At 32.9% G+C, this 70745-nt stretch overlaps 2 protein-coding genes and 3 long non-coding RNA genes across 7 annotated transcripts; 2 read left to right on the forward strand and 3 right to left on the reverse strand.

Annotated features, from left to right (window-relative positions):
* Window positions 1-8626: 8626 nt before the first annotated feature.
* On the forward strand, window positions 8627-16302 carry LOC143064021 (uncharacterized). 2 transcript variants are annotated; one of them, XR_012975164.1, is made up of 6 exons: window positions 8627-8684; window positions 10058-10279; window positions 11583-11839; window positions 12175-12458; window positions 13186-13693; window positions 14634-16302. It is a non-coding gene; the product is annotated as an uncharacterized LOC143064021 (long non-coding RNA). The 2 variants fall into 2 exon arrangements; XR_012975163.1 differs by lacking the exon at window positions 14634-16302 and having other exon boundaries at window positions 13186-13797.
* Window positions 16303-16911: 609 nt separating this feature from the next.
* On the forward strand, window positions 16912-20179 carry LOC143064022 (uncharacterized). Its single transcript, XR_012975165.1, has 3 exons — window positions 16912-17211; window positions 18408-18554; window positions 19329-20179. It is a non-coding gene; the product is annotated as an uncharacterized LOC143064022 (long non-coding RNA).
* Window positions 19543-26433, reverse strand: LOC143064023 (uncharacterized). 2 transcript variants are annotated; one of them, XR_012975166.1, is made up of 4 exons: window positions 26342-26433; window positions 23729-23891; window positions 22527-22733; window positions 19543-21711 (listed from the first exon to the last, which is right to left on the reverse strand). It is a non-coding gene; the product is annotated as an uncharacterized LOC143064023 (long non-coding RNA). The 2 variants fall into 2 exon arrangements; XR_012975167.1 differs by lacking the exon at window positions 26342-26433 and adding an exon at window positions 26250-26314.
* A 10658-nt stretch (window positions 26434-37091) lies between these two features.
* LOC143064024 (uncharacterized) lies at window positions 37092-40191 on the reverse strand. Its single transcript, XM_076236519.1, has 3 exons — window positions 39806-40191; window positions 38814-39020; window positions 37092-38261 (listed from the first exon to the last, which is right to left on the reverse strand). Exons 1-3 carry the CDS (start codon window positions 39966-39968, stop codon window positions 37138-37140), a joined length of 1494 nt encoding a protein of 497 aa, XP_076092634.1. The 5' UTR covers window positions 39969-40191; the 3' UTR covers window positions 37092-37137.
* Window positions 40192-51226: 11035 nt separating this feature from the next.
* LOC143064026 (uncharacterized) lies at window positions 51227-62073 on the reverse strand. The gene is made up of 8 exons (XM_076236523.1): window positions 61867-62073; window positions 58487-58558; window positions 57807-57836; window positions 56829-57019; window positions 56123-56211; window positions 55620-55880; window positions 55006-55133; window positions 51227-53580 (listed from the first exon to the last, which is right to left on the reverse strand). Exons 1-8 carry the CDS (start codon window positions 61989-61991, stop codon window positions 52014-52016), a joined length of 2463 nt encoding a protein of 820 aa, XP_076092638.1. The 5' UTR covers window positions 61992-62073; the 3' UTR covers window positions 51227-52013.
* Between the last annotated feature and the right edge of the window lie 8672 nt (window positions 62074-70745).

A 70745-nucleotide genomic window follows, 5' to 3' on the forward strand; every position in this document is an offset into this window, starting at 1 on the left:
GGAGGAAACTTAAACTGCATTTGGTATGGACATGGTATTTCATTATATTTATTGAGACTGCTTGTTATAAAATTCATAAAAAGAGCAAACGAAAACGATTCGCTGAAGTTCTTACCGATGCTTATAGATAACTTATGTTTATTTCATTTCTGTTCCAAACTTAGATTTTCCATACATATATGTCAAAAATTAACTCATCATCGATACAGGATTGAAATTTTGTATTTTTTTGTAAACGCAAATTTCGTCTACAATGACGCTCGAGAAAAAAAGGTAGAAAGGGCCAAATAGAGAACGAAGTTGAAGAGCATTGAGGACAACAAATTTCTAAAAGTTTTGCCAAATACAGCTTAGGTAATCTATTTCTGAGGTAGAAAAGCCTTAGTATTTATTTCAACTTGCCATGTCTCTTGAAATTGCATGGGATATACTTTTTGTCTGTATGTTAATTTACCATCTGTGATTTGAAGTAAAAATATATGAAACATATTTACATTTCATATACACAAAATTCTCCCTTTTCTGAAAACTTTTAGTCGGCGTTTTACTTGCCAAAAAAATGAGGCACATGACCTACAAGCCGTATAAAATGACATTTCCAATGAACTTTATTCTTTAAACCATCCTTGGTTTGATCAGCTCTTCCCTGATTGTATTAGGTATAAGACTGTAAGACTGTAAGAAACTTTGGCCTCCAGCATCATTGAAAAGACATTTATTGTCGAAATGCGCATCAGGTGCAGTAAAAATTGGAACCGTTAATGGTATTATACGTATAATTAAATCCCTAACTTGAAACTTAACAAGATAAATATTCAATGAAAATCCATTTTTGTCCTAAAGACTAACTTTATGCAGCTTTTGTTAAGTACTAATTAAAGCCTGAAGTAAGTACAAGAAGGTAAATGTTGACCTTCTTCAAAATTTTATCAATACAATTTTAACAATTTTACTCCTCTAACATCCAATTAGACAACTATTCCTCATACTCAATTGAATAATTGTCAATTTTGTCAATGAAATAATGTTCTTCTACACTGTACAACGGTAATGGATAGTTTCTTGTTACTGCTTGAAGGAAATTTCAACACATTTTCCAGCACATTTATTCCTATAACATATTCACCGATATAGAAAATACTTGTATTTAAATGCCAACCTGCAAACGTATTGGCAACATATTAGGTATATTTGTGTATTGATATTCCGTATTCCGATTGGTATAAATTATAACCTGAGGAATGCTGACATGTTCTTTAACTCATATAAAACAGAAAGTATCCATCAATTTCTTAAAAACAAGTATACAAATTATTCTTTTAGAATATATTTCATTTACTTTAACTCAATTTGCCTTTCATTTAGCGACAATTTCTCAAATATTCATGATATATTGAATATAAGAATACTTAAAGGAGTGAGTACGGTACTTGGTAATTTAAAGTATATTTACATGCATTGGTTGAATTTCGTAACATTTACAATTTCAAGAAACTCGTTTCGTATGACCTTAATAGTATATCAGATTTATATTGATCACTTTCATTGAAATACAAAATACCACTTTTTATATGAACTAGAGAAGGAATTGGGAATTATAAGCACTTATCACATATTTGTCATGAAAACATTTGGTTCTGCATATGCAATAACACAGATTTGCCCTAGTCATATTCCATAAAAGAGGGGTGAAAGATACCAGAGGGACAGCCAAACTCATAGATCGAAAATAAACTGACAACGCCATGGCTATAAACGAGAGGCAAAAGATACTAGAAAAGATGGGCAAAAGATACCAGAGGGACAGTCAAACTCATAGATCGAAGGTCGAAAATAAAGTGACAACACCATGGCTAAAAAGAAGAAGACAAACAGACAGACAAAAGTACACAATAAAAAACAAAGAAATCTAAAGAAACGATTTTCATTTGGAACTCTTTGTTTAATAGCTTTATTTTCAGCAGCAATTCTCTATCAATAAAATCATGATAGCAAATACTAGCCCGGGAATATCGTACTAATTAGGACATATATAATCCGTATGCAGGCGCTGCTGGCAGGTTGCTTCATAGAAATGAAAAGTTCATAATTTGGAAGCGGAAATCATCTCTTTTGTTGTAAAGTTTTGTTTTTAACCATCATTGTCAATTTCTAGATTCAGTCAAGATATGAGACAAACTTATTTCTCTTGTCTCGAGTTCGATGGGATAGTTGCGTTCAACATGGTCAACAAGTTTTGAATTATTAATTGAGAGAATTTAACCAGTTACTGTGCCCTGTAAGGACATCATAAGCGTTCATAACAACAATGACGGACGTAAAACGTCGATTTAAATGACAATTGAATTTGAAAAAAAAATAAAGAAAGAACAACGATATTCCACGAAAATCTGACATTGACATAGTAATATTCAAGGACTATAGTTTTATACTGTTGAGGAGCTTCGTAATAAAAAAAGTTATTCCAGCAGAAGGAAAGATGTATGATCTAGACGGACGACATTTTAAGCATTTGTAAATTATGTGATAAATATATTATAACAATCCCTTTTCCTTAGACGTCAACGTATCATTCCTCTATCCATATACGCCCTTGTCTAGGGCACTTGGATAACATTAGAGTCTCGGGATGATAATTGGGCTCATATGGTAAAGGACATGTTATAATCTATAAAAAGAAAGTAGAAACCAAAGAAACATCACATTCTAAAAATGGAAAAATAACAATAGGGAACAAAAGTTCGCCTCTTATGGTTAAATATTTTAGTAAAGTTTTCGTGTGACACTGTGTTATCTAAATCACGAAAAAGTAAATTTCTACTGTCCATATCAGATTCATATAAAGTCAGTTCTGTGGTAAAATGCAATTGTATGATTACAGATTCCTTGATTATATAAAACACAAATATCATCAGGGTAACGAGATGTGTTATTCAACTTTGTTATCAAATGAAATTTGGACGTCACTTAAATGTGTTGGGCTATGGGCTGTGATTCATAACGATACAGGAAGATAAGGCAGGTTATAGGGTTAGCTAGGGTTTTAAGCGTGCCATCTATACTTTATGTAACATCGGAAAAAGGGTGGCAATTGATTATAATAAGTAGAAATACAAAGTATCGATTAATTTTATTGCTGAAACACATAACACACAACACAAAAAAAAGAGAAAAATTTAGAGTTTTTTGTTGTTTTAAAATTGATACTTTGAAATCTAGAAGCGCGTGATTTCATAGGGTGTGTTTTCATATACATGTATGTTTTATGATTGGTTCAATTTGATAAAAAGGGATATTAGTACTTTAATTTTAGTTCTTGTAGCATTAAAGGATTTCAATTCACTTGACTACATGTAAAGATCTAGTGTGCGCTAATTTTTGTGGTTGTGATCCTTCAACCATGTGCGATGTTTTTTTCGTTCTATTAGTTTTATTCCACGATTGGGGCTCTTTTTATAGAAACTCTACTTGTATGACACAATTCAAAGACTATGCATCATATAATGATATAATCAAGATCAATGATGCATAACAATAATTACTAATTCTGCATATATAAAAATGGTTTTCTTTTGTAAACACAAATTATAAGTGATGCATGTAAGATATAAAAAAAAAATACTTGCATTTGTATTAAGAATGAATATTTTTCTATTTTCTTTAAAAATCACCCAATAATTTGAAAATAATTTCAATTATGAACCTACATTTTCGACCGTAGTTAATTTGAATTAAAGCAACTACCATACCATATTCGATTAACAAAAGAAGAAGACTTACCTCGTGGCAACTTCTTCCTAAGATAAGGATGTTCATGTGTTATATTTTATGTGTCTTTTTTATAGCATCCCGGTCTAACAGAACGTACTAAAGTTAAATTACCAAACATGATTTGAACATTTCCAGACATCTTCTCGTGGGAACAATGCAGACAGTTTCTGACTGTGAAAAGACTTTATATAATGTCACATATAACTATACATTGTTAATTAAACATGTCATTGCTAACCCCCCGTCTTTAGTCAAGCAATTAAACGGTTCTGAGAAAAGACATTTATACGAAATTACTCATCTAGGGACTTATGTATTGTTCAGTGATAACTTTTATAAAAAGATTTCATACAAAATCATTCGTGATTGCAAAATTTGATTTTAATTATCTGTCTAGAACATTGTTAAATTATGGAAGCTACCACATGCGCTCGGTACACTTGTTATTCCAACCGGAAAACATTTTCTATGATAAGACAGATTGTAATTAAAATCATATTATTCATCTGATTAACCAAATCTTTTAATGTTAAAAAATTGAAACAACACTTTCTAAATTTCATGCATCCGAACCCCCTGTTGGATTAACCTACATCAGAAAAAGGGAAATCTCAAAAACTCTGAACTCCGACGACTATTCAAAACTAAATGTCCCTAATGAAATGACAAAATCAAAAGCTGAAACACATCAAAGGATTGGACAACAACTGTCATATTCCTGACTTGGTACAGGTATTTTCTTATGTAGAAATTGGTGGATTTAACCTGGTTTTATAGCTAGATAAACCTCTCACTTGTATGACAGTCGTATAAAATTCAGAAACACTAAAACTCGAATATTTGAAAGTAAAAGATGTATTAGAACCGAAATAATTAAATATAGATATAACCAAAAAAGGACAAAAAAAAAGCCAAAACTATGTAAGTTAATCTTTGCCCGAGGGAGTTGAAACCTTAGATTCTTAATAATATCTAAATTCAAAAAAGATTTGTTAGAAAGCATGTCAGTATTGAAGTTATGACTACTGAATTGATGATACTATCAGGGACTGATATTCAAACAGCAGCGTTTTCGACCATGTGAAGAACAACAATTTATAAATGTCATGCGCCTAACAGGTGTTACGAGTGTCCATAGATGCGTCACAAAAGATGGTCGAAAGATACCAGAGGGACAGTCAAACTCATAGATATAAAATAAACTGACAACACCATGATTAAAAAAAAGACAAACAGACAAATAATAGTACACAAGACACAACATAGAAAACAAAAGACTAAGCAACACGAACCCCAATAAAAACTGGAGGGGTTCATAAAGTTAAAGCACATCTAATAGTTATATAATGTGTTCTACGCAAAAACTATGTGACTTTAGAAACATTATTGAAAAAGGTTAAACAAAGTTCAAAATTTAATGAAATAGGTCTGATGTTAAACATATGTAGGCATATGATATATACAAATTAAAAACTCTAAAACATCAAAGAAATTTTATGATCGATGTTTTTTTTCAAACAAAAACTAATTATTTTTTTGTGAAAATCTTAAATCCTGCATCAGATATAAAGATAATATTCAAAATTTCTAAATTCAAATCAACACTACCTTACAGAAAAAAAAAAAGAAACACACAAAACAAATATTTTTTTTAAATAATACAAATAATTTTAAAAGGTAAACAGAAAAGGGGGCTTTGACGAATTTCAATTATTTAGCAAGGGCATTTATCTTTAATATACATCGGGAAAATGTCTTATTTAGTCGAATTTGATTTTCCTAGTATGCACAAGAGCAGACATACACAGGATTTGTCTAGTGTTGCATCGTAATGATTATATCAAAATGACAACATTAAGTATTATAGTTATATATTTTAAAGGTTGACGATTTGAAACATTAATATTAAATCCAGTACAAAATATTTTGCTTGCTGTCAATCAAAATTGCCTGAATTTAAGCAACACAAAAATTAACTCCCTATGACATTGAAGTAAGAACAAAATATTCGATCGAAAAAAATGCAGACAATAATTGGGTTCCTATTCAAAAAGATTACTATTTTCCTGAAAAATATAGATAGTACAGATACTTGCTTTGGAACTATTTATAAGAATATTTTGCGTACAATTTATTTACAACTTCATACAAAACCTTTTGTTAGCAAACTTATTATTTATTTGCAGTTTACTTATGATCCATCTTTAAGTTATCGTTTACTTTTATAATGATATGATCTACTAAAATAAATATCCTTCTAATTTAACTCGTCATATTAATGAATACACTCATCATAGATACCACGATTAAATTTTATATTTACGCCAGACGCGCGTTTCGTGTACAGAAGACTCATCAGTGACGCTCGAATCTAAAAAAGTAAAAAAGGCCAAATAAAGTACGAAGTTGAAGAGCATTGAGGACCAAAATTCCTAAAAGTTTTGCCAAATACAGCTAAGGTAATTTATTCCTAAGGTACAAAAAGCCTTAGTATTTCAAAAATTCAAAAGTTAATTTATAATATGATTATATCAATGATAATTCATGTCAGCACAAAAGTATATGCGTTGTACTTCTAACGAAGTGGAATAAATATACCCCAAATTTGACAATTTTATAATAAAAAGAAATATAACTATTGTCAACAAATACCAAAAAATACTTCAAACTTATTTTAAAAGACATCACGTCCACCGAGTTAACATTGGAATCAAATATAGGGAAGTCAAAAATAATGACAAATAAATGCCTATCTAGATGACGTCATCATAAACCATGTAAACTAGGTTACGATACAGTAATGATATCTGATTTTATTGTAGTTTTACAGCTCCTGGTTCGACATCAGTCAAAGTAAGCATGACTTCTAGTCTTCTCGGGGGATTGCAACTAGCTGTAAAACATAATAAAAATAACAGTCAATCATATCATTCTTGATAAATCCATAACTTTAATAATCATCAAATCATAGGATACAAAAAGTCAAATAAATCTCCACAATGATATAAGCTACAAAAGCATTCTACAATTCAATCGAAAACTAAATCAAAACAATATGTGACAGCAGGAAAACTTAGGTTTTAAGAAATTCATTAAGCTGACAACTGTACCAAACGTGAATATTCATAATATATAGAATACTAGTAAGCAAAACAAAGTAGTTTAAGATTATATCTCTTTAACGTTGATTAATTCTCAAACATTACAATAAAATAAAAATTTAAGATAATTCTATCAACAATTTTTTATCTACTCATCATATATACTAGTCTATATAGTTTAGTTTGCCAGACGTGCATTACGTCTTCTTTAGACTTATCAATGCCATCGAACAGGTGGCTTAAAAAGTCATTAAAGATACCGAATTGAAAATTTGTTACTCTAAAATCGCAAATCGTCCACATAAGGTTTATCAGTGGGGATCAAATAAAAACAAATTGGTTACGTATTATGAAGCCATGAAAACCGAAAAGTAGCAAACCTCTTTTCATCTACAATAAACATGCTTAATTACTATTTCGATCATCGAGGAAAATCAAAAAAAGATTACCGCAACTTTCCCACCTTAAATAAACTTTAAATTACTCAAATTTGTATAATAGTTGTCATTCTTTGGTAGGCATTTGAATTATATGAAATATTTTTGTAAAATTATAAAATACTTTGTCTTGATAAATGACTTATATTCTGACCTTCCAGATTTACTGTTGTGTAACAGTATTGTATCGATATTAATCTTGTATACACAAATAATGATAGTAACACTTTAAGGGAACAATATGATCTTAAAATAACTAATCAAAAGGGAGATAATTCACGTAGAACTTCTGTATAAAATTAGGAAATACGGCATAAGAGTTCTGATTGTACCATTGAGAAATGACAGAACTATTTTATGTATCTCACAGGGAATAAATCGTTAAAAAGTTGATACGCGATAGATAAAGTATAAGGAAAAAGTAAGAAACGACATTGTGTTGCAAGAACTTCGTAAATTTTACGGACACCATCACGAGTTGGTTGACCGTTATGGAATAACTGTTTCACAGACGATATCGGATATGTTCCTCATGTCGTAACTACCATCCACTTCCCTTTTCACGATTGTGACCTACCGAATTAGACTATTTACCGGATTTGTAATAACATAAGCAAACGACGGGTGCCACATGTGGAGCAGGATCTGCCTTCTCTTCCGGAGCACCTGAAATTACCTCCAGTTTTTGTCGGGTTGCTTAGTTTTTAGTTTTCTATGTTGTGTCTTCTGTACTATTATTTGTCTGTTTTTTTTTTTATTTTTAGCCATGGCGTTGTCATTTTATTTTTAATCAGTGAGTTCGACTATCCCTCTGGTATCTTTCGTCCCTCTTTTATAAGTTAAAAGATTATTAGTTTACATCACTACATTTTAGTTTAGTTTAGTTTAAACATATTTATTTATAGTGGACTGGGAAACAAGTTATTGCAACTTATACTAATCTCTTTCCACTTTGCGGGTGCGAGTGCTGCCTTGTAGCGGCATTATCCTGCTCTTTTTTTTCCAAATCTACAAGGGTGTCTTTTACGTGCAAGAGATATTGCTCTCTCTTAACATGGGTCAGCCATTTATCGTCCCCTTCCGATAGACTATCATCGTTTCTCAAGACCATCACTACAATAGACAGTGATGTTGGTATTGTTCCTTATGTTCTTGTTACGCCAATGCAATACGTTTCTTATGTATTCTTTTGTATTTGAATTACACCCAGTGTTTTATTTTGTCGTAGTAAAAAAGTGACAGCGTTAATTTTCTGTTTACAAAATAACTAACGAAATGAAACGGATCGTATTTATAATCAGTGGTACGTTTCGTGTATTTAAATTAAAGAAAAGAAAATTTTGACAATAAAACAATGTTACCATTCTAATCAAAGGTAGGATATTTTGTAATATTTACATTTATTTAATTATACAGTTAAAAAATTTGAAAAGTTCTTTAATGATATTTGATATATCAATTGTTTTGTGACTGATGATAAATTTTTAATCCACTTCTTTCTTCACTTAAAACTATTTTCGATCGACAACTAGTGTAAATTCAAATGCTTCAAATAGTAAATGTCTATATGTGTTGGCGGTTTTTGTTGTTGTTGTTGTTGTACATGTACTTCTGTGTTCTTGCTATTCCATTGATATCCTCTTAAAAATGAAAATCTTCGAAAGACAGACAACACCATGACACAATCAATTTTACATCTAGAAATTGACACTAAGGGGTTGTTAAGATCAGTATTTCACATGACACGAGATGATTTAAACAGGCTTTCACGTTGTAAACACTCAATTTCTATGTAGCAACTGTCCAGCAGCGCCTGCATAAGAAGTTTATATCATCCAGTTAATACGATATTTCAAGGTTTCCAATTATAATGTATTTGATAGATAGTTGCTGCTTACAAAAAAACTTTTGTGCCAAGGGTTCTCAGAGGTAAAGTTGGGGTCGTCTATTCGGATGTTTAATGGACGTAATCATGAGTTGGTTGTTCGTTATAATTATGATTTCTGTGTCTCAGGGGACCATGGACATGTTCCAATTGTCGTAACTAAACTGTCCTGGTTTTCTTGACTGTTAAATTGTGGAGCAGGATATTTAAGTTTTTGTAAGAAACAAGAAGGTGTCCATAGTACAGTAACACGGATGACCAACTCGCACTATCCTTTTGTATGTTCAGTGGACCGTGATATTGGAGTCAAAAGTCTAATGTGGCATTAAAATTGGAAAGATCATATCAAAGGAAACATGTGTACTAAGTTGATTGTACTTCAACTTCATCAAAAACTATCTTGACCAAAAACTTTAACCTGAATCGGGCACTATAATTTTCTTTGTTCAATGGAACGTGAAATTGGGGTCATAACTCTAATTTGCCATTAACATTAGAAAGATTATATCAAAGTGAACATGTGTACCAAGTTTCAAGTTGATTAGTCTTCAAATTCATCAAATACTACCTCGACCAAAAACTTTAACCTGAAGCATGATAGACGGACGGACGGACGACCGAATGAATGGACGCACAGACCGAAAAATAGAAGTCGACTAAGTGGGACATAAAACATCCACCAAATGAACTATGATATAACGCACAAGTCAAGGAATGTAGTTTCAAGTGAAAAATGTATGTTCTTAATGAAAATTGGTACTCTTCAAGTTGAAAAATTTGAACAATCTCGTTTGTGATCAACTTTACATTTATTTCATTAATATATGAGTTGTGAAATAGAAGAAACATTTTTGTATTTGTAGAATCCGTCAGTTCAGTTGAAAAAATATAAAAATCATTGTTGCTAAACTTTGAACTACTTATTCATATTGAGGATCGTGAAGTTAAAGGACAATGCTGGCTACTTCATGGGAATCCTTTGTTTGAAGTCTGTCTCATGCAAATACAGAAATAGATTGGCAAGACAGGTAACAGTGGGCTCTAATAAGGAAGACGACTGGTTGTTGAACAAACACGTCCTCCAGGTATTCAAATAGTAGTAAATATTTTGTTGATTTAAAAATCAATAATAACGATTTATCATCGGTTCTACATCAAAATTCTATTTTCAATTTCAATCTTTAGTTTACCGAACTCTTTTCGGTGCGGTTTGTGTTGCTAAATTTTTAATTGTCTCCACAATGGGCTTTATTTTCTCATCTCTCTATATTTGTTCGACTCCCAGGGTTTTAATTGCATCCGTAATATCTTCTTTTTTTACAAGTGTTTAAAATGCAAGGTTTGACTTCATCGATCTTTTCCCCGGCAACTATTAAAGATGGGTAAAGTTCTCGACGACATTTCACATTATGAAAATGTAGCTTATTGGTCTAACTTGAACTTATTTGTCCTATCTAAGCCCAAAATCATATACTAGTATGTAAGTCTTCCAAGGTTTTTATCATTAGTTTATATTTGACATTTATTGTCATAAACACGATTGATTAAAAACACAAACCCAGTATTTATAAATGAATAGATTTGACTATACATTTAAGATTCCATTTGGTCAATTGACTTCTCGGCTTATCGACCTTGGGTTTCAATTTTTTTAGGTTGAGTGTTCGTATTGGAGGTTGATTCAACAATGAGCTTCGTAAATACCGATTATACAAAGTTCTATTTCAAGCTTTTTAAAAACGGAAATAACACGTTGCAAATGTCATACGTCTGATCCATCTCTCCGGAATAACCTTAGACAGGAACGCCAAAACTAAGGCATTCGAAAGCCAAAAATATATAAATATAAAAGTACGCAAGGCGCTATATGATCATAAGGAGACCTAAAGTGAATGGCCAAATTCATCTAAGGTGGACTTTGCCATGAAGAAGTTCAAACCTCAATTTTTAAATAGTTTCTTTATTTATCAACGAAGAATATAAAAAGAAAAATTTGTCAAATATACTAAGCATATAGTTCTATACGCCTGACGAGCGTTTCATCTACAGACGACTCATCAGTGACTTTCGAATTTAAAAAGTAAAAAGTCTAAATAAAGTTGCAAGTTAGAGCATTGAGTACTCAAAATACAGCTGAGATAATATATTTCTAGGTAGTTTTGTTTAAAATCATGTTTTACTGGTATCTAATTAAATCGTGTACTAGTGTAAGTTTATTATTTCGTGTAAACTGAAAAAAAAATATGATCTTCTGTCCTCGATCATGCAAGACAAAATGAGAGACATGACAACATCTATTTATTGTACGTTTTATTATACACATAACCTTGCTTACACCATGTAAAAACGAGAACAATTTATATATAGTTTTATTCTTCTGTAAAATAGATGTCAGAAGAGGTTATCGACTGGAGGCATGATAAATCGCCACAAGATTGTCTAAAATATTTACTGTTTAAAGAAACATTATCAGATGTTCATTTCATCTTCAACAATGATTATTCGTCTGGTAGAGTACCAGCGCATACATTTGTACTTGCCATGCGCAGTGCAGTATTTGAAGATGAATTATTTACAGAACGTGCAGAACACGAGGATATTCTTGTAGAAGATATTTCAAAAGACATATTTGAAATGATGTTAAAGTAAGCTCCTTGTTTTTTTTTGTTTTTTTGTTTTTTTTTTATTTTTATTCTCAGACATTGATCAGAATTATATTAGTTTGTCAATTAAAATTTGCATTGTAGGAACATATCATCCTCTGTAAATACTGTAAAAAAATAATGAAACAAGAATTTTATTTGGTGAGAACACTGATTGAATGCAGTATTTTTTCTCGAAATTTATTAATGAAAAAAAAAGAAAAGTCTAAAAAAAAAAAACACCAATAAACTCATTTTTAAATCGTTAATAATTTTTCGAAGTATCATATTTTCATAACTTAGTGTATTCAAAGGTATAACGAATGCTTTCATTTTAGATATATTTACACAAACATGACAAAGATAACCAATGCAAATAGTGTTGGTTTGTTGCAAGCAGCCATGAAATATCAGATTCAGGGACTAGCCGACTTGTGTGTTGCACACATGGAAAGATCACTCAACCGGAACAACGTCTGCAAGATTTTGGACGAGGCAGTCAACTTCGAAATCCCTTCATTAAAGACGAGTGCTTTATATTTTCTTTCAAATTTTACCAGGGAAGTTTTCAAAACGGAGGGATTTTTATCTCTGTCTTACACAAGTCTGGATTTAATTTTAGGTAAGATTTCCGGAAGGAGATTAATGGTAATAATCCTCTAGATTGTAATCTGTCCTCGCCCAAATACAAATTTTCAATCCTGGTATCTGTGATGATTTTATTGGTAACCCTATTATTTAAAAAAAAGGGGGGGGGGCATATGCTTACCGCATGGATTATCCGACTTTAATATCGCAACATGTTTATTCAATTTTCATAGCACCACAATCATTATAACGATAACATGATTAATCTCTTAACCAAAATTTTTCTTATCAGATCAATCATTTTTTAAAATTCGACCTCGTATCACCATAATTGACTATTAAACAAATTTTTGCTACTTATAATTAATCGAGATATACAAATGTCAAATGATTAAATAAGGGAGTTAAGCAAGTGTTAGATGAATGTCTTGCCATTTAAAAGCCAGATAACATCAAAACAATTCGACTCCGTTTATATAGCTCCGAACGCTTCTACGTATTGATATTTTCCTTGTTTTCAAATGTTTATGTTTGAGCATTCCTTGCGATGGTTATTCCATAAAAGCTTTTCGGGAGTTCATTATTAGCGTTATTTTTAGTTGCCGAACGGAGGCATGTTTCTACACCGCCAGTCAACGGTTGGTGTGGAAAAGTAACTAAAGTATACGTTATATTGAATTGTTTAAAAACGTAAATTAACATTTAATGTTACATAACATCGCAAAACAATGTTTTAGAATTTCTGCCTTTTTTTATTGTAGATCTTGACAAACTGTCAACATCTGAAATTGAAGTTTTCAAAGCTGTCGTTTTGTGGGCAGATGAGCAGTGTAAAAAGAACAATATACCTGATGAAGGCGAAAATAAAAGAAACATACTTGGCGACATGTTCTACAAACTCAGAATTCCAGCAATGACTTTACGTCAGTATTCTAACATAGTGGTAACAAGTGAATTGCTGACCGAACAAGAACAGTTACAGTTATTCAAATATTTTACACTCCAACCGTCATCGAAATCAAAAGTATCTGTGACAATTGCGAATTTTCCGATGAAACCAAGGTTAAGGACAAAGGCTTTAGATGAATGGCAACCCAAAAAATCAACACCATCAAAAAAGAAACAAGTAAGATTTGCATCAAGTAATCAAGTAAATGTAACTCAACTTCCGGCCGAGCCTGTTTATGGGGACGATAACTTAGACGCAAGGGAAGTGGAAGCTCAAGAAGTTTTTGGATGAAATGCCAACAATGTTATCTTGATATGATTGTGAGCTATTTGTGCTTCTTATATTTTGTTCAGTTGATTTGTTTTTTAAATACCTGAATATCTATATTTGTTATACAAGTATTTTAATATATAAGTTTGGTTTTTTTTTTTGTTTCTTTTTTTCATACCTTATTCGATTAAGCCGCATCTGATCTGAAATTGATACTTTGTATTATACATATAAAATGATAAAGTAAGTTTCCAAATGATACAACTAGTACAAAAGCAACAGTTACATTAAAGTTTCATTCCTTCCAACACATTTTTAAACAGTTATTACAGTATGTAGGTTCTCCAAGGAAGGTCGACTGGAAGGAAGTACAGGGGAAGTTTTGAATGTTACTAAAAAATGAGGGATAGTTGGAAAGGGCAGACATATCATCTTGTGATTAACCACCTATATACGGATCACTCAGGACACTTAGTATTCTTAAACGTTTGATAGAGTGCCTTACACTCAGCATGATGATATCGTTCGTTATGTTATCAGAATATTGATTACGGTCAATGCAAATGTTTAAGGGAACAGTTTTTTTGTAGTTTATTATTTAGATGATGAGCTTTCAGTAATGTTTTTATTCTGACTAATTGGGGAATACTATAATAGTAGTGTTTATTCCATAGTTTCACTTAAGTGCATGTATGACCACCTAAAATCACATATGACAACACACAAAAATGCATAAATCTGAAATATATGATTTTTTATTATTGATAATTTTGAAAAGGGTTTCCCTTTCGGGATTTCGTTGAGTAGACGATATGTAATGGATTTGTGTATCCCTGCAAGAGGATAAATTATGATGTGACCCATTGGGTTCACATTTATATGAATACTGGTCTCAATTTAAAAACGTTATGTTTAATATTTGGCATAATTTTGCAACATAGTCTATAACTCACAATGACCTGGAACTTTGACAGATCTTTTTGATTGTAGAAGTGTGAAATATGAAACTAAATGTAAGTAAAGTGAAAATGTATTTGTTCACAATTTAAACAATCATAATGTACTTGGTCTATTCTGAAATTTATTAAATCATAAATAGTATTGTGGTATTGACTTCTGATCAATAACAATGTAAAGTTATATTCATTTGATTTTTTTTTTTTGAACGTCCAGTACCAAATATAAACATTTAAGTACAAGAAAAGGCTCTTCAAAATGAGTCTTCCAGAATGAAAGCTCTGCAATTTTGACAGCCAGGTAACCAAATGATATGTTGGGTAGAGACGGGAAATTGTCTAGCAAAAGGTAACCTAAGGGCATCTCAAAGGGATTTTGCGAGTTCACTTTTCATGTCCAGAGATTAGAGCGTTAAACTCTCCTCGTGTATAGAATTTGACGGTCCACACAGCCAACTGGACACCCTGTATCATCAATTTATATTTCTCACAGACACAATTGATCGTGTTCACAATATTTCTATATTCTGCATTTATGGAAAAATCATACTTATATATTCAAGGTGCACTTTCCATCATTTTCAATGAAATAATGTCGGTTAATATTTTAATCCATAACAAACCTTTTGCAGTGGTTTACCTAATTAAAATTGGTACAAATAGGTATTTAATAAAATATTTGTTTTTGTTTTCAGATAACGGTGCTACCTTGATATTGACAATCGTTAATAGAATCTTTATCGAGTCAAAAGAAATGTTAAGAAATTTAAATCAACACGTTTATCTCCGTCATTTAAAGGACAAAAATAGATTTACAAACAATTATCAAAACAATAAAACCGATCAAGATACTTTATATCGCATATTGTTGTTAACTATCAAATCCACATTGTTGAGACGTTAGGCCTTGCAATAACAGTTCTTAATGTTCATTTGTTATATTCAATTTTTCATCTGCTCTTTTCAAGTTTATTTTTTCATTACGCCTTCTTTTTGCGAGCTTAAGAAATAGGACGAAAAAGCGAGGCTGTTTCGTAGCGAGTATAAATAAATTTTTCAATATTGTACATGTATTGGGTTTATCCTGTAATTTACACCCTGCACTTGAAGCTTTAGTTTTTTTCAATCCAAATAGTAGCTTTTATCTCTCGTCTTTCGCTTTAAGAAATTGAAATTTGTACAATAGTTGGCTGATTGGTGGAAAGTGAGTACAAGATGTTATCGAACGGTCAAACTTACTGGACGAGCGAAACGACTGGACATGCATGAGAGAATAACATATTGATTCAGAACACATTTGCCTCGTACAACAGCTAATCAAAATTTTATTATACAAGTTTTATTTATACTGCACTCGTTCTTTTTGAGCAGTCAAAATGCGTTGACCGTATATTTCTATGTCATATACAGTCACTAACCTGATATCACTTTTCCTCATGAATATTTAAATAGAAATTGCCGAAATTATGATTAATCATTCATACGACCTATTCAAACTGTTCTTGTTTCCAATGTATACAACGACTCAAACTTATTTCTTTGGCAATTTTAAATGAAAAACATATTTCACTTGTTAATATTTTTGGTTTGCAAACTATAAATCATTATGTTTTATGCTTATTATTGATATATTAGTTCATTTTCATACAAATTCGTTCACCATCGATTGTGGATTTCAACAGGTTATGTACATTTCATTGTGTTGTATATTTCTCCGCCTGCATGATATATGAGGCCTTTTTATATAAGGGGAAAGTTTCCCAATATTTAAATCAAACGATAACATTAACACATTTAGTTACAATTGAAAATATTTTTTTTCAGATTGTAGTATAAAGACAATAATAGTGCATTGACTTGACATATCAACGATATAAGGATTCGGCCAGAAACGGGGAAAAAGCTCGACAGAGCCTCGCATTTCCCCATTTCTAAGCCTCATCCTTATATCGTTGATATGTCAAGTCAATGCACTATTATTGTCTATATATTACACTCACTTGATTTGATACATTATTTGTCTTACTGCTTTAAACGGACAAAGTTGTTGCAAATTAAGTAATTTCCATATTTTTTTATTATGAATGTTTCAAGTTATATATTTTGATGAGAAGGTTTTCAACAGAAGTCTTCAAAATCTGTTTTCAATATGACGACAATGTTTGGTTAATACTAATAATAGTATGCTAAACAATAATGTGCACACTTGAAATTGGTATGACCTGACTATCTCACATATAAATGAGTTTTTCAAAATATATAATTAAAGAACGTCAGAAAATTTAAACACACAATTTATTTGGCGTGGCCTTCTATACAAAGAATGAATAGGGTAACAGGATCTGTTGGTGTATCATGTTCATGGAAGGAAGAAACCAGATTCCGACGTGTTTGTCGGTGGTTAAAAATGACGAAAATATATGATATTCCGGAATATATACTAGTATCTTACGTGTTATTTTGGTTTGGATTTTTCTTCCATTTCATTGGATTTGTTGCACCAAACTGGTATAGCTACACTAAGTATGGCAACACTACTATATATGGCGGTATTTGGAGAACCTGTGATAAAATTATTGGATGTCATGATATAATTGATGGGGACGTATCTTGTAAGTTAGCTTAAAACAGAACCTTTCTAAATAATACCTAATAAAAGGTATCAAGATAAAATCACTGGTATTTTTCGCTTAAAATTTGTATGTATACTTTGTTCGCATTCCGTTTCTATCCTATTGTGAATCTTTTAAAGATATATTTTACATTCATGCTGTTATTATTTTTTTTTTTAACATTTGTTGGTTGTTTTATTTCTTATTTCCCATGATTTCGTGTTTGACTTTTTTTCATTCAGGGAAAGGGATTCACACAGGAATATCCTAGAAATTGTATAATTCAAATAATACATTATTCCTTGATAAAACTTCTGTCTGATGTCACGAAATATTTATCAATGAAATAGAGCTTCTGTAAGCGCTAAGTGAAAACATTCCCACAAAAACATTATTCTCCTGTAAGTATTTAAACATTTTCAACTTTGAGGGTTTAATATTTTTACTTTTGTTAATAACTAACCAGGTTTGGGTTAAAAACAATATTTCCCAATGACAGGAGTTTCTTAATCAATATAGAATTACTCTAAGCAATTAGTTTTTTGCATTTATTATTGAATTATCTATACTAAGTAACATTTGCTGTAAAGGGTCATCAGCGACATTTTTTGAAGAAATCATAGCTTTTCCGTTTACGCAAATTCCTGTAGCTATTGATCTTTTTTACGAATTTGTAAAACGAAAGTTTTGTCAATTTTATATTTTAATAGCAGTGGTGATCGTTTGTGGTGGTGAATATCGTGAAATTATTATTGTCATATGTAACTATATTTGTATTTCTTCCTTATAGATGTGTTTGCAATTGGTCCTTTGTGGAATTTTCCAAATTGGAACTAATATCTTGTTAAATTTTATATTTCTAGTAACGGAAACGGTAATATTCTAACGATATAATGATATTGCTACCCCGTCCCCCACCATTTTTCTGTTTTTACAAGGGCGACCATAGTTGGTGACAGTTGGGATACTTTTCATACCTCAAACAGTAGATATTATACATAGGTTTTCACATTTTTTTTCGAAATATGTATGATTTTGATACGATACGTTTATTTCTTCTTCACAGCATATTCACTACTGTGTAACAGTTCGTTGTGACTACTTCATGTTTAATTTTTCCATTTCATATAACTACGTACTAGTAATTGAAACCTTTTAACTATACTGGATGATGTTGTATTTTAATGTTATTGCAGCCTGGATGGAAGCTACTCAGACATTTGAAATATTCGGGTTTCTCATCCTTCTTGTGACAGCAGCCATCTTTACCGCCAAATTATGTCGTTTTGAAAACAAAACGGACAAATACACATGGATAATTATTGGACTTTTATTCACCAGCTGTAAGTATTTATCAAGGAAAATTAGAGCGGGTAGGGAAGGGGGTACAATCCAATGAGACAACAACAGATAAACACTAAATAACCGGAAGAGACATATAGATGCTAATATAGCAACTACTATCTTCAACAATTATAGACAGATGTCTACATACAACTGAGAATGTAAACAGGGAATGTGTCAAAGGGACAACAACCCGAAAAAAGAGTACACAAGAGCCCAAGTCCATCAATCGGGTGCGGGCGTTTTTCACTGCATTGACGACCCATTGGTGACCTTCGGCTGTTGTCTGCTCTATGGTCGAGTTGCTATCTCTTTGACACATTATCCATTTCTATTCTCAATTTTATTCAACGCTTCAAGAAAAATCCCGTAACCGAAGTCGGGCTTCAGACGGCCTCTATATTTATATCATTGACACCAATAATTTTATTTTTTCCCTATATGTAGAAAATATGTTTCACCATTAGATTAAACGAATGAGACGAGCAGTATATGCATTTATACAACCAACTACTTCTAAAGTGCCTATTCAGTTTTGGAAAATAATACCGGTAGTTTTTGTTTCTAATCGATCTATTTATATTGTATAATTTCAAAGAAAGGTATCAGCTAAAGAATCTTTAATTTCTATCTCAGATATAATGTTATAGATTTTGTCAGTGATTATTCAGATAATATACTTCAACAGCACATCAGTAGCTGAAGTTAAGATATGATATCCCACTTGTCTCCCTGCAAAGTTGTTAGTGTTTCATTCTGCATTCTCTTTTCAGGCTTTTTTGTCATGCTTGGCTTTATCATATTTGCATCGGCCGCTCCAGCAATTATACAAACGAACATGGATTTTGCCTTTGGTATGATCATTGTAGCGGCAATATTTTTAGTGCTGAGTGGAAACTTTTTCGTTTTGGATGCCACAAAGTAGCTTTTGGTAAAACGAACATTGTTACGGGTGGAAACAAATCATTTGAAGTAGAAATTCTGTACTTCGTTTGAGCTCTTATGTTTATTAAGATGATAATAATATTACACAAATAGCAACAATTTAAAGGCAGGTCCTTTCATAGTGGTCAACAATACACTAAGTTGAACATTGAATAATAACCCTATCAAAATTAGTAAGATTGGGATGCAAAATTAGTTCATATGTTCTTTTATCACAGATTCTAACAGTACACTGGTTTATTATATCCATGCATATTATGTCATTCATTGTAACAAGTTGCAACAAATTCAATGTACGGAAACCGGTACGTGTCATGGGGATTTTTTTCTCTTTTCTAGTTAAACAATAATAAATCAAGTCCCCATAACACGTACCGGTTTCCGCACCAATGTGTTTTATCTTACAGCACATTTTCATTTTGTTTTTACAAAATTGTAAGGCAATTGAGCTATAATCGTTTTCATAATACAATGCACAATATGACGAATAATGTAAAAGTAATTTTAAAAATAGATAATTTATGTATACATTATTTCATGATACCTCTCATTAAGAATCTGCACGCATATTGAATCGACGACAATGTAATACTTAAATATTGTAATAGTACTAACTAAATTCCTTCTTTTAAACAAATTGATTATGATGGGATTATGTATTAAAAGAATATGTAGCGTTTTGGTGATCTACTTTTTTTGATGAATTTATGAAATCTTTAAATGTAAATGCAAAATTAATTTTAAATTACTTTCATACTATAATTCGTATCATGTAATTGTTACGCATTTTCATGTAAAAAAACAAAATTACCACATGTGGAGCAGAATCTGCTTAGAGCACCAGAGATCGCTCCCGTTTTTGAAGGGGTGCGTGTTGCTCAGTCTTTAGTTTCTATGTTGTGTTTTGTGTACTATTATTTGTCTATTTTTTTTCCTTTTCAGTCATGGCGTTGTCGGATTATTCTAAACTTATGCATTTGTTCTTCTGGTATCTTTCGCCTCTCTTTTACATGTATAATGGATATCCAACAGGGTGAAACGTTTATATATTTTACCCATAGAAACAAAAAATGTATTTTTCTCTATTGTAAATTTTGTTTTTTTGTTAGTTTGCTTATGATTCGGTACTTCGTCTCTGGGCTAAAAATCTCTGAATTCTACGTTTTGTCATATAAACGATACAAACAAGTACGGATAAAATACCAGAAACAAGACCTGCTATAAGACCTCCCCTAACGCATAATAGTCCAAAACAATTTCCACCTTGCGCATGTGCTAACTGATGATCATACAAATGACCGAAAATTTCTTGGATTCCGAAACCAACAACTGCGGCTAAAAGAATAGTCATGCCCCAGTTTCTTCCAATGTTTTGCAGACAAAAACGTTCACTCATCACGGTGGGTGAAAGCGTCCAAATTATTCCAGTACTAGCTCCACACAATATTGTAGAAATTACGAGCACCCCAAAGGCAGATCCTTTCAAAATGGCAAGCAATACACTAACTGTGAACAAAACACAAGAAGCTAATAAAAGTGTCATTCGTGGAATCTTGTCTTTTAACACGTCTGATAAAAATCCTAAAGAAAAACTAACGATAGCATTACTAATAGGAATAAGAATTAGAAGTACACTGTCGTGTTGACTTAAACGAACAGACTTTGATATTGTTGTCAAATTATTGAGGAAAACTAAACCTATAGCAGCAGCAAACACGAACATCCAAGAAAATAAATGGTAATCAAGATTACAGACGATTTGTCTTAAACTCATGGAATCTTTATCACTTAGTTCGTCATTGTTGTTTGAAAAGCAAGATGAACTTGTATCTTGAGACGTTGAGATAGAATTCATCTCCGTCCCATTTTGACTTTCTTTACGACAAGTATCTACTGTATTAGTTCCATTTATACTTTCATTATCCGGAATAATTTTGACGGTGTCGTCTTGAAAATCGTCCGTATATATACGGAGAAAAAGCATACACATTATGCCAACAACAGCGAACAAGATCGCAAAAAACACAAGAAAATTAGCATACTTTGTTCCTCCAGATCCTGTCAATACATGCAGATATATCTGTACAAAGACAGACGGACTACCAGCAATGAATGAATTTAGTAGTCCAACGATTGTTCCACGATACTTTTTATCAAAATTCATAATATTTGTGTTCAGTGCGACCATGTAAGTAAATGCAGATCCTAAACCTGAAAAAAAGAGTCAAGTTAAGGCAAATGTTGATTCTTAGAAGAAAGGTATTTCACAAGTAATTCAAATTGAGGCTATGCTTTTTATTTGATAATACTGATGAGAAACAAGAAATAACACTACTGAATTTTGCTTATAGCCCTTTTAGAGTCATACTCAAAACTATCTTTGTCTTATTAGATTTATCGTACTCATTGCTAGCTGAACCGTTAAATAATTATTAAGTTAGGTATACTACTCTCTTTTCGGAGCAGTCTAGTCCTACAGACAAATAGATTGGTTATCTCTCGGAGTAGTCTACTTTCAAAGTAAGGTAGCATAACTAACTTAACAATGACTCCATAGTTCAGCGAACAAGTAAGCTAACCAAACAAATTACCTTCATCTACACACTCGTGGCATTTTGCTGTAACCCGTAAATTGTATGTTGCTGTTAGACTTGTAATATGGTATTTGCTTTTAACGCGAAACACGCGGTATTTGTAGAATAATGTGTCCGTGTAGGATTACATGTCTTTATGTTGACTGTTACCTTATGCACTGTCATGTTAAAAAAACAGGCTTGGCTTGCATGGTGAAATGTATATAATAAATTGATATGATATCTTGACAGCGTATCTATATAATGAGTGTAAATGCATAATACATCCCAAGTCTAACAGCAACATACAATTTACGGGTTACAGCAAATATCAAAATATTTTCACATCAAATAAAATGATTGATGGATATAACTACAACAAACAGCTATTCTTTCTTGTTAATAATGTCACCAAGTGTTTTAAAATAATTTTAAAAACTATTACATACATACCGCACAGTAAAAAGTAAATCCCCATTAACCAGCTGTTGTTTTTGTAAAAAGGCACAAACTTTGTAGTACTCCATAGAAGCATGTAGGATCCAACAGACACTATAAGACCTGCAGCTGATGTCCAAAATGGACCAAATTTGTCATACAAAACACCAGGAATAAAACCTATCCCTAATCCAAGATTTAAAAGGGAAGACTGCAGTTCCACTGAAATTAAACATTTCAAGTTATGAATGTTTTGCATGTAAGAAACATAAAATTGCCTTTAGACAATAACATCTCGAGATGGAATCGAAATCTAGTGAACATTGGATTTTTCGTTTCGGCAATGCACAAATCTGTCGACCTTTATCCACATAAGGAAGGGCTATCTTTCTGTTAGGGTGTGGTGGAATGATACAAAATGATCTGTCATAATATAATATTCAATAAAAATTTGTAAAAAGCAGTATAAGAATTGTCTATTTTATATGTTACTGTTTTAATACTCTCGATTCGTCCTTGTTTATGAGTCCACTTAATCTGGACCGGAGCGATACAGTAATTATGATAAGAATTTTGTAGATGTTCTAAAAAGTAAAATCACAAAAATACTGAACTCAGAGGAAAATCCAATCGGAAAGTCAATAATCACATGGCAAAATCAAATGACAAAACACATCAAAAACGAATGGACAAGAACTGTCATATTCCTGACTTGGTACAGGAATTTTCAAATGTAGAAAAATGGTGGATTAAACCTGGTTTTAAGGCGCTAAACTTCTCACTTTGATGACAGTCTCATCAAATTCTGTTATATTTGCAATAATGCGTGAACTAAACAGACATAATAAATAAAATAGTCAAAATATGGGTACAGCAGTCATCATCGTGTAATAATTTTAAGAGGAACAATTTAACGGAACACAAAAAACTAAATTAACTGAGAACACTAAATTTTAATTGTTCCAAAGACCTTTTTTACAAGAGTATTTGCAATTATATAACATACGTTTCGTCTGTACATTTTAAACTAGTTGCTTGTTTTAAATACATTTAGCTCCTGTAGTGTAACAAAGGCATTTTCTAAAATACAGTGATGTTACTGAAAGGAATTTCTGGAACCTTGCATGTAATAACTGTTATTGGTTCGATTTACAGCCGATTTCAATGAATGTGTAGGTAATTATTTCTTGTCCTAAATATATGTATTTCATATGTACCTTCTGTCTGTGTATAATTGAACAATGACTTAATATCTCCCTGGTAAACATTGAACGTAAATATTGACCCAGAAACAAACTTTGCCATACAGCCGACGAACAGTCCAAAATACCTCATAAACTGGAACAATCTTGGAGATTTGTCTTTGTTGACTAAACTCATCTAAAACAATGGTATTTGTAAACAATGTGACATGTAGATTTTCCGTAATAAAAAAATAAGTGCAATTTGATAACAACATTACGTGACAAAAGAGAGAATGGTTAGTTTAAACATATTTATTTATAATTTACAAATTTGATCGTTTATATAAATATATAGCGCTAATTTCCATTGTGTAACGCAAGCGTACATTTTAGATAAATAAATTGAATCAAAACAATGGTTCCTTATTTGTGCATTGTGATTAAAAATTTGTGTGTATATCATTACTTTCATTTGTTTACAACTCTGTCTTGTATTGTTCTGGTCGTACTATTACAAATATTAAATTTCATGACTGTATCATGTGTTTTCATCAGTTTACCATAGAACTATCACGTGGTTAGGTTCGAAATTAATGGTAAACCCTAGTTTTTAGTGCTTACCGTTTTAATCTATTGACATAACTGCACGACTCGATTCTCAATTGATAGTGGTAAGATAATCGTTGCAAAGAATCCTGTTAAACTTTTGTGAAAGACGGTTTTAATTTTGCAGTGTTGGGAGAGTTTATGTTCTATTTTGAAGGCAATTGTAGTGACCTGCAATACAAGTACCGTTCCATTTGAGTTTAGTTATATGTCTGACCTAGGTTTTCTGTATTTATTTTGGCATGTGTAGTGCATCATGACATAAGACATGCATGGTTACGTGTATCATGATGAACTTTCGTGCATGACTGCTGTGTATATTTTTGACATGGAGCTATTGACCAGAATATGACTTTTTGACTCTTGACCTATGCACGTTAGGTGTGTCATCGGGATACAGTGTGTATATTACCTTGACCTCAAAATATAATTTTCAATTGACCTTGCTTCTGAATATGTGGCATGCAGATGTATTGTCATAAGATGGTGAGTCTAGTGGCAATAGAAATTCATGTGAGCTTGATCTTTGGCCTCAATGTACAACTTGTATATTTTGTTTGAATTAAATGAGGAATTGTCTGATTGGCACTCATATTTATAATTAATATAAATCCCTTTCCACCTTGCGGGTGCAATTGATGCCTTGTAGTGGCATTAGCCTGCTCTTTTTCGAAATCTATAAGGGTATCTATAACGTGCAAGATATATTGCTCTCTCTTAACACGGGTCAGCCATTTATCGCCCTTTCCGACGGATTATTATCGTTTTTCAAGACCACACTCGCAAATGATGTCAAGGGAGAGCCGAAAATTAAGTCCCTGAGACAATGGTTATGCAATCTGCACAAGTGGTATTCTTTTAAAGCATCTTAATTTTTGAATTTAGCCAGATAACTTATTAACAATGTATAGTGTTTTAAATTACATGAAATAATTTTAAATTTCCAATTTCATGTTGCATTTATAAAAAGCACATTCCAGTGGAGGATCCAGAAATGTTTATAAGAAGGGGACCCGCTCCAGTCATGCTTCAGTGATTCCTTATATAATCAACCAAATTGTTCCCACAAAAGATGGGCCCGACCCCCCTTCTTTCCCTAAATCCGAATCTGCATTCGATCACAAATCTTTATATATCTACTTTAGATTCTTAAATACTGACATATTTTATGTCCATGGATTTGGTTTTTAAAACGACTGATCTTGAGCGTACTAAAGGATTATTCCAGAAAGGTGTGTTCTGCTACTTGAGATCGATGCGTTTTTACTATTATATATGATTCTATCAGTTAAGAGTTTGCATTTTGTTTTAATTATATCGGAAAATGTCAAGTGTCAGCTGAAAATAAACAAGTACATGTAAAACAAACAGCAGCAAGCATAAACTTTTGATTTTTAAACATGTATTCTAGTCACAGTAACGTATGTCAAAATCGATTTTTTTTTGTGAGAGTTCGATTTGTGCAAATGTCACATCAGTAGTTTTTGGTTCTGTATTCAAAAACACAAGGTATAAAACGTTTTTGAAAAAAAAACATGTAATTGCTATTTTGTTCTAATATTATTTCTCGATCTATGTATCTATTTAGGAAGACAGTGGCTATAGAAATATGACAAATGAAATGGAGACTTGCATTACCTACATATATAATTTCTGAAGATACATAACAAAAACCGTTCATTATTTCTGTATTTTTTATTTATCAGAGAGATTTTATAAAATTTATTAATTTATTGATTACTTAATGTTCAAATGTTTAAATAACATAAAAAAAAAAATCGGCAATAAGAAACATATGTATAAAAATATAATAAAACATAATTAGTAATGGACTTTACAATCGTTTTTTTTTCAGCATGAACAAAATGAGATATGGAGCATACGACAGTGTAATTACAGTCATTCTAATCTCAACATTCTTTACGATAATAATTGAAAAATAACTCACCCCTCCCAAACCTCTCGAAAAAAAGGACGAAGCTAACGAACAGTGACTGTTTCGCACTATCCCGTCAACCTTTCAATTAAAAAAAAACTCACCATGTAATATTCATTGTAGTAACAACCTTATTGAAAACAATATAGATATACCTTGTATGTATTGTTAACCCAATCATTAACACATGTGATACAGTTTATCGTATGATTCAACAAAATAATCTTCAATTTGCTAAGTACATTGCAGATAAAAATATATCACAAGTTTGAGCTTTCTAAAAAGCTGAGCATATGGAAAAATCCAAGGTACTTTATTCATATGATTTGTACCACGTGACCTTGACCCTTTTTATTAAATTGCTTCCCTTAGTTGTAGATTGAAAAGATAAATTATGCTTATTATTTAAGGGGCATGTATAATCCTATTGTAATGGCTGCCGTCATGATAAGGCAAAATGACCGCTATGCAAATTAGCAAAGTACCCATAATTTTGCCATATGGGGCTGCTTCGATCTATCCTACTTTAACTTGTCATATGTTTGCACGTGGTTGTTGATAAGTATTGGAAATATGGTATTTTCAGATATTGACTAATATAAAATGAATGTCTTAGCATTGAAAAATCACATTTTTTTCACGTTACTTGTTGAAAATTAAAACATTTACAAAAAGACACGACGCTCAAGGTGACTGTGCCTAGATTGGCAGAAGTTGTAAAATACAGATAACATGCATTTTGTAAACATTGTATAGGAACATTGTTTAGCAAAACAAATCGTGCATATTGCAGATTAACGAAGCAAATAAACACGTATTGATAATGGATATTTCAATATTGAATTTCAGTGTGCAATATATGAACAATAAAAACAAACATGAATTAATAAAAGTTGATCGGAATTGAAATACACATAGTCAATTCTCCGGCATCTGAGACGAGAAAAGTGAAATTCTTGATCTCATTTAAGCCAATAGCTATTGCTGTTTCTCAGCCGCGTCATAAAGCAATCAATCAGAATCTAGATGTGATAAGTTATTAGCCATACACATTTATCCATGCCCGTACATGTATGTCCAAACTTAAACGATTGTCTTAGATGCATTTCTATTTGTATCAAACTAATGAGTTAAGCCTTTTTCAACTGATTTTTATAGTTTGTTCTTATATTATACCGTTACATCACTGTCTCAGGTTAGGGGAGGGTTGGGATCCAGATAACATGTTTAACCCCGCCACATTCGGATGATGTATGTGCCTGTCACAATTTAGAAGCTTGTAATTAAGTTGTTGTCATAAATTTTGTTGATTTTTTACATAATTGTTTTTAAATTTGTTCATTTTTTGTACATAAATTAGGTCGTTATTTTTCTCAATTGTTTTACATTTGTCATTTCGGGGCCTTTACTACGCAGTACGGGATTTGCTCATCGTTGAAGGTCGTACGGTGACATACAGTTGTTTATTGATCTCTTGTGGAGAGTTGTCATTTGCAATCACCACATCTTCTTTTTTTATATTAAGTACTGCGTTTTGATTGAATATTTTTTTCACAGAGAACGTTATTGTTATAAGAATAAATTGTATTTCAATACTACTGTTCTCTAATAAAACCCTTCTGCATAATTTAAGTAACTATGTATATGTACTACTGAAATAATGAGTGAGTCCAACTCGTTATATTGATATCATGGATTTTTGTATAAATTCCATGCTTTTGAATGAAAACCGTGTGTGTTTTATTCTTTCTTGTTTTAGGGGCAAACAAAGTCGACGTATTTCGCCCCTTTAACACAAAGGTAAGTTATCAAAAATAGTAGGGGCCTCGGTGGCCGAGTGGTCTTAGTAGTTACTGTCATCATTAGCCAGTCAACACTGAGATTGTGCGTTCGATCCCCGCTCGTGCAGGTGCACTCGACTCTAATCTTAAATGACTAGGACTGCCAGTTTTCCTATCGAAGGTCGATGTTCTCTCTGGGCACTCCGGCTTCCTCCACCAATAAAAACTGGCCGCCACGAAATAGCCTAAATGCAGTGCTCAAAAGTGGCGTTAAAACACCAAAAATCAAAAAATGGTATTTTACTAGTTTCTTTAATTATCTTTGACTATTTAATAAATTTCAACTATTTTTTTTCTTTCTGTTTGTTTGTTTAAATTGCTGTCATCGTTTCAGGAATGCCACGGTCAAAGGTTTTGATGTTGCGAACATCCAATCAAAGTTCAAATGTTCTTTTTACGATTGTGATAGTTTCCAGGTTTCTTTTTTATAAAGTGGGACATATTCAAGGAATCAATTGTAATAAATTAGCAGGTAAAATTTGTGGTCTACGTTATCCATACATTTGCCACGCCAAACTTTCTTGACGTTCATACCTGTGATGTAATTGTTGCATATTACTAACTAAGCGTGTTGCTGATCATTTTTTTTTTTTTTTTTTTTTTATCTTTGCTACTTTTTCGGGGGTGTTTGTCTTTTTTATAACCGTGTATATTATCAGGTCCTTAGCAGGGTCATCCATATTTCTCATTTCAGAAATGAGCACATTTTAAAATTCAACGGACGACAGACGATAAAAGACCACAGTCGCCAAAAATGACAATTATTTTATAGCTTATATTCATACTGGTCCTTTTAACCAGGTGATCTCAAATTTACTGACTTTCGTCATTAAAATTGTTTAACTCATAATTGTATTATTTCGAACAGTTACATAAATAAAACACGACTTGTGCAATGCCAAAAACAAAAGTATCGACAGGCAGTAGGATAGTTAGGAGTTTTAAAAGCTCTATTTTGAAAAAAATATTTGTATTTATACGTCCCGTTTGAAAAGAATACACATTTATAGTTATGTTTTAATTTTCTTATGACAAAATCGATATTTGTGTCAATGTAAACTATATTCAAAGTTCTCATTTCAACATTGGTAAGATAACCTTAACTACAATGTAATAAGTTTGTCTTTGTGATTTAATTATCTTTATAGACAATAGATGTAAATTATGGTTTCGTGTATTCGTGGTTGGTCATAATTGGTTGATAGGCTGAAACATTTAATATGACCGGCTACTTTTCTTGTTCAAAGTAATCGGTGCCTTTTTATATGATCTTTTATCGGTACTAGATGGTATTTTGTTTTCACTCAAGATTTAATTTTACGCTGTTGTCTTACATTTCTTAATGTCTAAGTCAAGTACAAAAATTTTACCTCGGAAAAGAGAAAATCTCACCTGTGATTTCAAAATTTTACAACCTCCCTCCTAGAATGTAAAATGTGAGAAAGTTTATAAACAATTATTAGGATTAAATCTATACTCTTTAAGAAAAAAAATCTTTTATTTCACTTTTGTTCTTAGTTTATGAAAATCAACAATTTTGAGAACATCTCCAATTTATATCATTATGTGTGGATTGTTTTCCTTGAATGACTAAGTCGAATTAGATTACAAAGTAATGCGTACGGTTAACAACTGTTTCTAACACTAAAGGGTCATTATATTCTAATTTCTATATTTAGAAAGGAATATACTTAACATATGAAAGTTATTGTCTGGGATTATTAATATGACGATGTGTTTGTTAAAAAAAGAATTAATGAAGAATATATTATATAAATAAAACATAGCTGAGAGTATGATAGAGCAGATTGTTACCCCGAGAAAAGAGTGTCAACCGAGGCAAGGCTTGTTGACAATGTTTATTCAAATGAAAACAATCTGCCAAGCGTATTCAATTCATTATACACGGAATGTTCTGCTATTAGTGTTTTTAAAATTTTAGATTGAAAGTACATAACTATGGCATCATGCAAATAATAATGGTAAACCCCAACATATAAGTGAAGCAAGATGATTTTTTAATTTCAAAAGTCTAAGAAAAAGTTCCAAGGCCAAAAGATAGAACTTAAGCATTGTCTTTGAAACCAATTAACTATCCTTTTACACCCGATTTCGATGAGTGTGTAGGCAAAGGTAATCTCTTTGGTAAGGTTGCTTGCTAGCTGAACCGTGAAGTAATTGGTAGTTTAGGTAAACTACCCTCCTTTCAGAGTAGACTAGTCCGACAGATGACCAATCTATCTGTCTGTAGGACTAGGCTACTTCGAAAGGAGGTTATTATACCTTACAATGACTTCACGGTTCAGCTAGCAAGCAAGCTAACCAAGAGATGACCTTTAGCTACACACTAATTGAAATCGGTTGTAATTATCGGTCTTTTAATTAATTGGTCTGCATAAGACAATTATGACAGTGAGTTTAATTTCTTCCATATTTATTTTCAATCTTCAAGTCTCGGAGAAGCTATACGTATAGTTTAAAATAATTAAAAGACACAGGCACTTGTCTCAGAAAAAAATATCCTATAACGGTATATAGGAATTTTTTTCTGAGACAAGTGCCTGTGCTAAAAGGGCCACAATCTGTAAAATTCATGTTCACAGATTTTACTCAAATTCTCATATTTGATTTATAATATATATTTGATTTACCTGAGGTATGGAGAGTTATATTTCATCGTTAAAATCCCTCTTAAGGACATAAAGTCTGCCGAAAGTAGGTGTAAAAAATGGTGAGACTGTATATACTACCACCGTGTAACCCATCAATTGTTAAAGTTTTGTATATTTACAAGTAGTAGATGCAATAGAACCAAGTTAAAACTATTTATTTACTCTGAGCTTTGCTAACTTATTTCAAAATCGTTTCTTGCATTAAAATTCATGTTAAATTACTGCAAAACAAAATTTATTAATATTTATTTTTATGCCAGTTCTAAAAAAAAATCTTAAAATATGCACAGTATAACATTTTCAAATGAAATGAATGATTGGAAGGGCCATAACTCTGTACAATAACCATTGGAGAAGCTTACGTTGAGGCAATATATTCAAGTGCCATGGTGCGCTTTACATGAAGCGTGTGTTTAGCTCCTACATTGTAGTTAATCAAGACATGCCAAAAAATTGCCTCCGTTGAAATTCTGCATACACCCCATAGAGTAAATTACATGGATGATTAATATTGACCATTTGGTATATGGCCGTGTTCTAAGCGACACGTACATGAAGGTCATAAATTAATTTCTTGAATGAAATCAAATCTTTAGCTACTAATGATTGCCGTAGGAGGTCGACTGGAATTTTTAGCGAGGATTTCTTGGCATGGAGTAACAGATAGAAAATTCAGGGTTAGAATTCATAGAACAGAAAAGGGGCAGTGGCAAAGATTTCATGTATATTTTGAACACAGAGAGAATTTACCGGCACCCTTTGCCAAAAAAACCTTCTTTTTCTTATTTCTGCCTTCGGACTTTATGTTTTGAATTGTAGTTTCACTTTCCATATTCGGTATTTATTCAAATGTAAGCTCCACGTGGTAAAAATCACGTGATGCATGCCGGAATATACTATCTTGGATTATTAACCAACTTACTACAATATGTATAGAAATGCCCATGCTTTATAAAAGGAAAATTTCGACATCTGGTCATTATGAACGGAGAAATTGCTACAGCCAGTCATTACGAGATCTCAGTCATGCATTACGAAACCACACCCGTGCATTACGAAATCACAGTCATGCATTATGAACAGTTGAAACGGGACATCGATTAAAACAAAATGTCGTTTATTTCTGTGAATAAGTGTGACATTTTTTTATTCTTTTTTAAACTTAATATCATAAAAATAAATTTAATAAATGATGTTCATTAACATTGTTTTGTAACGACTTGAAACGGAAATATTTCACAGCCTTTTTCGAGAACGATTTTCGATTATTATCACTGTTTCATTTCCGTTGTTCAATCATCAGAATGCAGACTTTACTGTCTGATTAATTCTTCCCAGCTACTTTTTATTTGCTAGATGAAATGAATTTTAATAGCATAAAATTAAGTACTTGGATGAGAAATCAGAATTACATCTGACAGTCACAATGTTGACTAAAATTCCATGCGAAATTGAATGCGAAAAGACAAGTTGAAGTTCAGCTATGAAATTCCTGTATCTTCTTCACGGTAAGTTTTTTACTCTTTGTTTAATCGAAGAATAAAACCATTTAATAAAAATTTTATGAAACGGGCTTTTCTGTATTGGTCCTGTTGTAGTTTGTGGATAGCTGTATAATTTTGGATCCGAGACTCGAAGACTGTTCTTGAATGAAGTTGCCTTTATAGTTGGTTAATAAAAGTATCAATATATGGACTTTTTCATATTGACCCTGTAACATGCCCTTGATATTAATAATGGCCTCGGACAGTTGTAATGGCCCTCGGCGTTGCCTCAGGGCCATTACAACCATCCTTGGCCATTATTAACACCTTGGGCATGTTACAGGGCCAATATGAAAAAGTCCATACATTAATACTATATTATACTATCTTGGAGTTGCGCTATTTCTTTCTTTTCGGGCGGGGACTTCAAGCAAACAACATGCATGTGTATAACGGCACTGTAGATTTTCGTATTAAATAAAGAAAGTTGCCGGTCCGGTACATGAATAGATTGGTTAATATCGTACAAAACAGATGCCAACAATAACAACTTGTTAAGTTTAGATGTGTTTGATGAATTTATTTCAATCTTCATCATCGATTTCTCCGTCTGTTGAAACCTTTAAGGTTTTTTCTCAGTACCTATTTGTTTTTATAAAGCGACGTAACACCATTACTAACCGTGTATGAAATAAGCCCCGCCTCCCTACTTACCTAATATTGAATTTACACGGTCTCCACGCGGACGCTTTTAATCAATCATATTCCCAGAAATGTATAGGAGGTAAGATAATTAAAATTAGAGTGTACGACGGCTTAAAATATATTGAGAGATTTGGCCATTTCAGTTGGATATATTAAATTTTCAAAGATTTGAAAAGTAAGGCTTACCATAGAGGTAATATTTGAAGCACCTGTTGTAGCGCGGACCTCAACAAAGGCATATGGATATTCTGAAAACTGACAGTCAAGTGTTGATGACCTAAGGCAGCTTCCATTTAATTTTAAGGAGGGTGAATTTGAAAAATGTAGGCAGGACAGGAGTTTTGAGTTAAAAAAAAAAAGGCAAGATTAGACACTTTGCCAAAAAAGGCAGGAATACAATTTATATATAAAAAAAGTCAGGATAAACTAGAGTGAAACACTCGAGTTAAAATTTAAAAGGCAGGACAGATATTACAACTAAAATAAAATGCAGGACAACATTTTTCATCCTAGCACCCATATAAAAATCAAATGATAGCTCCCAAAATACACAAGAGAACGAATTGAAATACAAATGTACACAATAAAAGCATAAATACTACAAAATTGTAAGAAAAATGAAACCTACCATAGATCGTTTTGTTGACTTTGCCCTTGAATAAAATATAGCTTCCCGTCTGATCATTTACAAGTTCGAACTGGTCCACGGACCGATTCCGATGCTCGTCCGCACCATTGAGCCCGAAAAGTTTACTGTTGTAGAAAAAGTTTAAAAAGTCAATGTCACTGACCTCCTTTTATTCAGCCATTTCAGACAACTTACACCTGAAGATTTATAATGCAGCGGGAAAGGTACTTGTCTTCACGTGAAATCAGTTGTGAACGTTGACACAGGTGATTTACCAAATAAAAGCTTTCTCGTGGAATTAGGCTCTTCTTATGGTCCATCTGCACATACCCAACACTTTTTAATTTGGTAACTATAACAAAAACGTCACAACAGACACGGGCATATAACGGACATGAACGGATTGAAAAAAGGTTGTCCGTTAGGCGTCCGTTCGAGCTATCCGGTAAGGTGTGATCGAGGCTTTACGGATAGCTCGAACGGATGCCTAAAGGATAACTTTTTTCAATCCGTTCATGTCCGTTAGACGTCCTTTCTTATCCGTTAGACATTCCGTCCATATCCGTTGCATGTCCGTTTAGCGTATGTTTTATCCGTCGACGTCCGTTCTTTCCCTAGGAAATTTTTCAGCATGTTCAAAATTTTGAACGGACGTCCAACGGATGAAATGTGCGTTGAACGTCTGATAGTCGTCCATTTTGTACTAAACTCGTCCGTTTAGTTTCCGTTCTGTATCCGTTATGTGTCCGTTATACATCCGTTGGAGGTCTGGAAAGATAAATTCACCAACGGACTTCTACCGGACGTTTAACGGATAAAACAGGTGATGAACGAATGAGAAACGGACTTCTACCGGACGTATAATGGATAAAACGGATGATGAACGGATCTGAAACGGATAAATGTCAATTGAAAATTTCGCGTCAGAAATGCCAATTATTGGTATGTCATATTTCTTAAGGTTCATGAATTCTTATTGTTCATAATCGGTCTTAGAGTAAGGGCACGTCTTCACAACCAAGCAGCTCTTATACAGGCCAGACACTGCCCTTTGGCGGCATTTTGAAGAATAAACCAAAACCAGTTACACAGAAACATTTTGAATATCTATACGATTTACATATGTTATTATTGTCGGCTTTAATTTTTCCGTATATCTTGTTCATCCGTTTTATCCGGTACGCTTCCGTTAGGTGTCTGTTTTATGCGGTACTCGTCCGTTGGATGTACGTTTGACATCCGTTCTGTCCGTTTCTCGTACGTTGCATATCCGGTGTGTGTCCGTTGTGAATTCGTTACACGTCCGTTTTATTCGGTCAGTACCTCAACGGACTCCAAACGGATAACCATTTTGTCAACATAAATGGCGTAACGAAATCCCAGATGCTCCATGTGCTTCAGCAGGGTTAAAATTAATTACCTGCTTCAATCATTCTTTTCCTTGGTGCAGTAACAAGAAATTGATACGCATTATCCATGATAATATTTATATAATTACAAAAGGGGCTTCGTTGGCCGAGTGGTCTAAGTAGTGAGATAAGAGTGGGGTGCATGATAGTATAAGGACTTGATGTTTTTACCGGAAGTAAAGTTGATATTTACAGGTGTTATCTACAGTACTCTGCAAATGCACGGTTTTTGAAACGATAAATTGAAGTTTATCCTTTTGCATTATAAGCCTTGACTTTGAGCATTACTGGTGAATTAAGAGATAACTGTATTGTATTTGAAGCTTTAAGGACGTCCATCGGTAGTTTTACTGTCGCAAATTAAGTTTACCTGGCGACGCGGAGCGGAGACAGGTAAACGGGTATTTGCGACAGTGAAACTACCGATGGACGTCCGCAAAGCTTCAAATACAATACAGTTATCTCTATTCTAATGCAAAACAAGTTCATAATTAAATTTCAATCATTATTTTAGTGTAAAATCTTCATTAAAGAAAATTCCGCGAAAATATGTTATCTTTTTTGGTCCCTACACTAGGTGACGTCATAGGTATGCTGCCGGCGTCAAACATAAACACCGGGCGTATACTGACTTTTGTGCCGGTTCAGAATGTAATAAAATTTGATAAAAAGAAGATTTTTAGCTACAACAAGTGAGTTTTTTGGCTTATTATTGTAGAAATTACATGTCAATACAGTCAGCAATTCAAAAAGTCGGCTTCCTTAGTTACAGACAAGGAGATAGTTAATTTTACGCTAACTGTCATCCAATCAAAACCATTGATACAAAATAATTGCATTAGAATTATACTTTTACTAAACCAATACTTCCATATTCGTTCGTAAAACCTTCATTCTGATTGAAAATGCGAATACTATCATTCTGTACTTACTATCTTTTTTGTGTTGGGATGTTCAATTACCCGGCAACGCCCACTCTGTGCTTATGTTAGAGTGTATTTCTGATTGTATCCATCTGATCAGTCTTTTTCAACTGATTTTTATAGTTGTTTCTTATGCGGTACTGTTACACCACTGTCCCAGGTTTAATTTAGGTAGAGGGTTGGGATCCCGCTTACATCTGTAATCCCGCCATATTCTGTATGCACGTGCCTGCCCCAAGTCAGGCGCCCGTAATCCAATGGTTGTTGGTTGTTGCTGTGTAAGATGTTTGCTTTTTGTTCATTTTTTGTACATACATTCTATATATATAGGCAGTTAGTTTGTCTTGTTTGAATTGTTTTACGTTTATAATTTCGTTGTCATTTCCGGACAGTTAATAGCTTACTTTGCGGTATTGGCTTGGCTAATTCTTGAAGGCCGTACGGTGACCTATATTTGTTAATTTCTGTGTCATTTGGTCTCTTGTAAAGAGTTGTCTCATTGGCAATCATAGACATCTTCTTTTTTACTTTAAAGATTCAATAGTTTAATACATAAGAAATAGAGATATACTTTCAGAATGCCTTGTCATTGGTCTTGTAGGTTTTAAGTTACAACAAAATCATTTTTATCTTGCTGCTAAGCCTTTTAAAAACAAAAACCACCTTGCAGAAGTCTTCAGTCTACAACCAACTCGCAACAGGACTCGAAATTCAGAAACACCCTCCACTTTTCTAAAGATTTAAATGTATTGGCATTATCTTTGAATATGCGGATATCAAAAAAACATAAGAAACTCTTAACAACAAATAAGTTGATCAAACAGAAACAGCTACTAGTATTCGGGACACAGTTTAAGAAATCATCATACTAAAAGTTTATTAATTAAATGCACACAAACAAAATCTCTTTGGCGATTTTTCAAATGGTGGCAAATTTTAAAACACTCTTAATATAATTCAAAATTCTAAATCATATCCAGCCAACAACATAACTTTAGAAAGTCTCATTGCGCAGATAGATCGTCTCATGTGAGCAATACAAATGAACTTAGTTTTCTCTCTTTGATAAAATCAATTGTAATGGAACATCCCTATCTTGTCAGATTTAGAACGAGATGCGAGCTCTACATCCAAGCACACAATCCGAAACAACTGAAGCCGTTAAATCAATAAAAATGACGAACCCATGAAATTAACTGTTAAAGACATTTATTTTAGATTCATAATTAATTCATCTATTACATTTGAACATAACTTGAATTCCGTCGATTTTTTATAATAAATGCGACACCCAATGAAACGGAAAGTACAGCAGCAGTAAAAGCGAGACCAATGCCACCGTTTATACATTTCATACCATAACAATCCAGTGTTCCTTCAACAACGTGTGCATCGTAAATAGTACCAAATATCAACTGAATTATCAAGCCCACGACTGCTGCTAATAATATTGCAATCCCCCAGTTTCTTCCTATATTTTCTAAACTGAATAATTCACTCATAACTGCGGGACACAAAGTCCATAGTGCGGATATTCCTAAACCACACAAAAAAGTTCCTATTATAAGTAGCACATATAGTTCCCCAAATATTAAAATTATAGCTTGGCTGACTACGAAACAAGCACAGGCGAAAACTAATATCGACATGCGCGGAATTTTTTCTTTGAATAAATCTGAAATAACGCCAATAAAAATACTCAAAGCTGCAGTTGTTATGGGAACAACAAGTACCAAGCTTCCGTTATATTGGTTCAGATGAAGAGACTTTGCTATGACTGTTATGTTATTTACCAGAGTTAAGCCAACAGAAGCTGCTAAAACAAACATCCAAGTGAATAAATGAAAATTTGCATTACATATTAATTGTTTGATGGACAGTTGTTCCCCTTTGTGGTTATTGACTAACAAATCCACTCCACTTTCGGATGAGCTTTCAGATTCATCTTGTTTTTCATTCTGATTAAAACCATGTTCTTCTGTACCAGTTGAACCGTTTGTTCTGAGAACAGGTTTATTAGAGTTGTATGAAGCTTCATATTTTTCGGAAGATTTTAAATATTTTGACTCATCTTTGGTAGAAGCGATAGTTAAAACATTCTCTGTAATTTCTTGTGATGTAAATATCCGAAGAAAAATAATGCAAAGAACGTCGACAAACGCAAAACTGACTGCAAACAACAACATGAAATCACCGAATCGGTTCTTTCCAGTTAATCCCTTGTAATAAATTACTGAAAATATAGATGGACTTCCGGCGAAAAACGAATTCAGCACTCCAACGATTAATCCGCGGTGTTTACTGTGGAAGTTGATTATATTCGTATTTAGTGCTACCATATACGTGAAGACAGAACCAATACCTGTTTTAAATATACCAAAAAGTTTGTTATTTATTTTAGCTAAAATATATCTATTAAATCTTATGTAAATCACTTGACTTAACCTTATATATATATGAATTGGTCAAGGCTTTTTATGTCTTTTTTTGTTTGTCAAAGAGCTCTTCAAATGATTTGGTTCTTAAACATCCGTTATAGCTCCAAAAAATCGACCTTAAACGTTCCTGATAAAAATAATTCCAGAAAAGCGCTTCGAACGCATGAAATTTAAAAAGTTTCTTTTCATTTCTTGAATGAGTAAACATTAGATTAACATCCGTCCATCTTTGTTTTCACTTTGACCTAATTTTTACGGGTTTTTTTTTACAAATATGTAGATTAGCTGGTTTTTTTTGTTTTTTTTTTGTTTCGTTGTTTTTCTTTTGTGTTTGTTCTGTATGGTATTGAGAATGTGTGCATTGCTGTTGAAGTATTACGACATGTATGACATGTAAGTTTTCTAGACTATTCTTAAAGATATAAAAGTTTATTTCTTATACTATTAACAAAAAAACTTGAAGAAAGATAACATACCACACACGAAAAAATATATAGCTATTAACCAACTATTCCTGCCATAAAACGCTGTATACTTTGTTGTACTCCAAAGGAGTAAGTATGCACTCACTGACACGACAAGCCCAGCACCTGAGGTCCAAGTAGGTCCTAAACTATCATACAATAAACCTGGCAAAAACCCTGCTCCAAGTCCAAGGTTTAGCAAAGACGACTGAAGTTCCACTGAAATCAATTTTAAAAAAATCAATATAATGATTCAACTGCATATTACATAGTGATAACAGTTATTTAAGGTTTGCTATAAATTGTTTATATTCTGTATGTGTATACATCCATAAATTTGGATTAAAACAAAGCACGAGACAAGTTTACTTCTATTTTCATGAATACCAGGATACTTGATGACCAAGTGTGTGAAGTCCTTTCATGTCGACAACGAAAAACGAGGACAATTGCAGGGATCACAAAGTGGGTAATATGAGGGTTTACTTAAGAATTGAATGCTTGTTTTTATAACTTCATTGGGGTGTAAAAGCGTTGACCGAAGTACATTTTGTATGAAGCGCGGAGGCGCTCATTCTAAAAATGATGTCACAAAAAAAAAGCATTCAATACTTATAATTACATTTTTTAGCTAGGATCATGAAAACACGATTTTTATCAAGTTTTTATTTAATTTACCTGTGCTCTTTACATATGCTTTATTGTGGGTACTCGTGTCATTATGATTGATACATTTTATTGTGTAATGCTATTGCTTAAGGACTAACGCGAGATTGCAGTGTAGCCAAACAGAATAACGTATTATAATGAAACATACATCTAATGTAATTATTATTATAAAGTTAAATTTCATACTAGTGTGTGTATTGTACACAGCAGCGTTCATACTCATTGACCATCAACACGTTCTCGTCCTAATATCCGTGTGATATTTGTCGCAGTACAATAAAAATCTCTCTCTTTCCCGGTCGATCGATTCAGTTATTAATATTAATGATACATACCTTCTTTTTGGGTAAAATTGAAAGTTGTTTTCAGATCATCGGCATAAACATTAAACACAAATAATGATCCTGTCACAAATTTTGCCAGACATCCAACAATAAGACCAAGTAACTTCAGAAAACTTAAGGAACGAGGTGATGTAGGTTGCTCAAAGTTTGCCATCTGAAACTTTTAAAAAGTTTGTAGCTGTTAGAATTATAACGCAAAAATTGTTCTGTAAAACAAGTATCAGTCCATATGAATCCAAGCTACATTGTACAATACACATAACAAATCGATGTTTATTATTTATACCTTCGTCAACAATAATTGTGTGTACATGTTGAAAACATTACATGGTTGTCGATCTTTGTATTCATTTTTATATAAGATATTTAATTCAGTCCAGGTAAATGAAAACACACACAAATTTCTTTGTATTTGTGCTCAAGTCGACCAATCTTTAACTCTGATACGTTTGTATTTGATATAGGAGCATCATCCAACTGAAGAAAAAAGCTGCTCATATTTTGGAAATTCAATTATAAACATATTTCAGTTTAAACAGTCATTATTTTAATCTAATAAATAATCTATTCAAATTCACGGGCTGTCCGAGAATCTGGCCACAGTTTGATCTGGTCAGTGACATTTTCCGTAATGGGTATCTTCGAATATCTTACCCCTTTAAGGTGAAATATACGTGTAGGACTCGGAGGCGCGATGGGGACGCCGAAGTGCGATGGTTTAGCACGACTTTTAGCTGTTTTGACGTTTTCTAAACAACACGGATTCGCAGGCAGGTAAATAAGATTATTTAGATTAAGATTTATTGCGAACAAAGGAATTAAAAAAAAAAAAACAAAATAACGAACAATTCAAGTCCAGAACAGTTTTGAGCATTTGATGTGAGGTTACAAAATAATTTATAACTAAGTCATGCTACAAATCATAAGCTAAAAGATGATCTTAGTCTGCAGATTGGTTATCTAGCGTTCGGTGTTATGCCGCAAACATTTTGTACGGCCAATTAAATGTCTGGGTCTTTGCTTCAAGTATGTTTCACTAAATTATATGTGATTTTTTTTTAAATAAAATAAAATTTATTAAAAGCAATCATATTTATCGAGTCGAAATAATTTTGCTTTACTATTGAGATGAATTCTGCTTTGTAAGAAAACTTTCACTACATATAAGTCTAATTTTATTGTTCTTACAGCATAAATCTTCTGCAACAGGTTAGATTCCGTATATCGTCAGGTTATCGGAATTCCAATGGGGACTAACTGTGCACCACTTATTGCGGACCTGTTTTTGTATTGCTATGAGTTACAATTTATGACAAAAATCAGCAAAGACCAATCGAAACAACATCTGATACACAAATTTAATAATACTTTTAGATATTTGGATGATAGTTTAGCTCTCAATAATGACGACTTCAGTGTGTATACTAAAGAAATTTATCCTGTTGAACTTACTTTAAATAAAGCTAATACTAACAATGACCACTGCCCTTTCCTCGATCTTGATATATATATATCATTAACGGAAAGCTTAATACTAAAATTTATGATAAAAGAGATGATTTCTCATTTCCTATAGTTAATTATCCATTTTTAGATGGTGACGTTCCCTTGTCACCATCTTACGGTGTTAATATATCTCAACTTGTACGATTCGCTCGTGTATGTAACAATGTTTTAGATTTTAACGAGAGAAATTTATGTATTACTGAAAAATTATTACACCAGGGTTTTCGATATCACAAACTAGTCAAAACATTTACTAAATTTTATCATTGGTATAAGGACATCATTCGTAACTATAGCTCAACATGCAGACTTCTTATACGTTCAGGTATTTCACATCCAATATTTTATGGAAATATTCTTTATAAAGCACAAAAATATCAGTATTCACCTCAGAAGCTAACAAAACCTTTAAATAGACTTATTAAGAAGGGATATAGTTACGATACTGTTGTCAGGTCATTAAAGATTGCATATTTTGGCGTTAATATTGATTCACTTATAGGGTCTTTGCATCGAAACTAAACACATTTATTATTAATAAACCAGTTGTTGACATGACACGGGTTATGTTCTTCTCATATATGTTATGATGGTATGATACTAAACCCCTCACGGGGAGGATTGTGCCTGATATTCATATGACGAAGACATAATTTTTCAATCAGTTTAATTGAAGTCCGGAGCTGGCATGTCAGTTAACTGCTAGTAGTCTGATATTATTTATGTATTATTGTCACTTTGTTTATTTTCTTTGGTTACATCTTTTGACATAAGACTCGGACTTCTATTGAACTGAATTTTAATGTGCGTATTGTTATGCGTTTACTTTTCTGCATTGGCTAGAGGTACAGGGGGAGGGTTGAGATCTCACAAACATGTTTAACCCCGCCGCATTTTTGCGCCTGTCCCAAGCCTTTGTTAGTCTTGTATTATTTTAACTTTTAGTTTCTTGTGTACAATTTGGAGTTTAGTATGGTGTTCATTATCACTGAACCAGTATATTTTTGTTTAGGGGCCAGCTGAGGGACGCCTCCGGGTGCGGGAATTTCTCGTTGCATTGAAGACCTGTTGGTGACCTTCTGCTGTTGTCTGCTCTCTGGTCGGGTTGCTGTCTCTTTGGCACATTCCCCATTTCCATTCTCAATTTTAGTCTGCGGAATAACGGAGAATCAGCTTATTCTAAAGTTTTCACAGAACTCGCGTCAGGTTTCGCTATAAGTCAAGCATATATACATGTACTTGATGGCTTTTATTTGTTAAAAACTGTTACGATATTATATAAATGGATGAATGAGTGTCTTATGAGCAATTTCTCGGCTATGATATGACGAGAACAAGTTATATTTGATAGAATGATATGGACCCTGCGTAGCACTATATAGACCGACACGCTGAACCTTTTTTTTTTTGGCGCACTTGACATTTCCTCCAACTCGAATCGCGTATATTAAATTAATGCCATCTAGCCCATTTTTTCTGACTCCATACTTCTCCGTGCTAAGCGGATGATTAGCAAATTAGAATTGTATGTATTTTTTATTAGACCTGACTAAAAATTGAAACCGATCTCCCAAATGCGAAGCTAGAACGCTAACTATACTACACCACACCTCATTCAATAGACTTCTTACTTCAGACCATCGCATTTAGCTTTAATAAACCATCACACAGTTTCATTAAAGTCAACTTTATATTTAGACCATCTCTGACAGAGCCGCCATCGCACTTCAGCGTAACCTCCATCGCACTTCAGCGTAGATATCAACAAGTTAACGTCACAATGTTACCATCGCACTTCAGCGTGTTAACCAACGTACTTCAGCGTACACCATCGCACTTCAGCGTGACCATCGCGGTTCGGAGTACCATCGCGGTTCCGAGTCCTACATACGTACTGTGGTATTTTTTCTGATTGTTATGAATGATCGTGTTAGGATTGACCACGTGAGTGAGTGAATTATTTAAAGCATCCGTTTTTTAAATATTTCATGCAAATACGGGAGGAAAATAAGACCGCAAAAAAAAATATAGGTAGAACATACAAAATGGCTAAATTTAAGCAACATTAGTTTACTGAAGTTCAAATCTCCTAAATCGACTAAGAAGATACAAATCAAGGTAGAAAACAAAAATGTTGGAATCTCATAAACTCCGAAAGGATAGAGACTTGATAAGTCGACATGGTAAGCATCTTGCTTGGATTCATGAAGGGTTTACCAAAAAGTGTTCACAGGGAGAAAGGACTGAGTGAGACCACATGAAAAGACACGTTGGAAAGGGCTATAAATTAAGTCTTGTAAATATTCAGAGGCATGACACTCCGTCACCATATCCGAATTATCGGATTTGATGTCCCATTCTCACAGGACGTGCATCCCTTGCAGCCAGATCGATGCTCCTCGTTATTAGCCTATCTGTATTTGTCAACACATGATAGATGCAGAATTTATAATTCATGAGAATCAAATGATTAAAATCTGTGATATACATTTTAAATGTATAGAGTGGACATTAAATGCTTCGTAAATATGCATGTGGTTCAAAGATTAACATGGTGATTATCATAATGTCTCTTTTCGTGAACATACTTTTATATAAATGAAATGTTTACAAATAACTTACAGCCGATTACATCAAGGGTGTAGGTAAAGGTAATATCTTTGGTTAGCTTTCTTGCTAGCTGAACCGTGAAGTCATTTTTAGGTTAGGTAAACTACTCTCCTTTATGAGTAGACTAGTCAGACAGATAACTAATCTGTCTGTCTGTAGGTCTAGGCTACTTCGAAAGGAGGGTAGAAAACCTTACATAATGATGACTTCGCGGCTCAGCTTGCAAGCAAGCTAACGAAAGAAAATGCAATCAGCTGTAAATGTGTGTATGCGTCAATATCGTAATCATTCCAAGATGTTCATCAAAACTTATTACATACTTAAACTTTTTTCTGGTGTCTGAGATCCGCTATACATACTGTGTTGCACCATCTTACCAGAACACGTCGATGTTGTTGTCTTAGGATAGCGTCATATTGGGTAATCTGTTTCAAGTCGAAACAGCATGAAAGCAATTGTGAATTATCTTCTCTTTCACCTTGCTAAATACGAAGCTCATCGAAAAATGCATGTTAAAACAAAGTACTGTCATCTCAGTACCAGAATCTATGACAAACTAAACGATTTCAATATTGAAATTTTCCATTTTCCCCACCTTAGTAGACGTATACCAGCTTCACCTGTACATGGGATATACAATTCCCAACTCATTCGATATTAAATAGCTTGGAGCTGCTACTCAATAAAACGTGTAAAACGTCATCAGTGTCTGAGCAAAAAGTTGATGTACCTGGGATATGTCAAAGAACGTCTCGTCCTTTTTCTAAAAAAAAAGTGGAAGAAACCAAGACCTTTTTGATAAATATTCCGTATCAACTTTCACAAGTGCTATGATAATTTTTTGTATACTTGTAAAAAGTAAAATCACAAAATAACTAAACTCGAAACGGAAAGTCCATAATCAAATGGCAACATCAAATGATCGCACACTTCAAACGAATGGACACTGAACAACTGTCATATCCTTGACTCGGTACAGGCATTTTCAAATGTAGAAAATAGTGGATTGAACCTTGTTTTATAGCTAGCTTAACCTCTCACTTGTATGACAGTTGCATCAAATTCCATTATATTTACAACGATGCGTGAACAAAACAGACATAGTAGATAAAATTTTCGATTTAGAGGTAATGCAGTCATCACTGTGTCACAATCTCAATTAGAAAAAAAAGTTAACAAAGAAGCACAAAAGGAATCTATCAAATTTTACAACCACATGTAGCATAAAGTTAATTAATGCTACTCTGATATTCATGGCTGCTGGAGAAGTTGTTCAGACACGAACCATAGAATGCATATGCCATAAAGTTTTTTGTATTTTTTGTACTTTCGTTTTTCTGTTTTTCATTTTTTTTGTTGTTTTTTTTTTTTAGTCATGGCGTTGTCAGTTTATTTTCGATTTATGAGTTTGAATGCCCCCCTGGTATCTTTCGTCCCCCTTTTTAGACAGTTGTGGCAAAAAGGAACTGGCTAGTACTTCTGTTACAATCATATTTTTGGATGGAAAAGCCGGCTTTCAGCGAGATTGTGATATGATCTTGGCCAATAACAATCAAACGCTTGAGACTTGAAATGTCTATCACATAACTTCTTTCTCTATTTTCAGATCAGGTGAACCTCTTTAAGTCTAGCAATAAAACCAGGTTAAACCAACCAATTTCTTCGGAAATTGTCTGTATCAAGTCTGCAGTATTCATTTTGTTGGTTGACATAGTCGAGCGGGTTTTTTTGCCAGGTTTTATGAAAGTTCCCTTCTTTAAATTTACTTTGGATGTTTCTTTAAGAAAAGTGTTGGAAAGCGTTAAAAGGGAACAATTTTATATTCCACATCAACTTCACAAATACTACACGATGGTCTTAAAGTATAGATTCTTTTATTTTTCTGTAAATTATTACTTGTACTGTTTGGTCTATTTTAAATAATATCTATTCGACATTGCTCGGTAATTAAACATCCCGTTTTTGTGTTATTGTGATATGGTTAAAGAAATTGTATTCTTGTCTTATGTTTTTGCTTATGAGTTTTGTCTTTTTTGCATTTTTGTTTTCTTTGTTAACATATTTGTTTTATAGTGATTGAGATTTTAATACAATGTTCACTGCTAATCCCCCCCCCTTTTTTTATCTATTATGTCTGTTTGTTTTGTTCAAACATCGTTGTCAATATGATTGAATTTATGCAACTGTCATTTTAGACTGAGGTTTAGCTAGCTATCAAACAAGGTAAAACCAACAATTTTGTACGTAAAAATTACTTACACCAAGTCAAGAATATGACAGTTGGTCTAAGGACACAGTTATCGTCCTTTGGTCCCTAGTGTAAACAGTGTATAACTTGCATGTTTTATACACTTTCCCAATTTATTTCTTGATATTAAATGCATGAAATATTAAGTAGGGGGATGTATTTACATGTAAAAAACAATTGGGTGCTGAATCTTTATGTTAAGTAGTGATTTGGTCCAGTTCAAAAAGGTCAAATTTTATCACGTCTGAAGCTGTCAAACTGAATTTTACACCCTCTTAACACAGAATTGTCAATATTTTGAGTTAGAGCTGGTAGAAGTTTCTATAATTTTTTATAGTACACTACACTGTAAAATTCTTTTTGAGAAAGAGCAGGTGCGATTTTTTTAATTTGAATTTATTGTCTAAAAGAAATGCACTACGAAATAACTGTGTGCTCGGGCCAGTTGTGATCCATTCGTTTGATGTGGTTGAGCTTTTGGTTTTGACATTCGATAAGGGTTTTCTTTAAAAGACTGTCCGAGGAAACATAAAATCAATGTGTTCTAGTACAACTTTATTAGCAAGTACAGTTTTGAATATTCGGAAGACAAAAATAAAAGATATTAACATGATTATATTTGCAGAACTAACTCAATAAAGACAACAGTAGTTTACCCCTGTTTAAAAGTCATCAATGGATTCACAGAAAACAAATCCGGGTTACAAACTAAAACCGAGAGAAACACATCAACTATCAGAAGGAAAAATGATAAAAGTTATGGGTAAAACAACAAAACACGCGTAGCAGCCTAAATTGTGTTTTCGAGTGACAATCATATAACCAAGTAAAATCTGGGAAAACCACTGGTTTTAAGGTTGTGTAAATAACATTTTCCACCTAGTCAAGTTATATTTTCAAACAGAATTTCAAATGAAAAATGTTGAGTTTGTACTAAATAGGATGCCAAAAGTTTGAATAGAATAATCAAGTGTTTAAATCATCTTATTATCTGTACGTCATGGCAATTAAATTCAAATCATAATTTGCTTCAGTATTTAAGGAATGATGTGTTTCCTGTTCCAATTAAATAATTGGTAATATCTGTTAATAATCGCATCTTTACTTAAATTTTTATAAACTTTCCAACCTCAAAATTACAGGGTTTGTGATCACTACATATATAATTCTTTTTAACTCGTCTGCACAGATTTTATATTATCAGCTTTTGAATCGCATTTGACTTGCTAGGTTGTCTGCTGTATCATTCCGGAAAGGTTTAGAGGAATAACATGGGAAGATCCTTAAATCTTTACGTTGTCGTTTTTACTTTTCTGTTCACTTCCCATTACAGTGTATGTCGGTTATCAAGCAGCACGAAGAATCTTTTCAAAGATATGTTTGATGTAAGACAATACGAAAACAGAATTAGACCTGTAACCAACCATTCAAGACCAATTCATCTTGAAATTTTATTTTTTATTATAGGAATTAACTCCATTGATGATAAAAAAAAAAGGATTGTTTTAAACAACTTTAGACACTGGTATTCAGTGGTCTGGATAAATTCTTGATTTGAACCCTTTTTCTTCTGTAGGAAATGGTGCATAACCTCTCACTTGTATGACAGTCGCATCAAATTTCATAATATTGACAACTATGTATGAACAAAACAAATAGACATTATAGCTAAAAATGTCAAAAATAGGGGTACAGCAGTCAACATTGTGTTATAATCTTAATCACTATAAAAAACAAATATATATAAAGAAGCACAAAAAATCATAAATACAAAGCTCCTTAGCAAAAACAAAAGACAAAAATATAAAAAATTTACAATACCACAATTACATAATGACGGAATGTAAAAGAACATATCCATGTCATGTGTATTAAAGAAACACAAAAAAGTAAAATAGATAAAGTACATTAGCAAAAATGGAAGACAAGAATACAAAAATTATCAAAGAACAATAAACAACGTCAGTACCAAGAATATATACTTGAAGACCATTGTTACGAAATATTTATTTGGTAGCTTCTGATGAACTTTTTTTTAGAAAAAGTACGAGACGTTCTTTCACATACACATGGTTCATCATCAACTTTCTGCTAAGACACGGTTACAAAGTCTGAGTATGATCTGCAAGCTCTAGAATACCGAATAAGTTAGGAAATGTATATCATATATACAGGTGAAGTTGGTATTATATTAACTCATCATAGATATCAGGATAAAGAAAAATACTTACGCCCGACGCGCGTTTCGTCTACAAAAGACTCATCAGTGACGCTCGAATCCAAAACAGTTAAAAAGGCTAAATAAAGCACGAAGTTAAAGAGCATTGAGGACCAAATTCCTAACAAGTTTTGCCAAATACAGCTAAGGTAATCTATTCCTGAGGTAGAAAAGCCTTAGTATTTAAAAAGTTCAAATGTTTTGTAACTTAATTTATAAATATGACTACATCAATGACAATTCATGTAAGCACAGAAGTGCTGACTACTGTGCTGGTGATACCCTCAGGGAATAAAAACTCCACCAGCAGTGGTTGTATATTGCTTCTTAGTTGGGGAAATTGATAATTTCCAAATTAAAATCGTCTCATTTGTGGTAGATACTGGTACTGAGATGACTGTGTATGTCAAATTCGAGTTATAAGTCCCAAAATAAGGCGGAGAATGCCGTGTTTGTTGGTTTTTTTTTTTAATTTCTATTTCTGAGGGATATATTAATGGAACCCAATCAAAGGAGTTCGAATTGTTAATGGAAAGAGAATCACCAATTATTATACAATGTATCTGAATGTGAAATTAAATAAACGGGCATCTTTGATCATCTTGTTTCTGACAATTGTCTGCAGAAGGTCCGATTCATATGAAAATAAGAAGACGTCGGCAAGGAGAGGCGCAACGCGAGTTCGTTCCCATAGGAATGCCAACAATTTGCTAAAAAAAGTCTTCCTCCAAATTCAGCAAATATATTGTCAAAAAGAAACTCAAGCATACTGATCACTTGTTCCTGTGTAGCATGTCTTGCCTTTATGTTCACTATCAAGTTAATAGTATTAACAAAATCGTACGGAATCCCAACGAAATAAATATATAGCGTATGCTACCATTTTTATGTCGAAAAGCATTGTAGATTATTTCTTTGAGAAGATTTTTCAATTTCACATGGGAGAGGGTGGTAAACAGGGTTGAAAATCAAAGGTTTAAATAGAACTAATTTCACAAAAAGATTGAGATTCAAAACTTATCTAGAAGTTCTTTAGAATTTTTTAGAATCCACATATGGTTAATATCACTTCGCGAGTAAGTAATTTCACAGTATTTCTGAAGACCCTCTTTAATTGTGGACAGAATTTTTTGTCAATCTTATGAACAATACTTTAGTCAAACATGGAGATGGTCGGCAATATACCGTTGTTAGTACGGAATTTTGTAAAGCTTATGCATCCAATAAAAATAAGGTAAGTCCTTTGATATGTTGTTCAATGTAATGTTCATTCACGCCATGTAGGACTTATGATTAGCCAAAATCTCATTCTTGTCAAATGATATGTTTTAGTATGTGGGATTACATGAGTGCTCATTTATTCTTAATTCTTTTACTTTTTGGAACAAATATTGCAGAATTTTCTAGATATATTTCTTTATGGTTCTTTTTTTTTTTACAATGAAAGACTTTGAGGAGCACGGCCATGATATGGATAGCCCACTAATCAGTCAGTGCCACGAAAAAGGATCGATAACTTCAGAAAAAAGTAAAATCACAAAAATACTGAACTTAGAGGAAGATCAATTGGGAAAGTCCATAATCACATGGCAAAATCAAATAACAAAACGCATCAAAAACGAATGGACAAAAACTGTCATATTCCTGACTTGGTACAGGCATTTTCAAATGTAGAAAATGGTGGATTAAACCTGGTTCTATAGCGCTAACCCTCTCACTTTAATGACATTCTCATCAATTTCCGATATTTTTACATTGATGCGTTAAATAAAACCCTTGTTAGAACACCGTGTGAATTACTTAACACCTCGGATACGTGGTCCTAGGACATCTTTGGGCTCCTCTAATCCACAATTAGTTTTGAGTTCATGCATACGGACCACAACTGATACGATTCACTGTGCGTGTTCATAGAACAAATAATAATGCAGATAAGGGAGATAAAAAAAGTTTAAATTACCTACAACTGTGTAGAGCTTTTATACCAAATTGAACTGCTCTTAGATGATCTCATTTCCTCACCAGTTTAACACTATTTGAAATAATTGATAATCAAGTTGTTCTTCACAGACAAAACATGACTACTGTATTTGAAAATTACAACACCTTCTGGTTGCGATGACAAACTTAATGATAAAGGTATCATATCTTGTCATTCTTGCCACTCGGTGAATACTAGTATGGTGAACATTTTCAACTCTGCTCATCGAACTACGACGTAGATGAATACATCTAAGTTCGTCGCCATTTTCCATCACAATGTATTCGTGGTGTCTTTATTGATGACTTTCTGATATTTATACAGAAGCCGTTGGATGCACATCGCATCCACGCGAAGCTATATCAACTACTCCTTTCGAAACTTTAATCTCTGTTGAACGTTTTTTGTTGTTGGAAATCTATTTTACAAAGCACAATTCGTACCAACACAAACCTCTGAAATTGCTTATCAGACTTATTAGACCAGTTTGCTTCAGAAACGATCGAACGGAGAATCGGTCCTTTCGAAGGCTTTCTTTTGCCAACAAAGGTCTTGGTATCATTAATGTAGGCAATATCCTTCTAAAACTATATTTGGTATATAGAATGTTGTATGGTATTAGCTCATTTAGCCCTGTCGATTATCATCAAATATACTCAATGAAATAAAACAACAACAACATAACAATTGAGCAGATTTTTATTTAACTGACAGCACAATAATTGGCACGCCTATAAATAGAAAATTAAATACTTCCTTTCATGAACAAATCCTGTTAAATATGTGGACTATCACCTTCTTCAAATAACACCTGATTCAAATTTACTTTCAACAATTAAATAATCTAATCGAAGAAAAAATCGTATCCACATAGTGACATACATTCGTATACATATATCCTTAAAAGATTTAAGAAATATATGATAATACTGAACCTTATCGTTGAACATTTTAACAAACAAACAAAAATGGCATGCTAACATCGGGCTGTCATGATATAATACTGATTGTGCAGGTACATATAAAATATTTAAAAAAAAACAACAATAACAATTACAAGTGTCGCACATGCGACAAAAATATAATACTTTGATTTCAACACACAGTTCAACTTCAAGACTCAGTAAAAATTGACGAACAAATAGCTATCACAGATTGAATTCATAAAACATTATCATGATAATATTATCAACAACGTAAAACATGAGAAAAAAAAATAGACTTTAACCATAACACTGAGAAATCATTAAAAATCATTTCTTTTTTGTAACTGTGATTTTTTCTCGTAGTGTGCTCAAAAGAAAGAAAAAATGTATGTGATATACCATACATTCATAAGTGTGATCATGGAAGTATAACCTTGACTTTTCACTTCCATTGTGTGATAAAATTCTTTAAGTAATTTGTAACACTCCATAGGATACAATTTTGCCATGATGCACTACATTACTGTGCAAACATAAATTAGGCAAAAACAACAACATGCAAAACAGTTTAAACTTTTCCGGAAGAAGAAAACATGTCATGTCCGAACGGATTTCAATATTAGTTCATTTTACTGCTCGTTTTACCAAAGAAAGCATTGTGTTGTGCTCTTAAATGCTTTTGAATGTCATTGATAGAAACGCACAAATCTTCATCCATGTAAAATTTGACCACTCATTCCATAGAAGTTATGTTTCTTTCCATTTACTATATTTTGTCGTAAATCGGGATTGGATTCACTAAACCGAGAATGAAACTTACTTCGCACTGCAGATTTAGAAAATGTATCTTGTATACCTAAAAGCGTTGACTGAGGTCTAGGTACTCCACTTCCTGGTTCCCAAGTAAATCGCATGTCGTCCTTGTAACCTATATGATTATATACTGGAAATTGACTTTCATACGCTGATTTCAGAGAAAACGAATGTCTTAAATTTGTTGGAGCTACATTTGAAGAAAGACTTCCGAATTCGTCGCGATATTCTGTGTCTGCAAGTGAAGTGGCAGCTCGTTTTGGTTTCCTCATGGCCATTACAGTACCCTGCTTGGATTCTACAACTGTTTCTTGAACAGGTGGTTGAATAGAAAAGATAGTAAATTTCGGCGGTTTCTGTTCATTGAACGCATTATTCTCCCTGTTATACATAGCCTGTGTGCTAGTGTATTGAGTTGGATTTGCCTCGCCCACAGACGCAATCAACTGCTTTTCATCAGAAGTCAACCCATTTGAATTTGCACCGAAAACACGAAGAGGACCGTTTCCTGATGCACTAGCTACAGTAACGCTGTCGGAGAACGAAACACTTTTTCCACTGCCATTTTTCAGACCAGATATTCCTCGAACATTAGATAATTTTTGATTTGATGTTGACATGACATTAAGTGGTTCATTTCTGGCAAAGCGTGGCAACTCGTGTTCCTGTAGAAACTTTTGTGTATTGTAGTTCTCTCCCATTTCGCATTCTTTGTTGATAATTTCTCCTTCTTGAACCCTGTACCTACTAGAAATGTCAGTTGGTTGCAGTTTCTGTTTTTGTGATTGTTTCAGATCTTGTAATGGTCTTAAGACTTCTCTTGAATCCCTACGATCCCCGGAAAGATTTGCATTTGCTGAAGTCAATGTTCTACTGTATCTTAAAGCGTCATTGGCATCTTGATTCATACGGGTTGGTAGATCAAGGTCATCAATGCCTCTGTATGAATGAAATGTGTCCATAATTTCAGCACTGCTTTCTCTTGGATTCATTGAATGAACTAGTCTTTCGGGTAGATAATTAGTTCTATATAAACCTGCTCGTTCCTCATTGTACTGCCCTTCGTGATTGTAGAAAGTTTTGGGTTTTTCCGATACATTTGCTTTTCCCATTTTATATTGAAGAGATGACAAATCTCGATTTGGTTTCTGAGCCTCTAAAACTTGGAACCGATTTCTTGCCTCCATTTCCTGGAATTCTTCATCCTGTCTCTCTTTTGTCGTTGTGAGATAATTTTCTTCTGTAGCTTCTGGTTTACCAACTGTTGGGCGATAAGGTATGTCTTCAGCAGGCTGTTCTTCTTGTGCCTCACCAACCTTCTCCAAATTTGGATCTGGATGGGCAAGATCATTTAATTCTTTCCATCTGATACCTTTTTGTTTCGGTTTCGTTGGTTCTGGAAGACTTACATATTCTTTGCCGTTCCATAATCTGTCTTCTTCCTTTTCTCGGAGAGTCATCATACTACAAAGATAAAAATAAGAACACAATACTAATACAATATGGAATTTATAACATCTTTATTTTATATGAAAGATAAACAAATGAAAACAATGCACATGCCACTACTTTCTGAAATAAACTTTATCTGGTATATTTGAGCACAAAAGATTTAAAAGTCTAATGCATAAAAGTGAAAGACAATCAAAACCTAACATTCAAAGTGTCTGCCTAGCAGACGACACATTTTTGTCTTTATCTTAGAACATATTAAGACAAATTCGTGTCTTCATACACGTCTTTTGTTATCACATAAGCAACACGACGGGTGCCACATGTGGAGCAGATCTGCTTACCCTTCCGGAACAACTGAGATCACCCCCAGTTTTTGGTGGGGTTCGTGTTGCTTATTCTTTAGTTTTCTATGTTGTGTCATGTGTACAATTGTTTGTCTGTTTGTCTGTTTGTTTTTTTCATTTTTAGCCATGGCGTTGTCAGTTTATTTTCGATTTATGAGTTTGACTGTCCCTCTGGTATCTTTCGTCCCTCTTTCAAGACATTATTTAGTTTCAAAATATTTCTAAACTCAAAAGTGTCTCGAAAACAACTAAAGACACTGATTGTTTTAATACTTGTCACATTTAAATATATATCAAGTTCGAGTTAAGAAACCTATTTAGAATTTATTTTGAAAAACAAAGTTACCAAGAACATGAATAGACCTTCTGTTTTGTTCTATGATATTGATGGAATGTATCATTATTTCAGTCATCGTCCTTAAATGTAGCAACATTTATGTTATGTTTTCTAATTCTGTCGGTTTCCAAATAAGTGCTTACATAAACATTTCAATAGTCGGTTGATGATGCAAAACTATTCATGTGTCTTAATATTGAGAACCGCCCCTGATTCATGATTTAGCGAGTTTAAATTTTTATCTTTATTTATTTTGTACTTTTCTGATAAGGTATTTTCTTATGACTTATAATTGATAACACTTGCTGACACTGTATAATACAAGTCCTATACTTCATTGTTTTCAAATAATATAGTGTGTATAAGAAGATGTGGTATGAGTGCCAATGCGACAAATTTCCATTCAAGTCACAATTTGCAAAAGTAAACCACTATAGGTCAAAGTAGGGCATTCATCACGGAAACTTGGCTCACACTGAACAGCAAGCTATAAAGGGTTCTAAATATGACTAGTGTAAAACCATTCAAACAGGAAAACCAACGGTATCAATGTATCGATAAAGTAAATAAGAAGGACAACTAATAGTATCAATGTTGTTTGGTTTTTTTTGGCAGTTTTTTTTAATGAAAAGTTCAATTCCGGTAAGTTTTGGCATATTAACTAATTACTGATTGATAAAATAAACAACAAAAAAAACAAACGGTGAGCGACACAGTGTAAAACAAATATATACGTCAATTTTAACTAGTTACCGTTGGTATGAAGTATTCTCCCCGCATGATGAACCAGGTTTTTGTTGTGGTGGTTTAGGTATGAGCTTTCTGGAGATTCTCCCTTCGAATGGCCTCGGTGGGTCAAAGGTATTCTTTGATCTGGGATACTGAAATATATATTATCTTGAAATAAACACAATGAAATCACATTTAATAACTTTAAATAGGATAAACTTAAGACTTACATCCAAGTTACTAATTCTTAAACTGTTCAAAAATAATATTAATGCAATTTTTAAAACATTTCATTAAATATTTAATACGATTAGTGTAATCCAAATTACGCAAATCTACTTCCACTGAATATTCTTGATTACTACTAGTATACATGTATCTGACAAGAAGTACAAAAAAGGCCCTTGCTTTACAGATATTAAACTGTGTCTACAGCTTATAACATTTATATTAAATTGTTTTCAGTGGTCAAAATAGGATGAGAGATATCTAAATGGTGACGGAGTTCGACACTACTGAGCCTCCAATTTTTAAGTGTACAAAGCTAGCCTCTTTTTTCATTACTATAAGCAGTAAATTAGTGTACTTGAATTTAAACAAAAAAACAAAGAAGCTGATAAATGAATATATCTATTTACCAAATTACTGTCGTCGACGCCGTAAGTGCCATAGACATTTAACTTGTTTTCCAAATTATCAAGTGCCATTGGGTTCGATGGTCCAATGCCCGTATGTTGTAAATCATACGTCGTCTGCCACTGGTCGCGTTCAATATTTCTTAATGCATTGGCAGTGTTATTAGACAGTCTCATTTCTGGTCCACGATCCTGCAGATTTGGAACAACTGTTTTGGGTGGTATTGGATAGTACTGTTGTCGGCCTCCGTTAGCTTTCACAAGCTGAAAAGGTAACCATATATTTTTTAATTTCTCTATACATCCTTTTACAATGAAATAAGTAATAGCTTTTTATTTGAGCAATAGCACATAACGTTAAAAATTGAAAAATCACAAATAATAAAAGAACATTAGTTTTAATTTTCTAAATTTTATTGTCAATATACGCGCATCATTTCTTAAAAAGATGTCGTTAACAGCGAAAATGAAAGTAGACTCCATATACTTAATATTATGTTTGCTACCTGATGAAAACCTCTTTCTCCTTGCCATTCTAAACCTAATTTTTCAGATTCCTTTGGCTTTGCTTGAATTTCATGCCGAATACCAGACCCTGAAACAGACAAACCATTAGAATATTACAAACGTCAAATTGGTTTAATATTCTATTTCAAAATAATGTTTTCAGAATGAATATTTCATGGCATAATGCAAACTTGGTCATTAAAACTGATATAATGTGGTTTTGATGTTTGAATGTTTACAGGTTTTCGTCAACAGGGGCCGAGTGGTCTAAGTAGTTGCTACTGTAATCACTAGTCCAGGGGCGGATGCAGGAATTTTCGAAAGGGGGGGTGCTAACCCAGGGCACCCAGGGCAAAGGGGGGTGCAAAACATATGTCCCGATACAAATGCATTGATCGGCAAAAATAAAGGGGGGTGCGCACCCCCGGACCCCCCCCCTGGATCCGCCACTGTAGTCAGTAAACACTGACGTTATGAGTTCGAACCCCGCTCGTCTGGGTGCACTCGACTTCAATCTTAATTGAAAAATCAAATCGTCAACCAATATTCATCTATCTTATTTAAGCCACCAGTACTCTTTAAATTTTGTTTCATTTCCCCACCTAAAATAATGCAATGACATACAGCAAAAATTCTCCATAATTTAAGTGATCTGATTGAATATTTCAATTCAAAAATTATAAGAGAAACAAATAGTAAACCTACCTTTTGTTTTACTTATTATCTGTACATCAAATGCAGTTGCTGGCATTTCTGCGTTGATTGGTTGTTCATATCTGGCTGCTACGCCCCTTTTAGGGTCTTCTGATGCATCAAATTTAGGAAAAACAGAAAACCTTGGCATATGAGAACTGTATGGATGTTCAGCCGGGAAATCTCTGTTTATCATAATTCGTCTACAAATAAAATGAAAGATTATGGTTTAAACTTCTTAGATGCATGATTTTTTTATAAGTTGTTAGTTAACTGCAAGTACTCTCAGTTATGTACCTAGTGTCTTTTTGTCGTTGGGATGTACAAGTACCCGGCCACGTCCATTTGTATTGTTATCCATCTGATGAGTTAAGCCTTTTTCAACTTATTTTATAGTTCGTTCTAATGTTGTACTGTTATACAACTGTCCTGGGTTAGAGGGAGGGTTGGGATCCCAAAACATGTTTAACCCCGCCACATTCTGTATGTATGTGCCTGTCACAAGTCAGGAGCCTGCAATTCGGTGGTTGTCGTTTGTTTATGTGTTATATATTTGTTTTTCGTTCATTTTTGGTACATATATTAAGCCCATAGTTTTCTCGTTTGAATTGTTTTACATTGTCATCTCGGGGCCTTTTATAGCTGACTATGTTGTATGGGCTTTGCTCATTGTTGAAGTCCTCATGGTGACCTACAGTTGTTAATTTATGTGTCATTTTGGTCTCTTGTGGAGAGTTGTCCCATTGGCAATCAAACCACATCTTTTTTTATACATAATACAATATCTAAATGTTTTCTTCATATTTAATTTTACATTGTATATATAGGTTAAGAGATGATGACTGGCTGTTGAACGTTCAGTGGCAAATCAGATGAACATCCAGGCCGAGAATTTAAATTGCGTTATTTGGTATAAACAGACACAATGGGTATATGAAACTATAAACAAGTAAATGAACGTCCATATTTATTTTATAAAACTATACATACCCCATCTGACTTTCCTGTGGCTTTTGCAACCTACAGATAAGAAAAAAATATTAAATTTTTCAGTGACACTTTATTAATGTAATGTCTAAAATCATAATCATATTGAATACACATTTTGGCATTTTTTCGTATCACCGAAAGTCACTTTAATAAAACTACTTATTAAATTTTGCAAAATACGTTACAAAATGTGCATCCATCAAATCTTTCAAATACACTTACTGATTGAAACAAATTTGGTGTAGTTGTATAAACAGCAGTGTATAAAACTGTATTATTTTACTGATGTCTAAAGATGGATGCTTTGTTAACAAGATGAAGATACTGTATTTTTCAGATTGACAACAACGTCATTTGTTCCAACAAAACGTAAAGAAAATAGCGTGCACATTTAGCTTCAAATTATCATAGTCGTCTGTGACAAATAAATTAATATCAAGCTTTAATATACAATTAAAAGGTCATTGCATGAATACTAGTAAATTTTTCCTCGTAGTGAATATATGTGAAAATAAACTCGGCATATATACCAGGATTAGAATTTTGGTGCCAGACACAGTTTCGTCTGTAAAAGATTCATCGGTGACGCAAGATCGTGCAATAGAAAAATCTACAGGGATATTAACCTTTATCCGTGCTGTAACCCTATATTGATATATGCATCTAACAATTATACTTACAACTGGTCATTGGTCCTAACATTACTAAGTTTTAACTGTGTCAGTCCATAATGTTGTTTTATAGGTTCTCCACTGAAGAAAAAAGGGAGTATTTTTAAAACAGAGATGCATAGAATATGGCATATATATGAAGAACTAGTAAATCGAATCCTGCATTCTAACTAAATACTACATGCCGCTTTGTTAATATACGTAGGCGAACAAATACAACTATGTGTCGATGGTCATTTTTTATATTTCGAATGTATTTCCGGTCTTGTTACTTGACAAACTATCTCAAAAGAAAAATAAATCTTTCATTTATATGTATCAATTTTATTATTTATTCTTCCGCGATGCTTGGTTAAGTTTACTTTAAATCGCACCCCAGACTTCAGAATCAACTTATTCGTAGTGCCGCTGATAACATTTTGAAAAGAATCCAAGGTTCAAACTTTGTCAACAAAAAAGGCTCAATATAACGAAAATTAGCAAAAGTTACAAAGTCAATAGATCATGACTGAAGGGGCAAGGGGCAAATAATCTCAATGATGCACCAATCCTGACAAAAACAGCATACCAAATTTCATAAACCCATCGGTAGCGGTTTCCCTTAAACTGACGTAATCACAATCTTGTACAGTGTTGCCACTCGGCCGCAGACAGGAAAAGTATGCATAAGCTGAGTCTGGCCTCCGAGACTTCGCCCAGGGAAGACAAATAGTAAATATGAATGATGAACTGGGGGCATTAGAAGTGTAGTGCTTCAAAATAGTGACCTAAAAAAAAAATCAGATAACAAGATCGATTTAATTTTTAACATACTCGATGTGATTTATTGTTTTAGGCGTAACTAGATACATACCAAATAAATATTTAATCAGTTTAATAGATCGAAATTAGGATTAAACAAACAATTGATATAAAAATATGTCTTTTCTCAGTTGTATTTATTAGGATACGCCAAGATGTGTAAACTTAATAACTTTAAAATAAAAACTCGATAACCTGGCAAACAAAACAGACTAGAAAAGCCATCGAAGAAGCCACATGTTGGACTTCTATTTACACGAGTGCAAGAACTCCAACGTTTGTAAGTTCGTGTTTATTAAAAAGATCACCGTTTGACATCATAGGCAAATCGTCGCTCAACAGAAAAGTTTTGAATATCATAGATAAAAGATGCATATGCAAGACAACAGAAAAAATCTCTAGTAGTATACAAATTAGATTCCGGATAGAAATTACAAACACATCAAAATGCTATTGAAATTTACATGACATCTCTGATAAAACTATTTTTTGGCAAAATGATACTTCTATACATAACATAAATTTGACATCAACCTACAAGTACAAGCACAGTCAGTAGGGATCAAGCCCACATCTGCTCCATTGTCTTATAGAAAGGTAGAAACCTACGACAATAATGCACAATATGTGTTTCCTTAAGCAGTGTACACCTTTGTGCATATTTACAGTATGTTTTCTTGACTAAAATGCGTCGTAGGGTAAAACCTCATAAGACATGCCGAGTTCACACGAAACGTGCATAAACCGATACCAAAACCATAGAAAACTCTGTAACAGGGACATACAACTTCAAGTTAAAGAGTGTTCCTTCAGTATAACATGATGCCACTCATTACTCAAATATCAATACACTATATATACATGCCTAAAGACAATTATGACTGTAATCTCATTTTTCTATGTCATGTGTACAAGAATCTGGATGTATTCTGTACACTAGCTGTTGAACAAAATCCAAGATTATAAACTAGCATTCGGGTAATTACTTATTTTTTGGGAGTGGTATAAGGTTTACCAGACTGGTACGTGTTTATTGATACGAGACAGCAATCCCTAAACATAAGATACCCCACAAACCAAAAAACATTAAGATACCAATGTGAAAATTCACTTCATATTTTTAAACAGACAAAATTTCCTACAAAACAAACATGGATGAATGCTTTTATTATTAATAATTGAAACAAAAGTTACTTAGCATGAAATTAAATATAACTAACGTGCACATGGTTCACCTGTGTTTGAAGAATGGGAATTAATTACATGGTAAAATGAGACGTTACAAGACAGCAACCAGACTGAAATTATGTTTTTATTATTTTTATATACGTTAAATCCGAATTTGATTTCATTAAAACTTAAATTGTGGGTGAACGTCATTATAAAACTTTAATTTTTAGCTTTAATGTCAATAACATCTTAATCTTAATCTGTTCATGTTCGCCACAGAACAACATCTTAGGACAATAATCCAGAATGAGTCACATTGCACTGAAAACCCTGGACTCCTTAATTTGTGTTCGATTGCCACAAACTAAAATTTCTTACAAAGGAAATCTACATGAATATATGAGGACTCAGCTTAATGAAGCTGATAAATTTCGTATCCACTAGATAGTCTAAATCTCGGATAATTCTGGGGTGGGTGGTGCGATAATGAAAAAATAGTGACTTCGTTTTCTTTCTTTTATACCACACAAATGCCAAATTTCATTTTGCTTTACACACTGAACAGCAAAGATGTGTATACCCTATTGAAATTTTTTTTCCCTGAGCAATAATTAAGAGCCAACAACCAAGAGATGATGGGAAAACTGTTTTTCGTAATATTTGTATGACAATCAACGCTAAATTACTGTGTTAATAAAAGGAGATTTTTTTGTGAACGTACATTAGCAGTAAAAGGGTCCATTTTTGATTGAACACACAGCGTAAATCTGAGAAATATATATGTGCAGTTTCGTCCAAAGAAATCTTTATCTATAGGGGAAATGTGGACCCTACAACCACAAAATGATGAACAAGCAAAACTACTTGGTTCCCTTTTAATACAATCACTAGGTCTGACGACAGGAGGCATTTGAGTTTCATTAGTATCAAATACCTATGGTGTCTATGTAGACTGTACATGTATGTAATGTGCATGTTACATTGTTTTGTTGTTATCTGCATATGCAATTAGTCCTTAAGTGGGCGTGATATTGGATATAGAATTGTGAAAGACAGATTGGTGTGGCTTTTAAAATAATACTTTACGGAAAAATTTAATGTCGACTAGAGTGACTAAGTTAGTGTTTTGCTTGAAATGTTCTTAATAAGCCTTGGTTTGTCTCCAATATTAAGGCATTCTTTTAAAAATATGTCTTTCAGATCTGGTTACAACACTTAAAATCAATGAAGTATCAGCTTTCGACAGTTGTCTATTATCAGTATAAAACCTTGTGTTATCTTTGATTAGAATCTTAACAAACAAATAAATAAATTAATTTAAGATTTAAACTACTAAGTATATCTAAAAACAAGATCTTTAACTTGATTGATCAAACATAAATAAAGATGGTGGAAAAATCGAAACGTGTAAAACTTACGAATATTGCCATGTTGGTGGTCCCGGGATATAGACATTCACATCCTCTTTGAACTTTCCCGAGCCCCATTCTTTCGGGACACTAGGATCGTGTTCTTGAGCCCTAAAAAGCTCCAAAGATGTCATTATCCACAACTGAAATTTACACCCTTCAGTGAAACATACAGTATCCCTTTAGATCGCGTCTCGTTGCTAGGCTTATTGTTATGCTAATTAAATATTTAACACAGGTTGTATTTTAAACACCGAAAGCTTCCGAAGTTTTAATACATATATCAGGTGTATTTAATAAGTTTAAATGATCGATATTTGAACAATACCTACGGTGATTTAAACCGAAACAATCCCCTAGAAGCTCATATAAGTCCAAAATATCGTTCCTTATTCTACATGTTGGTCGATCTGTCAAAATGTTATTTTTTAAAAAGATTTTTGCATTGTTATACATTTATTTTAATTAAATAGTCGTCAATATTTTGGCCGCTAATTTGAACCTATAGGTAATACTTACAGTTAAACAAAAACGAGTTTGATGGCAATTTTTTACGATGTGTTTTGTAAATGTTTTTTTTTCTCTCTCGGTTTACATTAAAAATACTCTACTTATATTTATTTGATAAACTCAGTTCTTTCTGTTGAAGTTGCTAGAATTTGTTTAAGGTTAACAATTATATGCTTATATTGTTTTTTTTTCCTTTCTTTTGTTACCTCTTCTGACATCAGACTCAGACTTCTCTTGAACTGAATTTTACTGTGCGTATTGTTATGCCTTTACTTTTCCACATTGGATAGAGGTATAGGGTGAGGGTTGAGATCTCAAAAAATATGTTTAACCCCGCCCCATTTTTGCGCCTGTCCCAAGTCTGGAGCCTCTGGTCTTTGTTAGTCTTGTATGAATTTTAATTTTAGTGTATAATTTGGAGTTTAGTATGACGTCCATTATCACTGAACTACAAAATGTAGTATACATATTTGCTTAGGGGCCAGCTGAAGGGCGCCTACGGGTGCGGGAGTTTCCCGCTGCATTGAAGACCTATTGGTGACCTTCTGCTGTTGTCTGTTCTATGGTCGGGTTGTCTCTTTGACACATTCCCCATTTCCATTCTCAATTTTATTAGTTGTTTTTTTACAAAGGTTTGGAACATCTATCTCTTCCATTGAATCTGTACATAATATTCACGGCCATGTCGCAGTAATGGACGACTATTACACGGGAACGCGAGGCAGACTATATCGGACCTGAATCTATGGTACAAAACAACAAATGTTCTTTCAAGACATACCGTGATATTCGGTCGAAATGAAATGAATAATTTAGTCGTGTAGCCGATATCAAAACAAATAATTAGACCTACTTGACGGTAGCACTAAATGTCAAAACGCGACGAATGATATATTACATCTAAAAGAACTTTAGTTGGCTTTAAGTGTTTTCGTGAATGATATTTTTCACTTTTGAATCAGATTATTTCCTTTTAAAACGTAGTATTACATATATTTTGATAATAGAGTGTTTTCTTATTGTAACATTATTTCTATTCATTATGTACTAAGAATTATTTTTTACAAACACGTCATCCATTGGTCACCCATTATCTTGTTTTGCTAATCCTGTTAATTCTTATTGTATGTTTATTTAGTAAGGGTCATTTTATAACCCTATTTCTATTATAAAATTGTAGAAAAAATCTTTTCTTTATTTTGCTGTTTAAATTTGTTTTTGGAAATTATTAAATATTTCAATACCAAAAACTTTTAAGGTAAGGGTCATTTTATAACCCTATTTCTATTATAAAATAGTAGAAAAAATCTTTTCTTTATTTTGCTGTTTAAATTTGTTTTTGGAAATTATTAAATATTTCAATACCAAAAAATCGTTCGCAACAAAAACTAGATTTAAAAGTAACATATATGTACTTTCCATCTAAAATAGTATTGAAACTGGCAATCCCTCCCTCCATTCTTTCCAAAAAGGAATTCCAAATTGTAAGTACAACAACTGAGACGTCATAAACCATTTCAATTTTCTTTTCTTTTTACACAACACTTGACTTCAAAAACTATAAAAACATAATTTAATTATTAAACCAACGCACATGTCAAAGATCAAACTCCTAGTTAAGTGTTTTAGGAGAAACACGTTAAATATAGAACAAAACATATCAAAACAAAATTTGATGGTCAATAAACTTTTATGTTGTAATTTTGTACTAAAGAAATACCTAAAATGTCAAAACTCTAACTTAATAATTAACTTTACAATGTAACTAAACTTTAATAGGTGCAAACCATAGTTTATTTCAAACCAAAAGCAATACAGTTTATAGCCAAAAAGTATCGAAGTGGAAAACACTGATACAAAATTAATTTGTTTTCCACAGAAATTTTATATCAGCACGTATTACACCAGTTTAATATATAGGACATTAAGAACGTTAGGCCATTTTGTATTTTCACATTTTTACAAGGACTCTCATGACCATCTCGTAGCGTGTTTTGTTTTATTTTTACGATGTCTTGCGATCTTAACATTTCTACATTGAATATGTTTTCTTCTGACAGATGTTCTTTGTTTTCAATCAGGTCGAATAGATGAGTGTTTTAAGGTACATCATACAAACTTCCAACCAATTTCATGAGTATTTTCCTGTGTATATATATGGAAGTTTTTAACGACCTTGACTGGCTATACAGCCCTTGCACGGTCGGTATTTTTTTTTTTTTTTTTTTTTTGTGCGTTGAAGGCTTGTTGCTTTATAGACATACCGTTAGTTTTCTCGTTTGAATTGTTTTACATTGTCTTATCGGGGCCTTTTATAGCTGACTATGCGGTATGGGCTTTGCGCATTGTTGAAGGCCGTACGGTGACCTATAGTTGTTAATGTCTGTGTCATTTTGGTCTTTTGTGGATAGTTGTCTCATTGGCAATCATACCACATCTTCTTTTTTATATACACCCATATCCGGCTAGCTTTTATGAATATGAAGTTTGACTAGTTCTAGACGCTGAACCATTTTACTGACAACATGAACCCAAGCTTCCTCTCATCGAGATAGACACAACACCATCGAAGCGGTATGGACTCGTTGTATATAATAAAAGGTACAAGATATCAATATGACGAATGATCATCTCATATCATCAGAACATGAAATTCAATTAAAATAAGTTTGCATCTACTTTCAATGTGATCCTTTGTAATATAATATTACAAAAGATCACTATATATGTAATCCAGATGTTTTAGTGAACATTTAACCGGAACTTAAAACTCATTCAAAGGCCTAATCACTTTTGTAAGTCAACTAAATATTTTTTTAAAAGACCATTATTGAACACGTTACTGATCGATCGTCTGTTGAAGTGCTTTTGTCAGAGGTTATGGACTCTTTCCTTGGATCTAGTGACATGCTTTCTTATGAACAAGTCACTGTATTACTCTATGACAGCCCTTGGAAAACACAGACGGCTGTTATTAAGACCATTGCATCGTCGTCCTCCTCATCTCTTCATTTTGATGATATTAAATGGAACATCAAATGATTATCTGCGGATCATGAATGTCCTCAACTGAACATCATTATATGACCTTCCAGATGCTTATTTTTTTTTTTACATCTGATTTAACTAATCTTGGACAAACCCGAGATCTCTGAAGCAATCAAAACATATATTTTATGTTTGCGACAAGATGATCATTCATGAAAAATAAGACCAACTTGGTATACACAATCTAAAATTAAACGATTAAATAGAGCAACTGTTACGATCGGAAACCATCGATATCTTTCATCTCTTATTCGGAATGAAAGCTGCAGTGTTATTGTAAGTGATAAATTTGTCCTGGTAAAATATGTCTGGGCGGACAATCATTACTAGACTAGTATAAAAAGTCCATGGTAACAGAATTTACTAGTATATTTAGTCCGATGTTAGTAATATATGTCCCCAGACTAATTTTCCTAGGTAATCATGTCCTTTAAAATCATATAATAAATTCAATTACATGTAAAGTTAAACCATGGAAATTTAAATGTTATGTTTTAGTAATGTTTAAGAGTTGCATAGTTATAGTTGATAAAATTCATGTCACAAGACTAATTTTCCTAGGAAATCATGTCCATGTCATTAATAGTCTTAAGTTAAAATGTCCATGCCCTTAATTTTAAAAGGTGAATATGAATGTAATATGTTTTAATATTGTTAAAGACAAAACGAAGAAGTTGTGTATCAATCTGTTAAATAAAATTTGTCTCCAGACTAATTTTCCTAGGAAATCATGTCCATGTCATTCATAGTTCTAGGTTAAAATGTCCATTCCCTTAATTTTAAAAGGTGAATGAATATAAATGTAATATGTGTTTAATATTGTTAAAGAAATGTGTATTAATTTTTTAAATAAAATTTATGTCCCCAGACTAATTTTCCTCGGGAAATCATGTCTGTGTCATTAGTATTCCTAGGTAAAAATGTCCATGTCTTTTATTATAAAAGGAAAATGTTATAAGCAATGGGAACTCAATATTCATGTTTTAATTAGGTTATAAAGGAAATGTCATTCCTAGGAAAACAAGTGCTAGACATAATTTACTAGCTATGGACTTATTTTCCTAGGAACATTTGTCCTAGGACTTATATTCCTAGTAAAATCATGGACATGGACTTGATTAACTAGGAAAAGAAGTCTGGAGGACAAATTTTACTACCGGACCAAATTTACTGTTACATTATTACTTCTACCTTATTCTTTAATGGCCTTGGTTAAGAAATTAAATCCCATTACTATTATGAATAATTTAAAGACAATCTAGTTTTTAAAAAACGATCAATTTCCGAACAACAAATCCCATTGAACTAGCTGTTATATTGTATATAATATATTTTAATCACTCCTCTCGTAGCTGAACGTTCTATTAGAAAATAAACAAATTTGCATTATTTTCTGTACACATATTATTAAATAGAATAAGTCGAATTTAAACAAGTACTCCATACCGAGGTCTGAAAATTGAACATATATTCATCAAGATAATATGCATCTTTGCTAGCAAAGTGTAAGATCCAGTCCCCTCAAAACGAATGGACTAAACGTAACCCTTGGCTAGCGAAGATGGATAATATGGTACCCCAAGGAAGTATTATATTGTCAATATAATACTTCTATGGTATACCATGTACAAACCAGACTGGTAGACAAAGCATAAAAAGTACTCACCAGGACAAAGCATAAAATGTACACACCATAACAAAGCATAAAATGTACACACCATAACAAAGCATAAAATGTACACATCAGCACAAAGCATAAAGTGTACACACCAGAACAAGCATAAAATGTACACGCCATAACATGTACAAACCAGTCAAAGCATAAAATGTACACATCAGGACAAAGTATAAAATTTACACACCAGAACAAGGATAAAATGTACACGCCAGAACAAGCATAAAATGTACACACCATAACATGTACAAACCAGTCAAAGCATAAAATGTACACATCAGGACAAAGTATAAAATGTACACACCAGGACAAAGTATAAAATGTACACATCAGGACAAAGTATAAAATGTACACATCAGGACAAAGTATAAAATGTACACACCATAACAAAGCATAAAATGTACACATCAGAATGAAACACCAGCCTACTGAACAGATAAATTTCAAAAGGGAAAAGTTCATTCCATTTCTCATAAAACATTTGGGTTTTACAAATTTTTCTGAGAAGTTCTAAATTCCTAGATATACAACTGGACATATTAATGTTTTAGTAAAAACTCAGGTGGATAAATGCATTGGTATATTTAGTTATTGTGTTTTGTTATTCATCAGTTTATTTATTTCACTCCCTGTTTCATCATATTCACTATGAAGTTTGCCAGATACTGATGACAGTTCAAATACATGTCACTGCACAATTTCAAATGTAGGACACTACACAATTTTAAATGTAGGTCACTGCAAGAGTTCAAATATAGGTCACTTCACAATTTCAAATATAGGCCACAGTGCAAATGCATGTCAGCTAGTATTTACATGTAGATTGTCAGTAGGTTAACAGTATTTCTGGTGGAAATGTTAGTAAATTGTATATTTGGCTAAATAGACTGAGACTTCATAACACCATTAATCTTTAAAAAAAAAAAAAAAGTGCTTTTTATTGTACAATGTACTGATATATGTTCTTTGATGCATATTATGAATGAAAATATAAAGAATCATATCTATTTTTGGAAAATATACAAGATGCTATATCAAATGTTGAGAAACACATGAGAAATATAGGGTGCAAGTTTGTTTTTACTTCAATAACAATGAGTTTCCAGAATGGAACAATCACAGGAAATCAATTGGTAGAAGTGTCAAAATAAAGTACAAGACTTATTAAGAGAGAATGAAGGAAGAGTCACATATGATTCTACTCACAGTAAATTATTTATATTTATTTATATTTTGTGTTTTAATGCCATTTTTAAGCACTGCTTTTTGACTTTATTCTGGCTGCTAGTTTTTATTAGCAAGAGTGCCAAGAGAGAACCACTAACCTTTGATAAGAAAACTGACAATCCTAGTAAGATTGAGATTGGAGTCGAGTGCACCTGCATGAGCAGGGTCGAACTCACAACCTCAGTGTTGACTGGCTACTGATTAAAGTAGTAACTACTTAGACGACTGGGTCACAGTAAACACATAAACGTATATATTATCCAGAACTTTAAGAATGGTGTAGTAGCCCCTTCCTTTCACTCTTTTGTTCATAAGAGGAGTAATAGTAAAATTGGTAAATTCATTTGTAGTTAGTTGATGAGGTACATCCTTATTGTACCATGAGAGCCTCATGGTCACATTATATGAAAGCCCTGATTGTGACAAAAATGAGATAAATTTATAAACTATTACACAGTGTATTTCCTGAGATACCTTTGCTTGATGGGGAAATGTGTTACTGTTTCATCATATTCAATATGATATTTCACTGAGACTAAAAAGAGTTCAAATATATGCCACTGCACAATAAGCTACGTGTAGCATAAAATTATGAATGCACCAATGTAAAGAAATTAAAGTTAAATCTATATTTTTGTAGTTCATAACTGCTTAATCCTTACTTAATGGACGATTTAAAGCAGAAACAATATTTGTAGTTGGGTTAATTTTATTATTTAAAAAGTCTTTACAGTTTCCTGAAAAAAATTCAGTCAGTAAAATCTGTTTGGGGAATTTTCATGTAAAAACTGATAAGGTTTGATCTAGCTTTTCTGTACTTTTTATATAGTTCTCTAGTAGTCAAGTGACCCACAACCATAAATGGTCTTACCGCCAATATTACTACATGGGATATGTTTGAAGTGTTTTGTTTATTAGATCCACAGTTCTGAGCTTTTATTTAGATTAAGATATAATATCTAGGTGATGAACAAATATTTATTTTCAGAATGTATATATTTAAACAAGTATGTATTTATAGTTAATAGAAGTGGAACCAAGTCACTGTCTGTTATTTGTTTAAAAGTGAAGATGGTATATGCTAAGTCCATTGTGATAAAAAGAAAGAGGCAATTATATAATTCAAAATGTATAAGAGAAACAGTCAGCTGGACAACCATTTTTCTACTGACACTTGTCTATTCAAATGAAAACTTCTTATATTGCTTTTACTATCCCATCAACTGATATCAGCATTTTAACAGTCTTGTAAGACCCAATACAAACTATGATAAACAGAGTCATCCTCTCAAGATAGTTAAATTTACAATTGATAATCTATCTTAACTTTGTTCACAACTTTACTGTGGTGAGCCAATTTGGGTTTGACATATTGAATAAACCCTAGTCTATAGTTGTAGACAGAATGTTGACTATCTCATTGACAGATACCACAAGCCTCATTTTATTCATACATATAGGAACATAAAACTGAATCATCTCAGATCATCCAGGGGCGTAGCTAGAAAGAAACGATGTGGAAGCAAGTACTACCTAGCGGAGCGAGGCGAAAAAATTTTGGGACCCTATTATGCAGAAATTTTTTTTTCTTTTCTGTTTTCGGTCATAGGACGGTCAAAAGAGGAGCTATGTGTAGATAAAAATTTATGAATGTAAAACTATTAATAAATCTTCTGAATATAGTAATACATAAACAACACATATTTGTGATACAGAATTCACTCAAAATTGTCCAAAATCTGCTCTTCTGGTCTGGGCAGAAACAAACTTCTCTATTACTTTGTCAACATTCACACTGAAATCCCTATGAATATGCAGTAATGCTATGTGAATGTCGTTGTTCATGGTTGATCGTACATTTGTTTTCAATTACATACGTAGTACCGTGACTGATAGATCTCAGGGCCATCATGGCATGATAGCACTCGCGAGATGTTATATACCAGCGTACTTGTTCGGCATCGAGCGAACTCCAAATTGAATTCGTCAAAATTACATACCAGAGGTTAGTTTCGTATGTCTCAGACAATATTGCGATTTGTTCGTTTGAGATATTTCCTACAACACGATGAAGCAGATACATCACAAAGAAGCGATAACTTGACGCGACTCCACTCTCCAGTTCCCTTATCATAAGGTCTATGAACGCAAGAACGCCAAATCAATGTGCACGCAACTGCGGAGCTACGATCTTTATCTGCATGAACAGCTTCATCAACACTTGTATCTAGGTTGTCAAACTAATATCCAGGATAGACGGAAAAGACACCAACACTAACAGTCTCCAAATGTTAAACAAATATCATAATCATCATAGTCTTAGATAATGCATGCATCACGCTGTCTGATTCCGATTGACCAACTCATCTCTCTCTTCCGTTTTTTTTTTTTTTTTTTTTTGTGAAAACGACATGGATGCACATGCTGT

The sequence above is a fragment of the Mytilus galloprovincialis genome, chromosome 2, assembly GCF_965363235.1.
Source record: "Mytilus galloprovincialis chromosome 2, xbMytGall1.hap1.1, whole genome shotgun sequence".
In the NCBI taxonomy this organism is placed as follows: Eukaryota; Metazoa; Mollusca; class Bivalvia; order Mytilida; family Mytilidae; genus Mytilus; species Mytilus galloprovincialis.

Coding starts and splice junctions, on each gene's coding strand:
- LOC143064026 (XM_076236523.1), bottom strand. CDS start 61,991: ATGACATCTTTGGAGCTTTTTAGGGCTCAAGAACACGATCCTAGTGTC. Junction 57,837..58,486: donor GTTAGGACCAATGACCAGTT/GTAAGTATAATT, acceptor TCTTATCTGTAG/GTTGCAAAAGCCACAGGAAA. Junction 55,881..56,122: donor GAGAAAGAGGTTTTCATCAG/GTAGCAAACATA, acceptor TTACCTTTTCAG/CTTGTGAAAGCTAACGGAGG.
- LOC143064024 (XM_076236519.1), bottom strand. CDS start 39,968: ATGGCAAACTTTGAGCAACCTACATCACCTCGTTCCTTAAGTTTTCTG. Junction 39,021..39,805: donor CAATTTTACCCAAAAAGAAG/GTATGTATCATT, acceptor AATTGATTTCAG/TGGAACTTCAGTCGTCTTTG. Junction 38,262..38,813: donor TATATATTTTTTCGTGTGTG/GTATGTTATCTT, acceptor TATTTAAAACAG/GTATTGGTTCTGTCTTCACG.